The sequence below is a fragment of the Triticum urartu genome, chromosome 5A, assembly GCF_056163025.1.
Source record: "Triticum urartu cultivar PI428250 chromosome 5A, HENAU_Tu73, whole genome shotgun sequence".
Taxonomy (NCBI): Eukaryota; Viridiplantae; Streptophyta; class Magnoliopsida; order Poales; family Poaceae; genus Triticum; species Triticum urartu.
Window position 1 is genome coordinate 477667663 of NC_141877.1, and position 72089 is coordinate 477739751.

The 72089-nt window shown below is 43.6% G+C and overlaps 3 protein-coding genes and 2 pseudogenes across 5 annotated transcripts; 1 reads left to right on the top strand and 4 right to left on the bottom strand.

Annotated features, from left to right (window-relative positions):
* Positions 1 to 26197: 26197 nt before the first annotated feature.
* Positions 26198 to 28430, bottom strand: LOC147972088 (uncharacterized; annotated as a pseudogene).
* A 1203-nt stretch (positions 28431 to 29633) lies between these two features.
* Positions 29634 to 36342, bottom strand: LOC125509874 (transport inhibitor response 1-like protein Os11g0515500). Of its 2 annotated transcripts, none has more exons than XM_048674900.2 (4): positions 36161 to 36342; positions 35145 to 35656; positions 32570 to 33065; positions 29634 to 30590 (listed from the first exon to the last, which is right to left on the bottom strand). In XM_048674900.2, the coding sequence occupies exons 2-4, from the start codon at positions 35594 to 35596 to the stop codon at positions 29829 to 29831; spliced, it is 1710 nt and encodes a 569-aa protein (XP_048530857.2). In that variant the 5' UTR covers positions 35597 to 35656; positions 36161 to 36342; the 3' UTR covers positions 29634 to 29828. The 2 variants fall into 2 exon arrangements, with proteins under 2 accessions (XP_048530857.2, XP_048530858.2); XM_048674901.2 differs by having other exon boundaries at positions 36140 to 36342.
* Positions 36343 to 36379: 37 nt separating this feature from the next.
* LOC125509875 (Ribosomal protein L31) lies at positions 36380 to 38145 on the top strand. The gene is made up of 3 exons (XM_048674902.2): positions 36380 to 36516; positions 36692 to 36769; positions 37712 to 38145. Exon 3 carries the CDS (start codon positions 37721 to 37723, stop codon positions 37928 to 37930), a length of 210 nt encoding a protein of 69 aa, XP_048530859.1. The 5' UTR covers positions 36380 to 36516; positions 36692 to 36769; positions 37712 to 37720; the 3' UTR covers positions 37931 to 38145.
* Positions 38146 to 39503: 1358 nt separating this feature from the next.
* LOC125507150 (F-box/LRR-repeat protein At3g03360-like) lies at positions 39504 to 40361 on the bottom strand (annotated as a pseudogene).
* Positions 40362 to 43647: 3286 nt separating this feature from the next.
* LOC125509876 (uncharacterized) lies at positions 43648 to 46048 on the bottom strand. Of its 2 annotated transcripts, XM_087521291.1 has the most exons (3): positions 44386 to 46048; positions 44138 to 44293; positions 43648 to 44056 (listed from the first exon to the last, which is right to left on the bottom strand). In XM_087521291.1, exons 1-3 carry the CDS (start codon positions 45208 to 45210, stop codon positions 43676 to 43678), a joined length of 1362 nt encoding a protein of 453 aa, XP_087377417.1. In that variant the 5' UTR covers positions 45211 to 46048; the 3' UTR covers positions 43648 to 43675. The 2 variants fall into 2 exon arrangements, with proteins under 2 accessions (XP_087377417.1, XP_087377418.1); XM_087521292.1 differs by lacking the exon at positions 44138 to 44293.
* Positions 46049 to 72089: the final 26041 nt, after the last annotated feature.

Below are 72089 nucleotides of genomic sequence, written 5' to 3' on the forward strand. Positions count from 1 at the left end.
TAATTACCATATATGTGAATTATGCAATGCCATCTTGTTGCAAGACATTATATATGTGAATTATGAAATGTTATCTTGTTGCAAGGCATTATGTATGTGAATTATGCAATGCCATGCTGTTTAGGCAAGCGTCATATATGTGAATTATATCATGCCGTCCTTTTTTTGTATTTCTCATTGCTTTTGTCGACAATGTTTGTATATTCAACTGCTCTTCCTGTGCATCAGCCATTTGAATTGGTGATGGAGAAATCTGGAGTGAAAACAAGGTCTTCAGAGCAGACGATGCTACATGCTGAAGCTGATATCTTGCTGGTTACATATAGCTCTTCAGAGGAGGATTCAGAGGCAGATGACCAGTCCTATTATCCCCCTGAGGTGTATGCTCAAACTTGGCAGGGTTATATTACTCATATAATGCATATGTTGTATTGCAATGCTTAGTTTTTACATCATATACACAATATTGAATGCCATCTCCTTAGTTGACACATCATATATGCGATTGCCCTCTGCTCACTTCCTTAGTATATAAATCATATATTTGAATTATGTCATGCCATGATGTTTACATAGACAACATGTATCTGAATTATGGCATCCCAACCCATTTTCTAAAGACATAATATAGTTATATCATATCATCCTGTTTACATAGTCATCATATATAAATTATGTCATTCTATCCGTGAATTATATCATGCCATCATGTTTCCATCGACGGCATGTTTGTGATTTATGGCATGCCAACCACTTTAATAGACACATCGTATAGTTATATCATGTCATCTTGTTTACATAGTCATCATATTTTGAAGTATGTCATTCTATCATGTTTAGTTAGCCATCATACATGTGAAATTGTGTCATGCTATCCTGTTTAATTAGCCATCATATATGTGAAATTATGTCCTGCTATTCTGTTTTCTTAGACAACATAAATGTGAATTATTTCATGCCCTGTTTTCTTCCCTACTATCCATTGCACCTGTCTATCTTACAATGTCTGTACATTCAATTACTTTTCTTGTTTATCAGCCATTTCAATTGGAGGGAGTGATGGCAGTATCTGTGGGAGTAAAAACACGGTCTTCAGAAAAGATCGTGCTACCTGTTGATGCAGATAGAACCATGGTTGTACTTGCCCAAGAACCAGCCCCACCACACATAACCCACACTCATGCAGATTGTACCCCTACCCAGTTGGACAGAGAACCAGCTACACCCCTTCTAACCCCAACCCCAGCAGATAGACACCCAGTTCACGTTGACACAGCACCGTCTCCACCACAGAGCACCCAAACATGAGCAGTTAGTAAGGCAACTGTAGTGCCCAAATCACGAGGACCACCACTCCGAACCCGAAGTCAACGCTTAAAGCAGAAGAAGAATTGTTCTCAGGTCAGGTTCCATAGCTATGGTTCATACTACTTTTCTCTTGCATCACTGTATTTACTGATACCAACTAATTTCAAATTTGAAGGATGCAATTGAAACTCCAATGGCGCAACAGGTATGTTTTAAACCTGTTTCTTCAACGTGTTTGGCTGTTTGCTGTTGTAACTTGCTCTATGTTGATTTCAGTTTCAATTGAATAAACAGTTATGTTCTCATGCCATGCACATTACAAGTGTTGTTATTGTTGTGTAGTTTCCCACACTTATATTCTGTCTATGCTGCTTTGTCTTAAATAGATATGATTCGAACTGTATCTATCTTGATTTGGCAACATAAACTAGAATGATATAGACCATACAGTGACCATACTACATAGATATATGTTTGTTTCATGCTGTTATCCTGTCCACCTTACTATTGAACTGGTTTACCAAAATGAGTTTCATATACTACATTGTAAACCTGAGATGTGTTTGTTTGTTTCTCTTTTAGAACGCGGATAAAATATTGGAGAAGAGTACCCTGTTATGCAATGGTAAAGGAAGTAATGCAGATAAGGTTCAAGACAGTGAGACGTCCCTGTTAGTCTCCAAGAAAGCTGATAAAAAACTATATTGAAGACACTGAGACAACCCCAAAGTCCTGTCTTGATATAGTGTTCGAGTTACTGGCTACCACTGCTGGCACCAGCTCTTCGAACTCATTGCCTAAATCAGTTCGGCTTCTTGAGTCTCACCTTCAAGTTGAAAGACATCGATCAGATGTTATGCGATAGGAAGCCGAAGGACTAAGGAAGTCCCTGCAGAATTCAGATGCATACTTTCTGGTGCAACAGCAAGCGCTGGAGGACTTAAGCGCCAAACAAGAGAAACTTAATAAGCTTGCTAAGCATCTTGCCAGCATTATGGGTATCCAAGATATTGTTTCTTGAGCTCTTCTGAAGTGGTTTCAGTTCTGGACTTGTTTTCTTGCGGCGTTTATATGCTGTTGTGTTCCCTATATTTGCACTGGTGGCGAACTTCGATGCCCAGTGGATGTAATATGTGTAATAGCCGTGATAGCCTAGTGTAAGTTGCTTGCTTGTTTATTTCTTTGTTGTCTTGTTTATTTGTTTGCTTGTAGTCAGTGCAGTTCTTTTTCTGCGGTTTGCTAGTGACTGCAATAACCTATTTTTTAAAACTAGGCCACAATAACCATGGGCTAATATTTACTGTAGTGACACTGGGCCTCCTACAGGCCGTAGAAATAGTGGGCCTTTTATGGGCCGTAGAAACAGTGGGCCTTCTACGGGTCGTAGAAACAGTGGGCCTTCTACGGGCCGTAGAAACAATGGGCCTTCTACGGGACGTATCATCAATGGGCCTTCTACGGGACGTATCATCAATGGGCCTTATACGGGCCGTATGATCGATTGGCCAAACATGGGCCAAACAAACCACATTCTGGCCGTAAACGGGCTAGAGTTGGAATCGTCCGTTCATGGGCCGACCATAACGGGCCATCGTTAATAGGCCGTATTTGATGACGCTATGGAAACGGCCCAACGTATTAATGGACCACAAACGGGCCGACTATAACCATGGGCTAAATTTGGCCCACAAGCAGAAAATGACAGTAACGGGTCGTAAGTAAACGAATGCTGGAAATGAGACCAAGAATAAATGGGCTCTGAGAAGGCCGAAAGATAACATGGGTTGGAGACGGCCCAACGGAATAACAGGCCGTTAATGGGTATAAAGTGATACACTGTTCATTACGGGCCAGTTTCACCACGGGCCATTAATGGGTGTAAAGTGATACACTGTTCATTACGGGCCAGTTTCAGCACGGGCCGCTAATGGGCCAAGAGTTACAAAGGGCCTCATATGGGCCGAAAGACTTCATGGGCTATACATGGGCCAGAAGTGAAAATGGGCTGGAATCATATTGGACGGCCCAAATGACGCTACTGGGCCTAATTTGGATAGGGCGTAACGGGCCTTGGGTTAGCGGGCTGTAAATGGGCTATATGCGAACAGGCCGTTAACAAGCTTTCCATGGGCCGGCCCGCCAGCTTTTGACCAAGTCAAATGGGCCGGCCTTTTCACAGGAATGGGCCACTGTTGGGTCGTGCCATGTGTCAACGTGTTTCCTCTAGCCAATGATGATTTTACACGTGGAAAATCCCCATTGGTCGTGGCTGTTAATGGGTTATCGGGTCCAAAACCAGACCCGATAGCTTAACGGCGTTCCGTTACGGTGGATGCCATGTGTCGGTCACCCTTGACGAAAGCACTTCTATGACGCGCGATTTATTGTCATGGAAGTGGACACTTCCATGATGATAATTTTGGTAATGTCATGGAACACTTCTACGACAGCACAGGTATGACTATCTTGATTCTATCATAAATTTGTCATGGATGTACGTGCATGACAAAAAAAGCGACCTACTGTGACAAACACGTATCATCACGGAAGTGTATTTTTTGTAGTGCATGTATCAGCTTGGGTTGTCTATATCTTCCATGCTAGGTGGGTTATTCTCACGAGGAGTGGACTCCGCTCCTCATTCACGAGAAAATGGCTGGTAACCTGGATGCCCAGTCCCATGCTTAAATTAAAATAATTGCAAACAAAACTCCCCCAGGATTGTTCTTAGTTGGAGGCACCCGTTGTTTCAGACAAGCCATGGATTGATGTTTGTTGGTGGTGGAGGAGTATAAACTTTACCATTCTGTTTGGGAATCGCCTATAATGTGTGTATCATGGAAGATATCGAGATCTCTCGGTTGTTATGTTGACAATGAAAGTATGCCACTCAAAATATTATTTATCTCTATTTCAAAAATCGAGCTCTGGCACCTCTACAAATCCCTGTTTCCCTCTGAGAAGGGCCTATCTATTTAATTTTAGGTTGAGTCATCATCCTCTTATTAAAAAGCACCAGTTGGAGAGCACTGCTGTCATGTGCTTGCATTACTGTTAGTTTACATTGAGTATGACTATGACTGGATCTCTTTTACCATGAATTACAATGTTTAGTCAGTCCTTGAGCTTCAGAGGTGTTCTACATTTATGTTTTGCGGTCTCAGAAGGGGCTAGCAAGATACCATCTTGTTATATCATATTATGATTGTTTTGAGAAAGTGTTGTCATCCGAGATTTAATATTATTGCTCGCTAGTTGATTATGCTATTTATATGAGCAAACATGGGACCTAAATGTTATTGTTAATATGGTTAGTTCATAATCTTTGCTGAAAACTTGAATACTGGCTTTACATATTTACAACAACAAGATCAAACAGAGTTTGTAAAAGTTTTTCTTTATCACTTTCAGTTTGGAATTTCTTGAGGACAAGCAAAGGTTTAAGCTTTGGGGAGTTGATACGTCTCCATCATATCTACTTTTCCAAACACTTTTGACCTTGTTTTAGACTCTAACTTGCATGATTTGAATGGAACTAACCCGGACTGACGTTGTTTTCAGCAGAATTGCCATGGTCTTATTTTTGCGCAGAAATAAAAGTTCTCAGAATGACCTGAAACTTCACAGAGAATATTTTTGGAATTTATAAAAAATACTGGAGAAAGAATCAACACCAGGGCACCCACACCCTGTCCACGAGGGTGGGGGCGCGCCCCTTGTCTCATGGGCCCCCTGAGGCTCCACCGACCTCAACTCCAACTCTATATATTCACATTCGAGAAGAAAAAAATAAGAGAGAAGGATTCATCGCGTTTTATGATACGGAGCCGCCGCCAAGCCCTAAACTTTCTCTGGAGGGCTGATTTGGAGTCCGTTCGGGGCTCCGGAGAGGGGAATCCGTCGCCATCGTCATCATCAACCTTCCTCCATCACCAATTTCATGATGCTCACCGTCGTGCGTGAGTAATTCCATCGTAGGCTTGCTGGACGGTGATGGGTTGGATGAGATTTATCATGTAATCAAGTTAGTTTTGTCAGGGTTTGATCCCTAGTATCCATTATGTTCTGAGATTGATGTTGCTATGACTTTGCTATGCTTAATGCTTGTCACTAGGGCCCAAGTGCCATGATTTCAGATCTGAACCTATTATGTTTTCATGAATATATGTAAGTTCTTGATCCTATTTTGCAAGTCAATAGTCACCTACTATGTGTTATGATCCGGTAACCCCGAAGTGACAATAATCGGGGCCACTCCCGGTGATGACTATAGTTTGAGGAGTTCATGTATTCACTAAGTGTTAATGCTTTGGTCTGGTACTCTATTAAAAGGAGGCCTTAATATCCCTTAGTTTCCTATAGGACCCCGTTGCCACGGGAGGGTAGGACAAAAGATGTCATGCAAGTTCTTTTCCATAAGCACGTATGACTATATTCGGAATACATGCCTACATTACATTGATGAATTGGAGCTAGTTCTGTGTCACCCTATGTTATAACTGTTGCATGAGGAATCGCATCTGACATAATTATCCATCACTGATCCATTGCCTACGAGCTTTTCACATATTGATCTTTGCTTAATTACTTTTCCGTTGCCACTGTCACAATTACTACAAAACCAATACCGTTACTTTTGCCACTGTTACCGTTGCTTCCATATTACTTTGCTACTAAATACTTTGCTGTAGATATTAAGTCTTTCAGGTGCGGTTGAATTGACCACTCAACTGTTAATACTTGATAATATTCTTTGGCTCCCCTTGTGTCGAATCAATAAATTTGGGTTGAATACTCTACCCTCGAAAACTGTTGCGATCCCCTATACTTGTGGGTTATCAGAGGCTGAAAACGGTTTGAAGTAATAAAACGGCTGGATGTAACGTCTCATCCATGAAATCATCAGAAGACGGAACTTATCTATATTTTACCTTTATGTTTGAGGATTGTGACTATTGTACAGAGTCGGATATAGTGCTGGTGGTCAACTACTTTGAAGTGTTCGGAGGAGGAACCCGCCTTGCAATGCCGAAGACAATCTGCGCGCCGGACACATCGTCATTGAAGACTAGTTCAGGGGCTACTGAGGGAGTCCAGGATTACGGGGTCCTCGGGCGTCCGGGCTATGTGTTATGGGCCGGACTAATGGTCCGTGTAGATGCAAGATGGAATATTTTCCCCATGTCCGGATGGGACTCTCCTTGGCGTGGACAGCAAGTTTAGCGTGCGGATATGAAGATTCCTTTCTCTGTAAACCGTCCCTGTACAAACCCTAGCCCACTCCGGTGTCTATATAAACCAGAGGCTTTAGTCCGTAGAGGCAATCATAATCATACAGGCTAGACATCTAGGGTTTAGCCATTACGGTCTCGTGGTAGATCAACTCTTGTAACCCGTATACTCATCAAAGTCAATCAAGCAGGAAGTAGGGTATTACCTCCATCAAGAGGGCTCGAACCTGGGTAAACACCGTGTCCCCTGTCTCATGTTACCTTCGATCCTTAGACGCACAGTTCGGGACCCCCTACCCGAGATCTGCCGGTTTTGACACTGACAGGGGGGAAATATTTTTCCACCTTCCGAAACGCGTAAGTCCGGTATTATTTGTCCTCCGTATTGAGCCCATCCTTGGTCCTAGGTTGCTCCAAAATACCTGTAGACACAAGAAAACTAATAAAAACCAAACAAAATTCTAAATGTGCAATGCTCACAAGGAGAAGTGTAAAAACCGAAAATCATGCATAATGGACAACTATTGGTTCAATGGAACATAATATATGAGGAGAAAATGAAACAAATGAGCTCTAAAATGCGTAAAATATAGATCCATCATTGTTCAAGGTGGGCGTCATCTCCCGCCTCTTATCCTAGTCCTACATATACCTAATCCAAACCATCAAAAGGATTGTAACCACCGACTCCACTCGCACCAACGATGTAAGAAGAGAGAGCCCTAACCGAAGTATTATTCACCGAGGGCAAGAGCATAGCGCGGAGGACCTAGAGCATGGGTGTGATCGTGGTGGTAGCGATCCAGTCGCTCTGGCATGTGCACGGGCTGCTTAGGGTGGCCGACCGCCATCGCCTTGTCTCCATGCGCAGGGTGGAGTCCCTCGTGAACATCGCCGCCCTGGGAGTGCTGCTGTAGCACCCACGTGGGCACCTCCTCCTGAAGCACCGCCGCTGGGTGGTGAAGCACTACCGACACCTACGCAACCTCGGCACCATCGCCGGCCTCCTCGAGAAGATGCAGTGCGGCGACCTTCCCAGGCTCCATGACGAGCCCTTCAACCATGCGCGCATCCAGCGCGTGCACCTCCAGGCCCTCTGCGTGCGCAACTTCTTCTTTCACGCCGGCAATGGGGCTCAAGGCCGACCGCCTCCTACACCTTGCGCACCACATTGATGCTTGCATCTTCGCCGTCGGATATCTCCTCTAGCGCATTGCCGATGACTGTGAGGCCTATGTGATGCACCTCCGCTCGCCCGGCTTCTTCAACTTCGCCCGCCTTTTTCAACTTCAACTTCGCCGGAGATCGGTTCTTGCTTTTCTTAGCATTCATTTGTACGAACTAGAATTATATTGCAGCGTGTTCGGGTCGTGTTCGCGTAAAGGAATTCAGGGTCGGTCCAAGCAATATTGAGCCCCCTTGTGAGTCAAATAAATATCAATATTCATAATAAATTTTAATAGTTGTTTATAAGTCATTTTTCCAACTCGTAGTGATAGATAATTATTATGGTAAATGTACATATTTTTTTCTAGTAAAAATACATTTATCAATAAGATATGCCTTAAAACATGTTTAAATCAACTTAAATGTGATCAAATAAGAAATGAAAAAATTTCAATGTCTTCTAGGATTAATTTGTGAATGTTATATTAATGTATCATATATGTATGTGTCTGTCGTTAACTATCTTAATAAGTTTCTGATGTACAAATATATCTTGATAATGAACTGGTACATATCATATGAATGATTACATAAATGAAAATAGAAAAATCTGGAGTACACGAGATGTGTTTACGAGGAATCTGATACCTAATAATTGGCAAGCTGGTTTATTCATTTTTTTGGGTCAAATGTGTGGAGCATATTAACGTGGGTCCAATAATATATTGATGATGTGCATATGATATGTAGTTGGTACTCAAATAATATTACTCCCTTTAGTACAACTTGTAAAGCGTTCACCAAATAGCGAGACTTGCATACTAAGTAAAATTGATTTACAGTGTGAACTTGCTATTACAAATTCGGTTTGTTATTTTTTTTTAGATATTCAATGTTTTTTATATATTTAGTAGGCTCTTGGAGGTAACACTTTTTCATTAATAATGTGGTGCTTAATATGCACTATGTGTAGTCTGTGTGTGTGTGTGAGCACTTTAGTTAGTGCCTAACTACTAAAGCCCGCCCAGTGGATGATTCACCTCAATCATGCTCATGTAGTTAGGAGACTTGTTACTATTTGTTTTCGAGATTGGTGTCCGGCTTCTTCATTTCTATCATCATGGATCATTGCTTGTTCACGTTTGAGGTTGTAATTTACATTGTTGGATATTTGACCACTAGTTATATTGCATTAACAAGTGCTTGTTCAATATTAAGTATTCATTGTATGCACCTACTACTTACTCCGATCCAAAAAATATGTTGTGTCTTTAGTTTAGCTTTAGATTAAATTTAACCTAAAGTCACAATACTTTTTTCGGATAGTAGGGAGTAAGTATTTATTGTATCTACCTAAATGGGGCCCTAGGACATTAGAGGCCTCGTGCAACCACATAGGTCGCACATGCCCAGGGGCGGCCCTGCAGGGATTACGTTGCAACTTAATTGTTTGGTGGCAGAGAAACAACTGCTTGTTTTTTTTGAAGCCAAGACCGTAGAACAATTGATCTACGGTATATTTTCATTAATTAAATATGTAGAAATACAAAAGGCCTAAGAAGGCAAAAAAATAAAAATTAACCAATGACTGTTTTGTGAAACATCAGGAAAACTTATAGGTTATTCTGAATCCAGGTGTGAATCTTGACTGCCTTGTCTGCTTTAGCTCTTAGTTCGATGCCTCTCATGCCTTCCTTTAAATAGAATCTCCCTGTATCAATCGTTGGTGTGGCTATTCTAAAGATCTTATCATTTCTGCTAATCCAAAGACTCCAGCAGCCCATGACGATCATATCCATAGCAAAGTCTGGGGGAAGTGCAGCTAGGCATAGGTGGATCTCATCATAAGTTGACATGCCTCGATGCTTGTTGGGAGCAATGGAGTGCCAACACATGAGTGCAAATGGACAGTCCCAGAATAGATGTGTGCTTGTCTCTTCTGCGTGTTCATAGCAAAGGGCGCAGTTGTAGTCTTCTAGGTACATACTTTTCCTTCAAAGCAAATTCCTGGTGGTGACCTTGTCATGTAAAAGAAGCCAGAAGAAGATCTTATGCCTTAGACGGCAAGAAGTTTTCCACAATAGCTTGAATGTGTTATGAGCTTGCTGGTTTCCCTGAATGGCCTTATACATCTTGATGGAAGAGTATTTGCGTGTTGAACAAGTGTAGGACCAGATGTCCTTTCCTGTTGAAACCCCTCTGTTGCTGAGTAGGTCTTGAAGTGCATTAAATTGCACAAATGCTTCTTGTGACATTGGTCTATGGAATAAGAGGCCAATATTAGTGGTCTCTAGAACAGACTGCAATGATATATTCTGCCTGATAGCATAAGAGTGTAGCTCTGGATATTTCAACTGCAGGGGAAGATCTTGCCAATTGTCAGTCCAAAACAACACTGTATTTCCTTGGCCTGCTTTACATACTGCATGATGCTTGAATGTATCAAGATGTTAAAGTACTGTCCTCCACTAGAAGGAGCCAATATTGTTATCACTTGGCAATTTGTCCTGGTAATGAGTTTCCCAAATCATGTTTACCCAGGGGATATCAGCTCTGTTGAAAAATTTATGTAAGAATTTAATGAGCAGAGCTTGACTGTGGATCTTTAAGTCTAGTAATCCTAGTCCCTCCTTGTTCTTTGGCCTTACATACTACATCCCATGATATATGAACCATTCCTCTTTCCTGAGTTCCATATTTTCTCTAGAAGCAATCCATGAGGTAGGTGTTGATTTGTTTGATCACTGTCTTTGGAATCTCCAAGGTGCACATGACAAATGTGGGTAGGCTGGTGAACACTGATTTTAACAGAGTTAATTTTTCCCCAATAGATAACATTGTGGAGTAGCTCAACAGCCTACTTTCAATTCTTTTCAACATAGGGCTGTGGTCCTCAATTCTTGGTTTGTCAAGCAAAGGGGTATTCCAAGGTAAGTATGTGGCAGAAGGCCAATCTTACAGCCAATGAGAGTGAATAGTTCAGCCATTTTATGTACAGGAGTGTTGATAGAGATCATGATAGACTTTGAGTAATTAACTTTCAAACCAGTATACTCAACATAGTGCAATAGTAGATTCTTAATGTGCATCAGTTGTGTAGCATCTGCCTTAGCCATTAAGATTATATCATCGGCATATTGAATAATTGGGTAATCTAGGCATGAGGCATGAATGAGTGGTGATTCAATCAGAGCATTATGGTATGCTTCATTAAGGATAGATTGGAGAAGATCTGTAGCAAACACAAATATCAAAGGTGAAAGAGGATCACCCTGTCTGACCCCTTTTTTGTAGAGGAATTGTTTCCCTGGCACCCCATTAAGCAGAATAGAAGAGAAACCAATGCCATAGACCATTCTAATCCATTGTATGCATTTTCTTCCAAATCCCTTAGCCTGCAGGACCTCAATGATAGTATCATGGTTAAGCATGTCAAATGCTTTTTCAAAGTCTAATTTCAATAGGACCATTTCTCTTTTGCTTTGATGACATTGGTGGATATACTCATAGGACCATGCAAGGCAGTCCTGGATACATCTGTTATTAAGAAATCCATATTAGTTCTCGTGCACCATATTCAGGATATACTTCTGCAGTCTGTTGGCCAGCAGTTTTGTAATAATCTTGAGTGTATAGTTCAACAGAGAAATGGGCCTGAATTCTGATGGTGAAGTTGCGGAATCTTTCTTTGGAATGAGTGTAACATAGGAGTAATTAATGAAGGAAATATGCCCTAGAGGAAATAATAATGTTATTATTTTATTTCCTTATATCATGATAAATGTTTATTATTCATGCTAGAATTGTATTATCCGGAAACATAATACTTGTGTGAATACATAGACAAACTAAACGTCACTAGTATGCCTCTACTTGACTAGCTCATTAATCAAAGATGGTTATGTTTCCTAACCATAGACATGTGTTGTCATTTGATTAACGGGATCACATTATTAGGAGAATGATGTGATTGACATGACCCATTCCATTAGCTTAGCACCCGATCGTTTAGTATGTTGCTATTGCTTTCTTCATGACTTATACATGTTCCTATGACTATGAGATTATGCAACTCCCGTTTGCCGAAGGAACACTTTGTGTGCTACCAAACGTCACAACGTAACTGGGTGATTATAAAGGAGCTCTACAGGTGTCTCCAAAGGTACATGTTGGGTTGGCGTATTTCAAGATAAAAGTGTTCTCCCTGAGTATGCACCGTTGCCAAAGTTCGTCGTGCCCAGACACCACATGATGATCGGGTGTGATAAGCTCTAGTCCATCTACAACGGGTGCAAGCCAGTTTTTGCACACGCAGAATACTCAGGTTAAACTTGACGAGCCTAGCATATGCATATATGGCCTCGGAACACTGAGACCGAAAGGTCGAGCGTGAATCATATAGTAGATATGATCAACATAGCAATGTTCACCATTGAAAACTACTCCATTTCACGTGATGATCGGTTGTGGTTTAGTTGATTTGGATCACGTAATCACTTAGAAGATTAGAGGGATGTCTTTCTAAGTGGGAGTTCTTAAGTAATATGATTAATTGAACTTAAATTTATCATGAACTTAGTACCTGATAGTATCTTGCTTGTTTATGTTTGATTGTAGATAGATGGCCCGTGCTGTTGTTCCGTTGAATTTTAATGCGTTCCTTGAGAAAGCAAAGTTGAAAGATGATGGTAGCAATTACACGGACTGGGTCCGTAACTTGAGGATTATCCTCATTGCTGCACAGAAGAATTACGTCCTGGAAGCACCACTGGGTGCCAGGCCTGCTACTGGAGCAACACTAGATGTTATGAACATCTGGCAGAGCAAAGCTGATGACTACTCGATAGTTCAGTGTGCCATGCTTTACGGCTTAGAATCGGGACTTCAACGAAGTTTTGAACGTCATGAAGCATATGAGATGTTCCAGGAGTTGAAGTTAATATTTCAAGCAAATGCCCAGATTGAGAGATATGAAGTCTCCAATAAGTTTTATAGCTGCAAGATGGAGGAGAACAGTTCTGTCAGTGAGCATATACTCAAAATTTCTGGGTATAATAATCACTTGATTCAATTGGGAGTTAATCTTCCAGATGATTGCGTCATTGACAGAATTCTCCAATCACTGCCACCTAGCTACAAGAGCTTCGTGATGAACTATAATATGCAAGGGATGAATAAAACTATTCCCGAGCTCTACGCAATACTGAAAGTTGCGGAGGTAGAAATCAAGAAGGAGCATCAAGTGTTGATGGTTAACAAGACCACTGGTTTCAAGAAAAAGGGCAAAGGGAAGAAGAAGGGGAACTTCAAGAAGAACAGCAAGCAAGTTGCTGCTCAAGAGAAGAAACCCAAATCTGGACCTAAGCCTGAAACTGAGTGCTTCTACTGCAAGTAGACTGGTCACTGGAAGCGGAACTGCCCGAAGTATTTGGCGGATAAGAAGGATGGCAAGGTGAACAAAGGGACTATGGATTAAGCGAACACTGGCGAAGGACGAGGTGATGATGCGCGTGGGAAATGGTTCCAAAGTCGATGTGATCGCGGTCGGCACGCTACCTCTACATCTACCAACGGGATTAGTATTAGACCTAAATAATTGTTATTTGGTGCCAGCGTTGAGCATGAACATTATATCTGGATCTTGTTTAATGCGAGACGATTATTCATTTAAATCAGAGAATAATGGTTGTTCTATTTATATGAGTAATATCTTTTATGGTCATGCACCCTTGAAGAATGGTCTATTTTTGATGAATCTCGATAGTAGTGATACACGTATTCATAATGTTGAAACCAAAAGATGTAGAGTTGATAATGATAGTGCAACTTATTTGTGGCACTGCCGTTTAGGTCATATTGGTATAAAACGCATGAAGAAACTCCATACTGATGGACTTTTGGAATCACTTGATTATGAATCACTTGGTACTTGCGAGCCGTGCCTCATGGGCAAGATGACTAAAACACCGCACTACTAGAAAAAGGGCTATAGATGGGATTGACACTAATGGTGCACCAGAAAAGTGGTGCGCCATTAGTATATACTAATGGCGCACCAAATTCTGATACGCCATTAGAGTTGAAACTACTAATGGCGCACCTGGCCCAGGGTGCGCCATTAGTATAAAAAAAATTGAACTAGTGCGCCTGTCCAAACATACTAATGGCGCATCCAGACACAGTGCGCCATTACTAGTTGTAACTAGTAATGGCGCACCTGCCGGAAAGTGCGCCACTAATGTTGTTTTTTTATTATATTTTTTATTCCTTTTTTTGCAAAACTACTAATGGCGCACTGTTCCACCGTGCGCCATTACTAGTTTAAACTAGTAATGGCGCACTGTGGAACAGTGCGCCATTAGTATGTTTTTTTTGCAAAACTACTAATGGCACACCACCAGAAGGTGCGCCATTAGTAACCTGGATTACTAATGGCGCATTTAGAGTTGGTGCGCCATTAGTAAGTGGGCAGCAACAAGATATTTTGGACAGCCTCTCCTACCCACACTCACTTTCTCCCCACTTCATTCTCTCCATCTCCTCCTTGTCTCGGGTGCTTCCTCTTTTTCACCTCATTTCCACCATAGATTCATTCAATTTAAGTGGTTAAATTACCTTGTTTTGATAGGTAAGTAAGGGGGGAAGCTATATTTATGTTGTTCTCCCTACAACAATGTGCACATGCACTTTTTATGGCCTAGCTAGATCTATGTATGTTCATGGTGTTGCATATGTTTGTGGTGTTGCATATGTGTTTGTGTTTGGAGGTGTACCGGTATTTGAAATGCGATAGTTGCCAATATTTTGCCGGAATGTTGATTCATTTCCGTCTTGGCGAGAATTTTGGCATTAAGCATTCTTTTTGGTCCTATTTTTAGGGAAAGTCATGCCAAATTTTTTCTTGGTTCTAAAATATCGTTTTGCTCTACCCCGCAGGCGACCATGGTCCGCATGATGACCGAAGGCATCGTGAATAGGTTTTTGAGGTCCGCGAAGGCCGAGATGCTTCAAAAGAACGAGACGGAGATAAGATGTCCGTGTCGAAGATGCAAGCTGAAGAGCCTTATTGCGGACCCGGATTCCGGGCAGGTGCGGGACCACGTGCTCTTGCGTGGTTTCATGGATGGCTATCGGTGGCAAGGTGATGAAGATGACTACGAAGTCGTCCATGGGGGCCGGGCAAGAAATGAGGAAGGGCAGCAAGACAACCACCGCGGCTCAGGCGGGCGAGAAGACGAAGAATCCCCAGGAGATGATAATGACGGTGATGCTGTACACAGTCATCATGTAGAAGATGCAGGACATGATGATGAGGAAGATGCTGGAGCAGACGACGGGCATGATCATGAAGATGATGATGCCGGCGGAGCAGACGACGCTGGACCATCGATGGGCTGGGTGCAGGACCCTCATATTCAAGAGCTGCTTCTCAAGCAGACGGATAACGCAAGAGCTGCCGCCCGAGAGAAAGCCAAGATGGATCAACTTGAGTTAGACGCGGTTACTCCATTGTATGAAGGATGCTGGCCCAAGGATACCCGCCTGAAAGTAACGCTCATGGCTCTGGAGATGAAGGTAAAACACAAAATGACCGACGCATGCTTCGACGAGAACATGTCATTCTGGCACGAACGTCTTCCCAAGGGGAACAAGTACCCGACCAGTTTGGAGGAGGTGAAGAAAATCGTGTGTCCTCTGCATTTACCGCACATGAAATACCATGTGTGCATGAACAATTGCATCATTTATCGGGATGAGCATGCGGAGTCTACCATATGTCCGGTGTGCGGCGTCACTCGATACAAGAAGAGGAAGAAAGCTCCTCGAAAAGTGGTGTGGTACTTTCCGATCACTCCTCGTCTGCAGCGGTATTTCGCGGACCCTAAGGTAGCAAAGCTCCTGCGTTGGCACGCAGATAGGGAGGAGAAGAAGCGAGAAGATGACGCAAATGATCCGGAGATAGATAAAAAAGACAAGATGCTGAGTCACCCTAAGGATGCGAGCCAGTGGCAAGCGTTGAACTTCGAAGGCAACTCGCAGAACGCGATGGCGGGGCCATTGGTGTCTCCGGCGGAGGCGGCATTGGTGTCTCCGACGCCGGCACGGGAGCTTAATGCACCCGGGTGTACGCCGGCCGCCACCTCTGCAGCAAGCGGCCCCTCCGTCAACTGCACACCCGCCATTGGTGGTGCCTCGACATTAGCCGAGCTCGACGCCATCATCACGGTAACTAATTAAGCCTCTCTCAGCCAAGGACTTCATCTCCTTGCCTTTGACTGGGCATCCCTGACGCCCTACATGTTTTCGCAGGGCGCCGCCGACGTTCCGTGCACTCTCCTGCACTTCGTGAACAACGAGTTGGTCGATGTCGCCAAGGGCAAAATCGTTCAACCGGGCAACCCCTTGTTCCACGGTACCCAGATGCCACCCAACTTGTTTAGGGTTCAACTGGTTCGGGTGCTGCCAGGCTGCGACGAGTTGTTACCTCCGATTCGACCCGTCGGGGCCGACGATGATGACGTGATGACCCTCAGCGCCTGCCTGAGCTGGCCCCTGCTTTGGCCAAAGAGCCAGATTCGTTTGGGGGCGGGGGACACCACCCCAAAGACAACACCGCCAGTCGTGCCAGCGCCAAGTCGGCCCCATGGCAAGACCACCGCAACGGTGCCGGACATCCCTATGCCACTGGATCCAAACATGCATATGGCACAGGATCAGAATGACGACGACGACGATACATTTGGCAACGTCGATCAGTACTTTGCTGATCGTGGGTACGGTGGCGACTTCATGGGGCCTCCTTCTGAAGAACCCAACCCAACAAAAGACGTGCGCGATCTAGCTGGTACCGCGGAGAAGCCAAGTTGCAACAGGCGTCGTCTGCAGTTCAGCTCTCAGGAGACGCCTCCAGCTGCCGACTTCACCGAGCCTCAGATAGGCGAGGTGCGAAATATTATCAGCCCCAACACACTCAAGAAGGCGGTCTGTGAGCAGAACTCGGTCCCATTACAGGAGAAGAAGAAGGCACGCAAAAGAAAGACTAACAAGGGTGCGGGCCAGCCGGCACCGAGTACGATCCGTGCTCAGGACGGGCCACCTTCACCTGAGGATTTAATGAGGAGGCTGCATGTGGCGGGTAGGCCGATGCTACCGAGAAATATGCTCGATGCTGCAACCGGTGCTATGCGGAGTCTGCATGACAGTGTTCTTTCTTTGGAGAAGCGGCATCTCAGAGAGAAGGATGTGGCATACCCGGTTTTCGCGGCCAAGGTGCCAGAGGGCAAGGGCTTTGTGGATAACTCCATCGGGGGTACGATCGTCCTGCGGTTTGATGACATCCACGCTATGTTGAACCTTCATCCGCTGCACTACACCTTCATTCGGCTATTTTCGCTGAGTATGGAGATGCGGATCATTCGTGACAAGACCCCGGACATCGTGATAGTCGACCCCTTCTACATGCGTGCCAAGATCTTGGGCAGCGCTGGGGACCGGCAAGTCGCGAGTTCTTACCTCGAAGGCGTCATTCTGGCAAACCAAGATAAGGATAACTTCCTCGTGCCTTACTTTCCCGAGTAAGTCCTCCCCTCAACCGCCCCGTAACATATGAATTCTTAGATTTCGATCGTTTTTCTTTTAACATTCCATGTTTTCTGCAGTGACACACATTGCACGCTCATCCTCCTAAGCCCCAAATATTCCATGGCCACGTATTTCGACCCGGACCGTCATTCGAACGTAGACTACACAAATGTCAAGAAGGTTCTTGATGATGTTCTCCCCGGCTACGCCAAATCTAGAGGCACCTTCACCAGGCCTATTCGTAAGTACGGCAAGCACGTGTTCTCCCACAATACGACGTTCTGCTACGTCAAGCAGCCGCCTGGCGGTCAGAAGGGTGCCTACTACGCCATCCATCACATGCGGGCGATCGTACGGGACCATCATCAACTTCTGCTACCGAGTAAACTCAAAGATTGGGCCGCGAGCATGTCAGCAATCCAGGACGCAGACATCAGACAAGAATTCTTTCGCATCCAGTCGGAGTTTGCGGAAATCATCCATCAAGATGTCCTTCGTACCTCGGGGCAGTTCTACCTCAGAAATCAACCGTCCAACAGTGACATCGACACAATGCTACAAATGCAGGCTGACAACGACCATTATTTCATGACTCCCACGATAGACGACGGCTTCATCCACGCTCCGGTCCCTTGAGTCGAGTCGAAAGCAGTGATGTTGTGTCTAGTTCTGAAACATCGATTGGCTCATGTTGTAATTAAACTTTAATGAACTTGTAGTATGTCTCTTTGGTTTTGAGAGTCGTTCAACTTAGATGTAATCGATGCTATTAATGTCTTGCTTTTCTCTTCCGATCGTTCTGTTGCATACTTATATATTGCTTATGTATTGTCTGTGAATTGGTACTAACGTTTCGTTTGGCTAGTGCATAGCGATGCCGTCGTATGTCGTGTACAAGGGTAAGGTTCTCGGAGTCTACGACGACTGGGAGGAGTGTCGGAGACAGGTTCACCGATTCAGCGGTAACAGTTACAAAGGGTACACCACTAGGGTCGAGGCCGAATCTAGATACGCCCGCTATCTAGCGGGAGAGGGGAGGGAGCGTTGGAGGAACCAGATGAAGACGAGTTTCATCGTGATGATGCTCATCGTGATGACCGCAGCTCTCTTCTATGTGACGGTAGTTTAGATGATCGATATCGACTTGTAATGTGAAGACAAACTCGCTACTCGCGGTCTCGAGACTTGTAATATAATGTTCTATCTTTGTTCGGTCTTTTCAATTCGGAGACTAATATGATGAATTGTATTCGGAGACTAATATGATGAATTGTATTCAGAGACTAATCTTCTATTGTATTCGATGAATCTGTTGTTGATATGTGATGTCTATATTTTGTCCAATTATACATTTTGTAACCTCTGCAAAAAACAGAAAATTAAAAAAAAACCTAATATTCATACTAATGGCGCATCACATTACAGTGCGCCATTAGTATGCCAAAGGATACTAATGGCGCATCATTAAATAGTGCGCCATTAGTATGCCGAAGTTACTAATGGCGCATCCTGTTGTTGTGCGCCATTAGATGCCAAAGCACCTGGGTATACATGGCCCCCTGGGAGGCATACTAATGGCGCACTGTTGTATATACTAATGGCGCATCTGAGGTCCGCCATTAGTATACCAGATACTAATGGCGCACCAGTGGTGCGCCATTAGTAAAATATACTAATGGCGTGGCACTAATGGCGCACCACTAATGCGCCATTAATGGCCAAATTAGGTGCGCCATTAGTAGGCCTTTTCCTAGTAGTGCCGTTCTCCGGTACTATGGAGAGAGCAACAGATTTGTTGGAAATCATACATACAGATGTGTGTGGTCCAATGAATATTGAATCTCGTGGCGGATATCGTTATTTTCTCACCTTCACAGATGATTTAAGCAGATATGGGTATATCTACTTAATGAAACATAAGTCTGAAACATTTGAAAAGTTCAAAAAAATTCAGAGTGAAGTTGAAAATCATCGTAACAAGAAAATAAAGTTTCTACGATCTGATCGTGGAGGAGAATATTTGAGTTACGAGTTTGGTCTACATTTGAAACAATGCGGAATAGTTTTGCAACTCACGCCACCCGGAACACCACAGCGTAATGGTGTGTCCGAACGTCGTAATCGTACTTTACTTGATATGGTGCGATCTATGATGTCTCTTACAGATTTACCACTATCGTTTTGGGGTTATGCTTTAGAGACGGCCGCATTCACGTTAAATAGGGCCCATCAAAATCCGTTGAGACGACACCTTATGAACTGTGGTTTGGCAAGAAACCAAAGTTGTCATTTCTAAAAGTTTGGGGCTGCGATGCTTATGTGAAAAAACTTCAACCTGATAAGCTCGAACCCAAATCGGAGAAATGTGTCTTCATAGGATACCCAAAGGAGACTGTTGGGTACACCTTCTATCACAGATCCGAAGGCAAGACATTTGTCGCTAAGAATGGATCCTTTCTAGAGAAGGAGTTTCTCTCGAAAGAAGTGAGTGGGAGGAAAGTAGAACTTGATGAGGTAACTGTACCTGCTCCCTTATTGGAAAGTAGTACATCGCAGAAACCGGTTTCTGTAACACCTACACCAATTAGTGAGGAAGCTAATGATAATGATCATGAAACTTCAGAACAAGTTACTACCGAACCTCGTAGATCAACCAGAGTAAGATCCGCACCAGAGTGGTACGGTAATCCTGTTCTGGAAGTCATGCTACTAGATCATGATGAACCTACGAACTATGAAGAAGCGATGGTGAGCCCAGATTCCGCAAAATGGCTTGAAGCCATGAAATCTGAGATGGGATCCATGTATGAGAACAAAGTATGGACTTTGGTTGACTTGCCCAATGATCGGCAAGCAATTGAGAACAAATGGATCTTCAAGAAGAAGACTGACGCTGATGGTAATATTACTGTCTACAAAGCTCGACTTGTCGCAAAAGGTTTTCGACAAGTTCAAGGAATTGACTACGATGAGACCTTCTCACCCGTAGCGATGCTTAAGTCTGTCCGAATCATGTTAGCAATTGCCGCATTTTATGATTATGAAATTTGGCAGATGGATGTCAAAACTGCATTCCTGAATGGATTTCTAGAAGAAGAGTTGTATATGATGCAGCCGGAAGGTTTTGTCGATCCAAAGGGAGCTAACAAAGTGTGCAAGCTCCAGCGATCCATTTATGGACTGGTGCAAGCCTCTCGGAGTTGGAATAAATGCTTTGATAGTGTGATCAAAGCATTTGGTTTTGTACAGACTTTTGGAGAAGCCTGTATTTACAAGAAAGTGAGTGGGAGCTCTGTAGCATTTCTGATATTATATGTAGATGACATATTACTAATCGAAAATGATATAGAATTTCTGGATAGCATAAAGGGATACTTGAATAAGAGTTTTTCAATGAAAGACCTCGGTGAAGCTGCTTGCATATTGGGCATTAAGATCTATCGAGATAGATCAAGACACTTAATTGTACTTTCACAAAGCACATACCTTGACAAAGTTTTGAAGAAATTCAAAATGGATCAAGCAAAGAAAGGATTCTTGCCTGTGTTACAAGGCGTGAAATTGAGTAAGACTCAATGCCCGACCAATGCAGAAGATAGAGAGAAAATGAAAGATGTTCCCTATGCTTCAGCCATAGGCTCTATCATGTATGCAATGCTATGTACCATACCTGATGTGTGTCTTGCTATAAGTCTAGCAGGGAGGTACCAAAGTAATCCAGGAGTGGATCACTGGACAGGAGTCAAGAACATCCTGAAATACCTGAAAAGGACTAGGGATATGTTTCTCGTATATGGAGGTGACAAAGAGCTCATTGTAAATGGTTACGTTGATGCAAGCTTTGACACTGATCCGGATGATTCTAAATCGCAAACCGGATACGTGTTTACATTAAACGGTGGAGCTGTCAGTTGGTGCAGTTCTAGACAAAGCGTTGTGGCGGGATCTACATGTGAAGCGGAGTACATAGCTGCTTCGGAAGCAGCAAACGAAGGAGTCTGGATGAAGGAGTTCATATCCGATCTAGGTGTCATACCTAGTGCATCGGGTCCAATGAAAATCTTTTGTGACAATACTGGTGCAATTGCCTTGGCAAAGGAATCCAGATTTCACAAGAGAACCAAGCACATCAAGAGATGCTTCAATTCCATCCGGGATCTAGTCCAGGTGGGAGACATAGAGATTTGCAAGATAGGTACGGATCTGAATGTTGCAGACCCATTGACTAAGCCTCTTCCACGAGCAAAACATGATCAGCACCAAAGCTCCATGGGTGTTAGAATCATTATTGTGTAATCTAGATTATTGACTCTAGTGCAAGTGGGAGACTGAAGGAAATATGCCCTAGAGGCAATAATAATGTTATTATTTTATTTCCTTATATCATGATAAATGTTTATTATTCATGATAGAATTGTATTATCCGGAAACATAATACTTGTGTGAATACATAGACAAACTAAACGTCACTAGTATGCCTCTACTTGACTAGCTCATTAATCAAAGATGGTTATGTTTCATAACCATAGACATGTGTTGTCATTTGATTAACGGGATCACATTATTAGGAGAATGATGTGATTGACATGACCCATTCCATTAGCTTAGCACCCGATCGTTTAGTATGTTGCTATTGCTTTCTTCATGACTTATACATGTTCCTATGACTATGAGATTATGCAACTCCCGTTTGTCGGAGGAACACTTTGTGTGCTACCAAACGTCACAACGTAACTGGGTAATTATAAAGGAGCTCTACAGGTGACTCCAAAGGTACATGTTGGGTTGGCGTATTTCGAGATTAGGATTTGTCACTCCGATTGTCGGAGAGGTATCTCTGGGCCCTCTCGGTAATGCACATCACATAAGCCTTGCAAGCATTGCAACTAATGAGTTAGTTGCGAGATGATGTATTACGTAACGAGTAAAGAGACTTTTCGGTAACGAGATTGAACTAGGTATTGAGATACCGACGATCGAATCTCGGGCAAGTAACATACCGATGACAAAGGGAACAACGTATGTTGTTATGCGGTCTGACCAATAAAGATCTTCGTAGAATATGTGGGAGCCAATATGAGCATCCAGGTTCCGCTATTGGTTATTGACCGGAGACGTGTCTCGGTCATGTCTACATTATTCTCGAACCCGTAGGGTCCGCACGCTTAAGGTTTCGATGACAGTTTCATTATGAGTTTATATGTTTTGATGTACCGAAGGAGTTCGGAGTCCCGGATGAGATCGGGGACATGACGAGGAGTCTCGAAATGGTCGAGACATAAAGATTGATATATTGGACGACTATATTCGGACACCGGAAGTGTTCCGGGGAAGTTTTGGATAAAACCGGAGTATCGAGGGGCTACCGGAACCCCCCGAGGGGGTTAATGGGCCTCATGGGCCTAAAGTGGAGAAGAGGAGGGGCAGCCAGGGCAGGCCGCGCGCCCCCTCTCCCCCTAGTCCTAATTGGACAAGGAGGGAGGGGCGGTGCCCCCCTTTCCTTCCTCTCCTCTCTCCCTTCATTCCCCCTCTCCTACTTGGACAAGGAAAAGGAGGGAGTCCTACTCCCGGTAGGAGTAGGACTCCTCCTTGGTGCGCCTCATCATGGTCGGCCGCCCCTTCCCCTTGCTCCTTTATATACGGGGGCAGGGGACACCTCTAGACACAACAATTGATCCGTGAGATCTCTTAGCCGTGTGCGGTGCCCCCCTCCACCATAATCCTCGATATTATTGTAGCGGTGCTTAGGCGAAGCCCTGCGATGGTAGAACATCAAGATCGTCACCACGCCGTCATGCTGACGGAACTCTTCCCCGACACTTTGCTGGATCGGAGTCCGGGGATCGTCATCGAGCTGAACGTGTGCTAAAACTCAGAGGTGCCGTAGTTTCGGTGCTTGATCGGTCGGGCCGTGAAGACGTACGACTACATCAACCGCGTTGTTATAACGCTTCTGCTTTCGGTCTACGAGGGTACGTAGATTACACTCTCCCCTCTCGTTGCTATGCATCACCATGATCTTGCGTGTGCGTAGGAAAAAAATTTAAATTACACGTTCCCCAACAATTAATACTCTAAATATTAACTTGTCCTAAATGAAAATCTTCTATAAGCTTATAGAAGTCAGGAGTAGTGATGTCCCAATAGCTCTTGAGAAATGCTGCATTGAAACCATCTGGCCCTGGTGATTTGTCTGTAGGCATATTCTTAATTACATTATCAATATCCTCCTTGGTGAATGGTGCTTCCAGTTCAGATAGATCTTCCATTGGTTGGAGCAACTGATGTATGTTCAGTGGGTTTGTGGTAGGTGCAGATGTGCCCATTCTTTCTTTAAATGCTCTGTATAAAATTGCAGCTTTGGCCTGGTGATCATGATGTTCATGTCCTTGCTCATCTCTCATCATGGAGATGAAGTTGTTCCTGTACTTAATAGTTGCTTTGGCCTGAAAGTACTCAGTATTAGCTTCACCCACTTTGATCTTTCTTATAGTGGCTCTTTGCTTCCAGTATTGCCTCTGATTATCCAGAATGACTTCAAGGTGAACTTTGAGAATGTTCCAGGCATTGTGTTCCTCCAATGATAAAAGCCTAAACTCCTCAGTGGTATCGTAGAAAAGAATCATGTAGTTGGTATCTGCAATGATCTTTTTCAGATCAGACAAATTTTTAGCCCAATTCATTAGTCCTTTTCTCAGTCTCTTGAATTTAGTTGCTACGATCTTGGCACTGTCACTCTCATCCACCTCTTGTGTCCATATAGAGCTGACTACCTCTTTAAATTGGTGGTGTTCTAGCCAGAAGTTCTTAAATCTGAAGATATTAGCTTTAGGAATAGAGGACCCTAATTTTAATAGGTACATGATCTGAGGCAGTGTTAGCCAGAGGGATGGCAAAAGTGGCTGGGTATTTGATGGTCCAATCTTCTGAAGTGAAACACCAGTCAAGTTTTCCCAATAGGGGGGCCTCTTGCATGTTACTCCAAGTATATTTCCTGCCTTTTAGTGGGATTTCAATGAGAGCCTGTCTGTTGATTGTTGTGTCAAAAGAAAGCATATCATTAATACTACCCCCAGCCATGGTTCGCTTATGAGGATATCTAGTAAAATTAAAGTCTCCCATCAGTAACCAGGGCGTGTCATTTGGTGTAATGAAGTTTTGCAACCAGTTCAAAAACAGAATCTTATCATCTGGTTGGCATGGCCCATACACATTGGTTAAAATCCACTGTTGTCCATTATGATTGGATGTGAAAATGACTGATAGGGGAAAATCGTTGTTGTGATGGATTTGACGAGAGAACACTTGATCATTCCATGCAATTAGGAGGCCTCCAGAAGCCCCTATAGATGGTAGAAATGCAAATTTTCCAAACCTCTTGGGACAAAAGTTTTTCAGATAGGAGATGTCAAAAGATTCTTTCTTAGTTTCCTGTATACAAATAATGGAGCATTGTGATTCCTCAATTTTATTAGACAAAGCAGTCCATTTCTTTGGATCATTGATGCCTCTAATATTCCAGTTCAAAATGTTCCAATCTCTATTCATCAATGTATAGTGAATAGTAAATAAATTGAGCTCAAAACAGTATCAGACCCAGCAATCTCAGTATTCTTCCCAACAAACTTCTTGCATAAGTAAAACATCCACTCAATAAGCAGTTTAGGTACCATACTAATAGCATAACTGAGGAACATCACAGTCTCACATCTTACAGATACAGGAGCATAAATAACATATGCCATGGTCACTATTCAAAACTGCAGATCTAGTTAAGAGATAAGCTAGATCCACTTCTTGTTATGCTCCCTTGCATTCTTGACTCCCTCCATGGTGGTGTTGCCACTCTTGGTGTTCTTGTGTTTCTTGCTGAAGAGTTCTTCAATTGTATCCTTGTCATAGACCTTGCAAAAAGAGGTGTTTATACTTTTCACAACTTTGGGAGGGATCGGTGGTGGTGCAGTATGACAAGCCAGGCACTCTTTATCTTTACAAACAGCTTTCTTAAAACCCTTGTTAATTTTTCGGAGTCTACAACTTCTTCTTACCTCTGTTTCAACTAGTTCCACATTTTCTTTCCTCTTCTTGTTTCTGTGCAGAGCAGAAGTAGATGAGGCAGACATAACTTCAGTAGTATTGTTATCTGCAGATGGTGAGGTGTTGCTCCTTAGTATCCTGTGCCATAGAACACTCCAGGGAGTTATCAACTAGGCAGTTTTTTGGGATAACAAATGGAATAGTGTTTGTTGCAGCTCCTTGACAAATAATTTTCCATACAGTAGAGGAAATGAATCTTTTAGCCCAGTCAAATTTGCTAGGAGTTAATAGAACAACTGATAAGAAATTGGCCCAGTCCACTGGTACCTGAATGGTATCCTTGCTTTCTGTAGTTGGAGCAAAGTGCTTACTCCAAACCTTGACTCCTTCTGCGCCCATATGTTGCTCCTCATTGTTCATGTTCCTCACTGTGATCTCCTCCAGAACTGGTTTGGCAGATACCAGTCCTGATGTTATGTCTGCATTTGTATTATGAGCCTGATTAGCAAATAAAGGTTCAGGAAAGCCTGGTGGTGCTGTCATATCAGAATTTTCTGTCTCACCTATGGCTGGCATGGTAGCTTTGCCTCCCTGAACCTGAGTGGTGTCAGCGGCAGTGTGTTCAGAGCTTGTAGGAGCTGCCTCAACAGGTAGATTCACAGCATTCAGTTGATCCACAGTGATATTCATACCCTCCTCATGTACTTCTTTATCAGAGTTTTGAACTGCCTTCTTGATGCAGGGAGTAGAATGGGACATGAGTTCAAAGAGCATTTGGTCTTCCATAGTATCTCTCTGAAGTTGATCAGTATGTTGAGGTGTTGTTACCATGCTGGGCTCAGGTCCCAGTTGGGCCTGCAGATGAGGAAGTATCACATTATCTCCGTGGACAGTAGGTGGGGTTGTTGGGCCTGTTCCTGGGCTGGACCATTTGGCATGGCCTCCAAATTCAAATCAGGTAGCTCATGCAGTTGCATATCAGGAGCAATAGGGCCATTAGCAGAGGCAGTAGAGTTGATACTGTTGTTAGATGGCAACATAGAAAGTGTGATACTACTGTTTGCTTCCATAGCTGGGTTATTGATCTCCTCCATTGTCTCCATAATGTCATTCAGAGCCAAAAATTCTCCTACATGTAACTCATGATCTGCTCCTTGAGGCATAGCCCAATGCCCCCAACCTAGCATGTGGTCCTATTCCTCTTCCATCTCCATATCTACTGGGTCATCATGCTCATGGTCAGCAACATTAAGGGAAAGTTGCAGGTTAAGCTGAGGATTATGAGGTGGAGCAGGTACCAAGTGCTCATCAACTTCATGTTGTTGAAGTGGACCAATGAAATGATTATGCTGGTTTGGATGGAAATTGGCTTGCTGGGGGAGTGAGTGTGGGTTGCCATGAGGCTTCACAGGATCTTCATCAGCTGCTTTAGCTCCCAGGATCTGATGCTGGAGTATTACCACTAGCACAGTCAGTGAGCCAGTCTGGAAATCATATCCCTCTCCTATGACAATGCTATTAGGAATGTCTCTGAGCTCCTCCACTCTGACCTTCACCATCATATTGGCTCTGGTACTACGCACTCTGTCCCACATTAGAAATTTACCAAACTTACTAACTGCATTGCTTACTTCTTGGATATTTCTTCTGTCAAATGGGTAACCACATAGCAAAATCCAAGCATCTATGTTGAGTACCAAGCTCCTCCAGTTCATTCCTCTGTCATGCTTTTGAAATATGACATGGACATCCGTGAACAGATGCGAGCTACGGGTAACCATATCATCTATGTTAAAAATGCTACTGAACTTGACATAGACTTGACCGAACGGACACAGCTCAATCTCAGTGAATCCCAGATGATGATCAGCCAAGAAATCAGATAGTACCTCTCTGACGGTGTTGAATGCCACTGGGAGATTCGGCATCGGAACGATCGTGGCAATCGCCCACTCTTCATGAGTTGCTGGCGCAGCACCGGTGATGACTCGAATCCGAGCCGGTCTGCCAGCTACTTAGATGCTATGGTGGTTCGGTGGCAGGACAGGGGTGGGGTCGAATGGGAAAGCCGCCATTGTCGACGGGGTCGATGTAGGGTCGGCCGCCGCCGACAACAGAGAAGAGGAAGTAGGATTTGGTTGGATTGTGGTGGATTGGAGACGAAGAGAGACGGAGTTTGGGAAGAGCTGAGATTGTGGCAATCGCCCCGGGATGCCTGCCGGAGAGAATTAACTGGTATTCCCTGGTTGGTGGGTTGAATGACCGCTTGATTAGACACAATCACGGAAATAGTGGCGGGTTGCCTCGGAATCGCAAACGTCTGGCTAGGTGGTGGGCTTTGCCTGGGGATTGGGTTGGGCCTGGGTTGAGAATAGCAGTCGTGTGCCATGTGGCCCCATCGCTTGCAGGCCCGGCATTTAATTCTATTTGTGCAACTGGGCCGGATGTGGCCCATGAGAAGGCACCGGACACAGAACAAAGAGCCTGATTTTTGAAATTGCGATGATCCCGCCCTGTTGGTAGTAACTGCCAGAGTAATAGCATTAACTCTAGTGATGTGATTGTGTCCCAGTGATCTAGTTTGATTATGGGTGATCGGATCTGTGCTTGATGATCTATGATCAGTGGAAGATGAATCTAGATAGATCCTTGGAGATTGCAGAGCCTGGATGTAGGACTTCCTAGGGTGACGATGAAAGATGTGCGTCCAAGCATCTTCTTTTTCTTTGAGGTATTGATCCAATTCCCAACTGGAATTAGGACCACCGTTGCCCCAAAGTAGGAAGTTGATATTCGGTAGAGGAAGAGAGATGTTGCCTCCCTCGATGATCGAAAACCCCACTTCTTTGGAGGAGACAAAGAATTTAAACGACCAATTCTGAGAAATTGGACCTTAAAAAGTGATGCTCTACCTCCAAAACAAGATAAGAGAATAGTGATTAATGATTCTTCCGTGAGTCGGATTTGTGATCGAGTGAACTCCGCAACCAGGAGGAACTCTTCCATGTCTTTGCCTTCCTCGTAGTTGATTGGCACTCCCCATTTTCTCCAGACTTCCACGACAAAATCTTGACCAATTTCGAAGTTGAAATCAGCTAGGGCCATGGCGTGAGATAGTGGATCGAAAGGCTTGGGATCAGAGCAGGAGGTGTGGTGGCGAGTGGATGCTGGGGCCGGAGTGGCCACCGGCTGCTAGGAGGTGGGAGCGGCAAGCTTAAACAACTGCTTGTTCGTCGTTCCAAATTAAAGTCCAAATCAACAAGTTCTTTTGACATTCAGATCAACAAGTTGTGCGGCGTTTCCATGGCGATCAACATACTCTCTTCTTCCTTTTCTTGTGCTTCTTTTTCTGGATCAACAGGTTCTTTTGGTGCTCAGATCAACAAGTTGTGTTGCGTCGATCAACAATCTGACAAATGCATCTGTAGAAAAAAGAAAGGATTTTGCTTCACGCCACATTCTACGAAATTACTGACAACTCATTCTCTGATCACTAACAAAGGAAGCATGCAGATTCATCAGCGGTGTGTCTAGGGCACATCTAGATGTGCTCTAATTATTGCACATCTAAGTGAGTGAATCAAGCATAAAGAAAAAAGAAAAAAGAAAAAAGGAAATATCCACACAAATCTCGACGTAAGATCAATGACATAGGACTTAGATGTGCAATACTTATGGCACATCTAGATGTGCTTTAACAAAACTGAAATTTAAAAGCCAAATTAACAGACCCACTAACCACGACAGCACATGTAATTTACAGCGCCGAGAGGAATCCAGGGGGCATCACCCCTCGGGCCGGCGAGTATCCTCAACATACAGCTTCTCCACCTTCTTTGCCTCCATCCGCCTCGCCGATGACCTCGACGTTGAGGCCTGGCATATTTGCTCAGGGTGATGCCGCGCATGACGACATCCAGAGCGAGCGCATCGCCTCGTACCTGTGCATGCCTGCAAGAACGGCCGCTCCTCTTCTTCCTTCCGGTACACCCACCTCCCAACCCAACCCAGGCTGAAGTGCCAGCTCCCGTCCCCCGCCACTCCTGACGGTGCCCACCAGAAAATTCAGACCCATGTGAAATAGCAAAACCATCGTCAAGAACATTGAAATGAAACCGTTTCATTCTTTTCATTGGCTCCAACCAAACACCAAGATGAAACCATAACATTGCGTTCCACTTCTTCTAATAAAGAAAATAAAAAATAAAAATAGCATTCCGTTCCACTTGGTTCAGTAACCAAGCACACAGTAACAGAACAGATCAGCTCGTTGCGTCACAAACAGTTCAGCTATACCGCAGTGCAACCTTGGAAATAAGGCCTAGATCCATATATTATGCTGTGTTGGCCACACAAATAGCACTTCGGAAGACTAACCAAATTCACAAGACTGGTGCCCGCTTCAGAGTAGCAGACGTAGCATAAAAGTGCGACAGCACCGAATTAAGTTCACACAAATAGGAGGGTCTAGGAAAACCCAGCAACTACGACGGTATAAGTAATTTACAGTGCCGAGACGAATCCAGGGGCATCAACCCTTGGGCCGGCAAGTGTCCTGTAGACATACAGCTTCTCCACCTTCTTTGCATCGTTGGCGCCTCCATCCGCCTGGCTGATGACCTCGACGTTGAGGCCTGGCATGGCTGCCGCGAGGGACCTGCAGCCACCCAGGGTGATGTCGCACGACGACATCCAAAGCGAGCGCATCGCCTCATACCGGTGCATGCCTGCGAGAAGCGCGGTGTTGCCAAATGGGCAGTTCCTGATCTCCAGCTTCCTGAGATTCTTGCAGCCATTGAGCACATAGATCATGCCATCATCACTATCTCCTGCAAACGAGACAGAGAGCGTCTCCAGCCTCTCGGCGTACATGCCGATGTACAGGAACACACTGTCCGTGAGAAGGCCAGACATAGATAAGCGCCTGAGGCCCTTGCATGACCGGACGATTGCCCCAAAACCCTCGTCCAGTGGCTGGCCTGTCACGGCATCTACTGACCCATGCAGGCAGATATGCAGTCTGAAGGACGTGATTCGCGAGCAGTTCTTTGCCACCGTGATCAGAGCAGAATTAGTCATTCGACGGCAGGAATAGAGAACAGAGTTTAGCTTCCGACAGCCTGAAGATACTGCAACCAGCCCTTCCTCTGTCACACCAGTGCTTATTAACACATTTGCATTCGCAGGAAATACCCTCAACTCTTGCAGCTCCAGGCAAGAAGAGGCTACAACCTTTAATCCTGCATCACCAATGTGATCTAGTACCTACAACCATTAAGCTGAAGTGAATTATAACATTTTATAACAAGAAACAACCAGCAAGGATGAAACACAAATGAAGGAAACATAAGAAAAACAAAGGTATACTCTAAGAATCCTTTTACCAGAAGTGTTCCACTATAACTATTGAAGTAACCTTCCAATACTAGTTACAGAGCTGTTAAAACACCCACAGAAGGACCTTCTCTGGGATTAGAAACACTCACACAAAGATACGTTGAAACACCCAAAAGTATGTCACCTCTTTGTGTGTGGTTTGTGTGGGTGAGCGCGTTAAGTAACACTGACAATTAAGTACAATAGCTATTAGACAATGTTTCCCTAACATCAATCAATCCCATATCAGTTATTACTAAATCATCATTTTGTCTTTGGTCATTCTCAAAATACAGTACTACGTTGACAGAATTTTCACGCCTACAACTTTTCCTTGTGCACAGCACGGCCAGAGATGCATACTATAAAGTATAAACCGCTGTAGCATTACCAAAGATGCCAAGAGAGATAAAAAAGGGTGTACTTCCAAAGTTCGCTGACATTTTTAAGATTATTATATCTTGCCACATTTGCAGGGTCTGATATTTTCAAATGTCTATACTGGTACAAACTAGTAGATCGTTAAACAAGTCAACAGATACGTGTGTTCTTAACTTCTTATGCAACCTCTGTCAAAGAGTAAGGGTGCGTTTGGTTCAAGGAATATCCTCGAGAGGCTAGGGATAGCCCTTTTTTTGTATGGCTATCAGGCATTTGGTTCAGAGTTTTGGGTGGTTGGGGATAGCCAGATTCGAAGAATATTCCCTGAAAAACGGGCTGAGCGGAGCCGCCGAAAAGTGGCGGATATGGGCAACCACCCTCGCTCTCGCTCGAAGTGGTACACCCCATCTCATTTTTCCTCTCTCTCTCTCGCATCGAGCGATGGCAGCCGCTGCACAAGATCTAACGACGCCATGGCTGCTGCTGGTGGTGGCCGGCAAGTCGTGTGCGATGGCGGAGCGCACGGCCGTGGTAGAGCGCGTTGGGGCAGCTGGATTTGGCCAGCGGTGAAGCTCGGGCGTGGACAGGGAAGCTGAGTGGTGGACTGGTGGTGCTGTACAGGAGTGCGCAGCCGCCGACAGGGACGCCGTGCATCCGCCTGACGGCCTGAGGTCGGGGCACAGGAGCTGCTCCTCTGCTCCTTGCTCTCCTATCTTGCATTGTTTTTCTTTAGGCAATCTTGCATAGTTAGTACTCCACGAGCTGCCATGCATAGGAGTAGATCTGATGCCATGCATATATTTGTTTACAGTGAACACGAGCTGCTCCTTGTGTTCCGTTTTCTGTTGATTTTCTCTTTACAGGAGCAGCGAACAGAGCGCACAGAGGCGGCAAGCATTTGCTCTGAATTTTACTTGATGAATATACTATCAAATTTAGATGGATTGTTCGTGAATTATGTGCCCTGTATACTTATTCACCTTCGGAAATATGATTGTTCTCCATAAAAAAATAACTGACCACCTCAAAGAAATAAGATTCTTGGAACAACCTATCCATCCATCATCCCTCAAACCAAACATCAAATGGCTATTCTCAACCCTTTTTCATCCCTATACAACCAAACAGAAAAAATGGCTATCCCTAACCGGGTGGTTGGGGATACCCTCAACAACCCAAACTGATCCCTTGAACCAAACACATCCTAACACATAAGAAGTTGAACTAAATGTATTTTGTGTGTTAAATTTACAAAATTCTTGCCTAATAAGTACAACTTAAAACAGCATATTGGGCAACATTACTTGCTAATTACACTACAGCAGGGTTGACAAAAGTAGAACTTTCATATACGTAAACATCTCATTTCATAGGCTTGAAGTGAAACAACACAGCCAACAAAGTAAAGCTCTAGTAACTGCATAAAGTAATTTAACATAACAAGAAACAGACTAAATTTCCCTACCACCAGTGCTACTAAGCCTTACCCACAAGTGTCGGAGATTCTGACATTGGCGAATAATTCCAATAAGATCAACTGTCCGAAACATTGGAGCATAGCTAAGGTTCAAGCATGTTAGGTTCTTGCAAATATATTGTATTATTGGAGTAATCCAACGTGGAGAATCCCAAAAGCCAGATAAACTATTCAGAGAACTGCATTGTTGAATAGCACTGTAGAGACTGGGGAGTGCACCAGCATTATTGCTTTGAGCAACCAATCCTGTACCTAAATCCACCAGCTTAGGAGCGGAAGTAAGAATTTTGGCTAAAACAGCTGGTGGAACTGCACGATTTAACCTTAAGCTTTTAAGATTTGGACTCCTTGCAACAAGACTTTCCAATGCATTAGCACTCACTGCTCCATCCAAGCAAGCAAAATTCAAGGATTCTAATGATGTCGAAGGCTTGGGGAAACAACTAAACCAATGACGGCCTCGAAACTCCACCTGACTCCCTTGTAAGTCAAGTTCCTTCAGAAACCTATAATGAAGAGTTTACAAATTAAGTAATATGACTTGCAATTACCGAAAGAACTTTTCTGAAGCAACACTTAAAAAACTGAAGAGAGGTCGAGATTAATTAATCTTAATAGAACAGAACATGTGTATGAGACAATAACTTCTAAGATACACAATTTTGCCAGGTATTAACATTCTAATTGTTATCAAAATAATCCGGTTTACGAATGACATCATTGTTGGTGACTACTGATGCAAACGACCTACCAGTTCTACAGAAAACAAACGGACAGTGCGCAAACTATTGAATTTCCTTAAAGATGGTATCACCAAATATATGTCACATAAATTATAATAATCCAATCTGGAGTCACATGGAAATGATGCTTTATGAATAGACATGAGAAAATATGTAAATATGACTGGAAGTGTAATAATAGCTGTAACTGTTAATAATAAATATGAAACAATTTTTAAGTGCCTTACGTATGGGCTTTACAAATGTTATGGGTGGAGATCAGAACGTGGGGCCTTGGACCTACACTAAGTGGGCTGCACAATGCTAGTAACAACCATGTACACCTAAGATTAATGAGAAGATATTTTCCATTATCTTATCTTTCAAGCTGTGAGAACCGAGCGGTGTTCGGTTGGCTAGAGCACACACCTGTGAGCTCCTCCACCCACGTTTGAGGCGCAGCCTCCGCAGGTGCCTCACTTTTACCTCAACAACGCACAGTTTAGCGAGCGAACTGCCCCCTTTAACCACTCCTTTTTATCTTTCAAGTTGTGATCTCCAGGTTTCGTTGTGTGAGACTAAGGAGTTTCATTGTTTAAGAGGGCAGGCTCACCAATATACGGTGTGCCGTATGACGCAGCAACTAAAGAATGAAGAACCAAATTTGTTATCTCCTACAAAGTCCATCGCCAGCACCTAGGATCTGACTTTGCCCCAACCAAGCCGACACTGCCAGTACAAGCTACCCTTCGTTAGTGTTTACCCTGTTGCGTACATTGGTACTAAGGTTTTAAGTTTATATTGCTGAAATTCCCTAGCCTTAAATAAATACCGATCGGTGGGCACATGGAATCCACCCACAGAGATACGTACCAAATTATGCAACTACAGTAACAAGTTTGTGGTGAGTTTCAAAACTTAGTAAAAAAATATGTACGATGATTATGGTTAAGAATAGTGAATAATTACCATTATTTGCCTAATTAAGAGTTGGTAACACTTCAAATGTGAGCCCTTCAAGAGGTTGTGGGAGTGGACGTACAACCCACCACCTAGGTTCAAGTCCTCACAGACGTGAATTTATATTCCTATATATACTGTAGGGGTTTCCATGATAGTTTTCTTTCAAAAAAAAAGGCGAGCACTTCAATTATATTGATGGGAGGATCGAGAGACTCTAGACCAGGCATATTTGAAATTGGTAATAAATTACTGGTGAAAGAACCGTCGAGTATTCTAATCCTCCTTTAAACTGGAATGATATGACATAGCCAACATTACTACATTAGTGCCTTCCTCTCTTTCCGATGTTCTGGTAATGCCACATTGCTATATGTAAACCACCGACAGTCCACATATGTCTTTTAAAGTTACTGGTGAAAGAGCCCTCAAGATTCCACTTATATAAATGCAGCATACCAAACTTTTTTATATTGATCACATCTCAAAATGTATATGCAGTCATGAAGATTATATAACACTGGAACCATGAATTGCCCCAATAGGCAATGCATTCACAATCTCTTAAATAAGTTCGCACAAACTGGTTTGAAGAAACATCCCTTAAAATAAGACCTTTCTTTAATAAACTGAAGTGCATCCACAATCTCAATCATTATTGTTTATCAGAACTCATGGAAATGGAGATAGAGCAATGCCAACTTACAAGGACTTATCAAGGTTTTTCTGTAGGATCATTCAAATGTCATTGATAGTTTCTCGGTTTCCATTCTAAAACAAACATAACATAAATTCGGTATCCAAGATTCAAACAATTGTACAAGGAAGACATCCACATTCAGTAGTCAGTACTATTATCATAACATGAAATGTGAAAGACTTCCAAGCTTGTAGCATTCTGACCTGCAATTGGTGGCAATAGTAGCAAGGCCATCAGTGCTGAACCCCTCACAGCTAACAAGGACTAGTGATCTCAAATTGGGAAATGAGTGAGCAAGGTGATTGAGGCAACCATCAGTGACAACCATCCGCTTCAGGCGGAGCTCTTCAAGGCCAGGGCACGCACGGGCACACGCATCCACCCATGGCTCCGCTGAGGCACCCCACCCCGCAGGGACAAGGTTGAAGTCAGCAAAGCGTGGCTTGCCCTTCACGGTCAGCGAGCGCAGGCAGGGGAAACGCGCGTGCACACGCTCTGGGCGCACGGCATAGCAGTTGGAAATGAACACGGAGCGGCGAGTGAGGCCCTCGATGCGGTACCACGCGTGACACACGAGAGATGCAGCATCGCGGTCACGGTGCGACGATACGAAGCCAAGGATGTGCTCCACCACTTCATCTGGGAAGTAGGGCATGTTGCCGCCTCCCAGAATCCTAACAAGCCACAATTAACTTTTACAGTTTCCGGCCGTGACCTGTTCACAGTCACACAAGCACAAGAAACAAAACATTGTGTTAGCACTGGGTACCAATTAACTACCATTTGCTTGAAATTGGTACTGTACAGGCTGATATATGATATATATTCATACTCAAATAAGTACTTGATCATAAATTTCCAAGAATTAACACAGTTAATTAAGCAACAGTCGCACGAATTTTTTGCATCTTTCCATAAGTAGAAGTGTTCGCAAGAAAACCACCGAGCACGACCCCCCCCCCCCCCTCCCCCCAAAAAAACCCAGAGATGTCCTCCGACCGCACACCCAAAGAGTGCCATGGGGTTGGGCTGGACTGGAACCCCAAAATTTCCTCTTCTTTTTCTTCCGGAAAAGGAACCCACAGCTATGATCAGCTCAACAAGCAGCGAACGAATCCGCATGAAACTAGATGGATTAAACTCCTCACAGCTCACAGAAAGGAAAGAAAATACGAGATCAAAACCATCCGGACAGTACAAGCAAGTTAGGGTTCGTCACCAGCCCCCGTCCGGACGGATCGGCGGTCCAGCGGAGCGGAGAAGCCGTGGAGGAGGAGGACGACGGCGGCGACCGTGGAGTCAGAGGAGGATCCCTTGGAGGCGGCGTTCCTCGGTGGAAGGAGGCCTGGACCCGGGGGCGGGTGCTCGGCCGGCGGAGTGCGGAGCGCGACGACCGTCAGAGTGCTTTGTTATCATCGAATCGTTTTTTATTCGCTTTCTTATCTCACCCACCCCGCCTCCCCTGTCACTAACAGGTGGGCCCTCGCTGACAGAACCCTCTCCAGCGCCTCTCTCTCTTTTCCTCGAGTCACCACCAGAAAGAGCAGCGGCGGCGTCCGGCGGCGCCGCGGCGAGGTGCTGCCCTTCTCCTCTCTCTCGCCCCCTTTCCCTTGGGGCTCCTCTGCCCCCTTTCATTCGGACGTCCCCATGGCCATGGATGACTGACGGCAGCGGCGGCGGATGCCCTCTCTCCCTGCTCTGGTTCCCCCGCTCTCTCTCCCCTGATCTGTTTTTCCTCTCTGGGCTGCAGCGCGAAGGAGGACAGGGACGAGCGGCAGGCCGGCGACCAGCAGCACCCCTCTCTTCTCCGTTGGTGATTCCTCCCCAGGTACTGTAACCCTAGCTGTTCGATCTGCTTGTGCATGCTGATCTGAAGTACTGTTCGTGTGCGGTTTGTGTGTATGCGATGGCTCGTGTTTATGCCCTGTATAGCATGCTTCTTTATGATTGGTTAGCTGCAGTTCCGAGGACAACATACTTCAGTTTTGTGCAGCGCCTGAATCTAGCTGGCCGGCGCGCCCTCGATCCCGCCCATCCCACTGGCCGGCGCAGCCACCCGCTCCCCATCTCGCCCATCTTCTTCTTCCACATCTTCTTCCCCTTCCTCTTCCATCTTCTTCCCCCCTTCCCTGGATCCCCCTTTTTCTCTTCTTTATTTACTTGCCCAGGCAGCCCCTTCTAAGTTCCTCCTCTTTCTTTGTTCCTATTCTTCCCCTGCTCTCCATGCACATGAATTTACTGACCACAGATTCATCTTTTGCAGGGTGTGCAAATATTATTTGGGGTCGTCCTACATTTTTAGAATATTTGTTATTTTTATTGCTATATGATCATTCAATTATACTTACTCATTGTGTAGATTTTGATTTGATGCATAAAGCACAAAGCATAGGCAATTCCATAGTTTGTCATCCGAACATGATTTGGTATTGAAAACCCATTGAGATTCCAAGGCCCAATTTCATGAGCATCCAAACATGTGAATTCGTATTCAAGTCCATTACAGTTTCCTCCCTGAATTGGAACTGAAACCAATTCAATACGGAGGCCTTCAATACATACATCTGAACACAGCGTGCATGTTGAGCATGATTTGCGTGTAATGTTGTTTTAGGGAAATCATGGTGAATGCTCCTGATGATTTTGTAACTTATGCGTGTCTGTTGAGTAAATGGATGTTTCTTCCATGGTTAACATCTGGAAACTTGATAACAATAGATATGTATTACTATTCACCCCTTTTGTCTGACGACCTTGTGTATGCTTCCAGGTTGGAAGGATGAGGAAGGGACTTCATCCCCAGATGCAGTGGATCTCGTACGTGACGCAGAGCGGCAGGCTGATCAACATCATGATGACCAAGGTGAACCACACCGGCAAAGTGTACCACATGAGGGCGAAGCGGCAGATGGCTCAGAGCCTGGGGCAGATCGCCAAGTTCAAACGCCGATACGAGCAGGAAGCGCCGGAGGAGAACCAAGACAAGTAGGGCAGTGCTGTTTGCAAAGGAGATATACATTCTCCTTAGCCTTAAGCTGCATCATCAGATTTTAGTTAATGAACTTTGTTCGTGGAATTTTGTTTCCATTCTCAGGGATAATGCTGTTTAAACCTCTGCAAGTTCGTGTCACTTGCATGTTGGGATTCTCAGAGCCATAAAACAAAAGGAAATTTTGAAGCCAATTAGTTTCTGTTTTCGCATCAGTTAATGGTTGGGCATGACAACGTGTCTTTGATTTAGTTCTGTTTCTACTGTATTGCTAGTTTGTTTCAGAACATGCCTTTGAGAGGTCGACTGGTATTGGTATTGTTGCTTGAAATCCTTGCTGTACTTGAGAGATCGATGTGAACAAAGCTCAGCGGTTCTTGTGCTGCTTACCTTGCAGGCTTTGCACAACGTGAGCTTCTGAGAACTGAGTTCAGCAACTTTGGTTACTTCAAGATGATGATGAGTTTTGCCGGGATGATGATTGGCTAGAATTTGAATTAGTTTAGCCTGGAGGAGGAAGATGAAGAGAAAACACAATTATATGAGAACATTTGGTAAAACATCCATCAGTAAAACACACTGGCCTCATCTACTATCGTTCATTTCCTGGTCATTTTCCAACGTGAAAATGAACAAAATCTTGCGTAACAGCCAGCGCCTGCTCCTTTTCACCACTTTGTCTGTCTACATGAAACATTAGCACAGTTTCACATCATAAAAAATTCGGCACTTGTGTTGTGATAAATTTTAAGAAACAAAGTACGGCTATCAAATTTCACACAACACTCGTTGGCCCATTCTGATAATTTGGAAATAACGCATCATAATTCATAAACAATTCACTTTGGCATGATTCAACATTGCACGTTGCTAATTAGGCATCTAAATGTTATTTTAAAAGGCATATACGTGTTCAACAGCATGGCACCGACTACAAGGCTCCATGACTTTTAGCATGACTCTTGAGGGAACCTTCCCCTCGACGTGTGTTCTGATAGCCGAAAGCGCCCTGGGAGCCTCCATGAGGATATCCCTCCCCATAGGGAGGCATCTGTCAGGTGGGGCCCAAGTGCGGATACCACTCCCTGTATAGTACGCTCTCCGATATTTATTGACGCTACATCCTCCAGAACTGTGACAGCCATGAATGGTGTCCAAAGTGAGGCGCTCCAGCAATGACGCGTTCTCCACAATGTGGCATGTTAGCTCAACCAAGCTCTTCGCGGAACAAAAGCCGACGATCGTCATGCTCCTTAGGTTGTTGTGGTGGTGTTGCGGTAGCTGCTTCAGACACGAGGAATCCCCGATAACTGAATCATGCTTCATGTCAGGTTGTCGTACCTATAGACAAAGCCAAGATGCTCGCATTAGCGATTCCATAATTGACACTAGGTATGATTGCAAGATGAAATGTAACTTACTTCAAAGATGAAAGTCTCCAGGCAAGGACAAGCTTCAAGAAATGAAACCAGAGAAAGGTAATCATAATCCGGTGAAATAGATTCATCTCCAATTAGAGAAATATGCAAGTACTTGAGGCGGCGGAATTTGCTAGGTAGCATCGGTGTGCTGATCATCTGCATACAAGGCATCTAAGATTAGTTATATGAGTAGGCACGACAACTGTTATATCCAAACAGCTAGTCTATACTCATCTAAACTTTCAGAATATACCTCACTAGCGAAGGATATGACAAGTCTTTCAACAATTGGCGCATAGGACAGAAGCTTGGTACGAGCATATGCAAGACATAGCTGGACTGACCGAATTCTAAACACTCCATGTCTACGTTCTTTACTTGCAATGCACTTTTCCATGAAATCAATACTAAGCTACCTTTGAAGTGAAAAGTGGAGATATTTGGAGCACCGATGTCTATCACTTGCAGACTTCTGCATAGAGACACTCTCAGGAACGTAAAGCCGCTGTAGCACACGAGGTACCTTCAAGCAAACGATCTCACGGCAATTCAGGAGTCTCAAAAGCTCCAATGCGGGACAATTGGAAAGAAGGCCCTCTAGCTCATTGTCAGCAATCCGTACATTACTCAGAGTCTCAGACATAACCGTGTCAAGCTTCTCCAGCAACCAAGCTCAGCAGTGGGATGGAAGGCACATATGGCTATGTGAAGATACCGAGTTGAGCTTTTACTCCCATTAAATAAAAGCGAGCATGGTAAATTGTATGGTTCCTTAGGAATATGAGGTAGATAAATCTCGAGTTCTTCAATTCCTGCTGTAACAGCAATATGAAGCCAACTATTAATATTATAGGAATCAACCTTGTTACACTCAACAAGTTCAAGTCTTAGTTTCTTCATGCCAACGCCTGAGTGGTTTTTAAGAATATGATCAACTTTGTTGACGAGATCCCTTGTCATTTCATCCTTAATGAAACATGTGATGTAAACAAGCAGGGTAGGACTATTAATAAGCAGGGTGAGACTATTAACTGAAACATGTGATGAAATAACAAACGAACGAAGCCAGGCAGGAGCGCCTGCAGTGCCTGCGAAAGCCCAAGGGGGCGACCAGAAGACAAGCGGGCAGCGTCGAATTGTTTTTTCTCATTTATTTTTGAACTGCGGATTTCGTTTCATAAAAGTGAAGGATTTTTCTACAAAAGTGCACGACGTACGACCAGAAGCAATATTATTAGGTAAAGATACCACTGTCACTTTGAGAAAATGGGCTATGTGGACTATTAGGACAATTTCAATAGTCGTATGACGCAGCATCGAGCGGCATCTCATATTTCTTCGGCAATTTCTTTTGATTTTGGGCTCGCTAGACGCATAAGACGAGGAGACAGTCAAATGAACGAATCGATAGATATTTTTTTACTTGATATATCTTTATCTTTAATTTTTAACTAATAATAAATGGATTATTGATTCTGACGGCACGTCAAGAAAATTGCCTCTAAAGTTGCCATGAATTACTCACTATGCCATCCATAAGTCAACAATAAAATGTTCTGTTTTCATTTTACAAGTCGCTGCACCGAACATGGTTTTACCCAGCGGTCCACAATTTGCTAATAGCATGCTAGTAGTCATTGGTGATTGCACTTTTTTGTTTATTTTTTAATCAAGCATATTTAAATATTTTTAAAATTATCCATATCTTTTTAATCCTAACTCGAAATCTAGCATATTATATATGAAAAATTCTCAAAAAACTGTGTATAATTCAAATATGCTATCATCTTGCATGTTAATCATTTCTAAAGTTTGATTTAGAATGCAATCTTAATTAATACCTTTTTATGAGGTATTTTGAAAATGACTATCATATATCTTCATATACCATTTGAATTAGCACAAAAGCTATTATTAGCGCAATAGGGGATGTTGATTCCAATCAGCTACCATGTGCTAAAGGTTACAACAAATATATAATTATTCTCTTTACTTCGCACAGTGCACAATAACCGATCCATATACAATGATGTACACTAGACTACTAATATGCTTGCAACTAAATTAAATCTTGATTTAGATTACAGTTGCAAACACGTATATCAGAAAGAGAAAATGGTGTGCACAAGTTATCGTTGAATACTAAAATGTAGTACTTCTCTATTTCCATCAAAAATTATTGGGAGGAACGACAACAAAGGCGTTCGGGGAACCGACTAGGACTCGATCTATATATACCTGGTGAACCGGTGCAATCTGGATCGACCCGGCTCCCCATTTAATCCCCCTCCAAGACGTCCCATCGCCGCAGTTGGCAGCCCTCCGACGCCTCTCGCGCTCAAGGCCGCCCGCAGCCCTCCGCCGCCACCCCGCGCTCATGGCCGCCCGCAGCTCTCGGCCGCCTCTCGCGCTCAAGGCTTGCGGCAGCCCTCCGCCGCCTCTCGCGCTCAAGGCCGCCGGGAGCCCTCCGCCGCCAAGCCGCGCTCAAGGCCGCCGGCAGCACACCGTCCCCAACCCGCGTCTCTCAAGGCAGCTCTACCATGGGTGTGCCGTTCAGCGACCCCACCTTCTTCTCCTTGGAGCAGGCCAAGGCGTTCGTCGGCTGCAACCCGAATCTCTCGGGGGCTCAGATCACCGTGAGCGGCGTACACGTGCGGGACGTGTCAGCTATGGTGGGTTTGCTGAGCGAGAAAGAGGAGAGCTATGGATGGGAGATCGAGAACTGCCATCGTCTGTACAGCGAGGGCAGGAAGTTTGCCGTATTTGTGGACGAGTACGAATCTCTTGTGCGCGATGCGCTAGAGGAGATTGATGGCGCAGGATCTGTGTCGGCCAACACGGCCAACAATCTCGGGTATGAAGCGGCAAAGCTCCTGCAGCTCGTCAAGGGCGACCCTACCCTCGACTACTTTCGCGGGTTCGCCCAGTTTCTGGTCCGCGTCGGCGACGCCGCTTTGGCAGAAGTTGCCCCGGACGCGGGCGCGCTACGACGACTTCCCTGAATTCGAGGAAGACTTCCCGGTTGATCCCGAGCCGGTGTCCCCTCCAGCCGGCGGCGCCGACGCCAACTGATTCTTCGACGCCAATCGTGTACTGATTCTTCGACGCCAACCATGTACGTGTATGGAGTGAGAACTTTATATCTGTCTGTGCAATGTCATAGCATGTATGTTGTGAGGTCAGATCTTCCTTTTAGGGTTTAGGGTTTAGGGTTTAGGGTTAGGGTTTAGGGTTTAGGATCACCCATCTTTATGCAATATCATACTAGCATGTATGTTGTGAGGTCAGATCTTCCTTTTAGAAGGTCAAACTTTATTAACTCAGTGCAATGCATGCTTACCAGATGGGTGATCTTTACATCTCGATCTTTATGCAATATCATACTAGCATGTATGTTGTGAGGTCAGATCTTCCTTTTAGAAGGTCAAACTTTATTAACTCAGTGCAATGCATGCTTACCAGATGGGTGATCTTTACATCTCGATCTTTATGCAATATCATACTGGCATGTATGTTGTGAGGTCAGATCTTCCTTTTAGAAGGTCAAACTTTATTAACTCAGCGCAATGCTTACCAGATGGGTGATCTTCACATCTCAATCTTTATGCAATATCATACTAGCATGTATGTTGTGAGGTCAGATCTTCCTTTTAGAAGGTCAAACTTTATTAACTCAGCGCAATGCTTACCAGATGGGTGATCTTCACATCTCTATGCAATGTCATAGCATGTACTGTATGTTGTGAGGTCAGATCTTCCCTTTAGAAGGTCATCATGCCTAAGGCATAACTTTATTAACTCAACGCAATGCTTACCACATGGATTAATTACTGCGATGATCTATCTATCACGTGGAAAAAACTGTTGGAGATCCATCAGTCTACCAAATTTGTTTCTTAAACAAAGTGCAATATATCCAATGCGGAAGGAGTTACGTTGTACGGAGTAATAATCAATTTCCTGTACTAATCTTTTTTTATTTTAAAAAGAAGAAACAATAAGGCTATGCACAAGGTCATTTGTTTTCTGAGAAAATACTATTCACAAAGACTACTGTATCAGGGATCGAGGAGTTGCAGATGTTTAGTTCTAGTTTTTACAACAATCGTTTTTTGTGTTTAGTTGATGCCTCAAGTTATAGCTTCTCTCAGATTTGTGGACAGAACAAGTGTTTTGTTTTTATGATATAGATATAATCATATTCTTACTACTATTTTAGTTTTTGCAGTTCCTGAAATGACATGCATTTCTCCTTGCTTGTACTAAATAAATAGCGCTATTTATTTAATAAACAACTCATCACAAACATTATAATTTTACATGATTAGTCACGTTCAACAACATGGCACCGACTGCAAGGCCCTGAAACATTTAACATAACTCTAGAGGGGATTATGCCCTCAACGTGTGTTCTGATAGCCAAAAGTGCTCTATGGGCTTCCTTGATTATATCCCTCCTCATAGGGTTGCAACCGCCAGGTTTATCGACCGAACAGCCACAAGAACCGAAACTAGTGTCCAATGTGAGACACTGAAGCGACGATGTGTTCTTAATGATATAAAGTGTTAATTCGACCATGCTCTTAGCAGAGCAGAAGCCGACGATTGTTACACTCTTTAGGTTGTCATGGCGGTGTTCTGGCAGCTGCCTCAGATGCGAGATATCCCCGACAATCGAATCATGCTTCATGTCAGTTTGCTGTACCTAAAATAGAAAGCCAAGATGACCGTTTCAGTTGTTTTGCCATAGGCACTAGGTATGCTTGCAAGGTGATCAGTAACTTACTACAAAGATGAAAGTCTCCAAGCAAGGAGAAGCTACAAGAAAAGAAACCAGAGAAAGGTAATCATAGGCCGATGAAATAGCTTCGTTTGCATTTAGAGTAATGTGCAAGTATTTGAGGTGCAGGAATTTGCTAGGTAGAGTTGGTGTACTGATCATCTGCATAAAGATGTCTCGGATTAATCATATCACGTATGAAAGCTGTTATATGCAAATAGCTACCCTATGATCATCACAACGTTAGAATGTACCTCATTACACGAGGATATGTGAAGCGTTTCAACATTCAGTACAGATGGCATAGGCTTGGTCTGAGTGTACCAGATAACGTTGGGCTGATATGAACACGTTATCCTCATGTTCTTTACTCGCAATGCGCCTCCAAATGAAATCTTTACCAAGTTACTGCCACCGATGTCAAAACTCGAGATATTTTGAGCGTTGCTCTCTATCTCCTGGAGCTTTCTGCATTGACCCGCTCGCAGGAAGCTGAGCAGCTGGAGCTGACAAGGTATCTTCACACGAACTATCTCATTGCATCTAAAGAGCCACAGTAACTCCAACATGGAAGAATTGGAAAGAAGGCACTCTAGCTCATCGTCCGTAATCAGCACATTAGTCAGCCACAACTCCTTCAACCTTCTCCAGCAATCAAGCTCAGCTGTGGGACGAAAGACACAGCTGGAGAGCTTAAGATACCGAATTGATTTTTCACTCCCACTGAATAAAAGAGAGCATGGGAAGTTGTACTCTGCCTCACTGATAAGAGATAGCAACATGGTGAGCTCTTCAATCCCTGCTCTAAAAGCAATGCGAAGCCAACTATTGAGATAACAGTGATCAACCTTGCGGCAACAGTAGAGATTAAGCTCTAGTTTCTTCATGCCAACACCCGAGTGATTCTTAAGAATACCGTCAACTTTACTGATGAGATCTCTTGCCATTTCATCTTTATCAATACCATTTCCATTCAAACCTAGTGTTTCCTTACTTAAGGTAAGGTTGCGACAGCATCTCCATGATTGCAGAAATGTGTGTGACACACAAGCCGCGCGAGCAGCCTCTCGTAATGGCATTAGGGCATGTATATGTTGATATATGTCCTGAGAATGCAGAAGCACAGAAAGGAGAAATGTATCAGAATATAAAAAGAAACTTTAATATTAATACTAAGTAATCGCAGCGAGTGGATTGAGGGCTACAAATGAGCTTTTGAGGAAGATTTTCCTGCAATGTTAATTACTTAGTATGGATATTGGTACAATTGCATTCTTACTTAAATTATGCATATGAAAATGAACAAGAATTATTTATTTGCATTTGTGCAAGTCAACATTCAGCACCCATGCAGTGATCGGTGATGCGTTAAACCATACAATGTGATACAATTATATGCAATAATCAAGTCAGTATGGCATCTAAACAAAAACATGTATATTGTGCACAGGGTATAAATAGTACTACCTCAGTTCCTAAATATAAGACGTTTAAACTGCCAAAACGTCTTATATTTAGGAACAGAGGGTGTACATATGAACATTTAGAGCCACAGACGTAGACTGCCAAAGCCAGATAAGAGAACAGTCTTCCATCATATGTGGTTCTTTTTTTCCAGAAAATTTGGTTACTACTACAGCGCAAGGTCTCAACATTGTGGCAGTGTAATAAAGCATTCCACAGATGCTCGGATTGTCAGAACTTGTCATCATAATCTTATACTCCGAATAGGCACACCTAGCATGATTCTAAGTTTGGTTGTAGCAGGCGGTAATCATATGCCAATGAAGAAAGTACTGTGGTGGTGGACTGGTACGAGCCAAACACAGCATAAAGTAGTAAAAACATAGCTATTCTTCAGGTTTATTTAGCTAGTAAAATTTTCACCAGTACCAGGTAAAAGTAAAACACACAATGGTATTTCTCGCTATGGACGCAAGCGGGCCGCCGACCATGAAGAGCACGGGCGCTACCGGCCGCCGCCGAGTGGGAGCCACGGGCGCTGCCGGCCGCCACTGGGGGAGCCACGGCCGCCGCCGCCCGCCGCTGGGATTGCGGTAGGTGGAAAAGGAGGCGGCGGCGCTGTCTACTGCGTGATGTCGTGCGTCAAGCTGCGAGGGCCACGCGTATTGGGCTAAGAATTGGGCCGATAAAAGGTTAAGGATAACTTTCTGTACGTATCACTTAGGTGTTTTTTTAGGTATGAAGTGGCTTGGGAGACATATGGAGATTTTCGAGATATGATCCATGACTCTTGGCCGGCTTGCCAGTCAAGCTTGCGGGTGGAGGAGGTTAAACAGAAGCTAGCAGAGCTCGCCAAAAAATTGAAACAATGGGACAAGGACACCTTTGGGTCAGTTAGAGCAGAAATTAAAAATCTGAAGAAGGAATTGGGGAGGCTATGAGATGATCCGGCGCGCGTCGGCCCAACCCATTTGGATTCCATGAGAGGCTTGTTGAAATGTACCACAGGGAGGAGATACTGTGGCGTCAGCGGTGGAGAATTGAATGGCTTACTTCTGGTGATAAGAATACAAAGTTTTTTCATATGAGGGTGAGCATGAGAAGAAAGAAGAATATGATCAAATCGATGTCCAGTGCTTTGCGCATTATGGTGGACGACCCCGTGGAACTAAAGGACTTGGTTTCAAACTTTTATAAAAATATGTATACCTCGGAGGGTGTAACAGATATAGGGGCTGTTTTGGAACATGTACCCCGCAAAGTAATGGCAAATATGAATGATACTCTGTGTGCTCCTTACACTAGGGAGGAGGTGAAGGTAGCACTATATCAGATGTTCCCTACCAAAGCCCCGGGGCCGGATGGATTTCCTGCTCACTTTTAGCAGAGGCACTGGGATGTATGTGGGGAGGAGGTGACAAATGCGGTTTTGCGAATTGTTAAGGGAGAAGACAATGCGGAGTGCATTAATGATACTTTTTTGGTCTTAATACCAAAGGTAATGAATTCAACCCTTCTCACTCAATTCAAGCCTATAAGTTTGTGCAATGTTCTGTATAAGATCGCATCGTAGGTGGTGGCAAACAGATTAAAACAAATTTTGCCAGACATTATATCTGAGGAGCAGTCAGCTTTTGTCCTAGGGAGGTTAATCACAGATAACATTATTTGTGCTTATGAATGTCTACATTTTATGAAGAGAAGAAGGGCCAAATCCAATAGTCATTGTGCGCTAAAGTTGGATATGATGCCTATGACAGACTAGAGTGGGATTATTTGGAGGCTATTATGATTAAGCTTGGTTTTGCATGGACATGGACTGATATTTTGATGGGCATGATCAAGTCGGTGTCCTTTTCAGTTTTGTTTAATGGAGAAAAATTGGACCAGTTTAAAACCACCAGGGGTATCCGACAGGGAGATCCAATCTCCCCTTACCTCTTCTTGATAGCAGCGGAGGGCCTTTCGTGCCTTTTGAAATCTGGAACTCAGTCATCGCATTTTGTGGGAGTACAGGTGGCTCCGACAGCCCCAGTTGTCAACCATTTTCTCTTCGCCGATGATAGCTTGCTGCTTTTTAAGGCGAGCGATGAGGGGGGGGGGGCTGAAGTATCAAACCTGTTGACTACTTACTGTAACGCTTCGGGTCAGAGGGTGAACAATGAGAAATCATCCATCTTTTTCAGCAAGGGATGCCCTCAATCTGTTCGAGATAGTATAAATAATTCTATTAATGTGCACAATGAACAACTTAATGAAAGGATTTGGGTATGCCGACGGATGTGGGTCACTCAAGGAACAGAACCTTTAAATATCTGAGAGATAGAGTTTGGGAAAAGATCAAGGGATGGATGGAAAAACTATTGTCGTATGCAGGGAAGGAAGTTTTGATAAAAGAAGTTTCCCAAGCAATCCCAGTGTATTCTATGACATGCTTCAGGTTACCACGTGGCATTTGTGAGAGCGTGACATCTATGATTCGATAATTCTGGTGGGGTAGTAAATGGGGCAAGAGGAAGCCATGCTGGGTCTCATGGGACATATGTACTAAACCTAAATCTTTGGGAGGCCTAGGCTTTCGAGACATCGAGCTTTTCAATTTGTCCCTCCTTGCAAGACACGCATGGCGGTTGATTGAGTGCCCAAGCACTTTGAGCGCAAGAATACTAAAGGCAGTGTATTTTCCATCGATTTCACTTTTAGAAGCTGAACTGGGAGCTCACCCCTCACAGATATGGAGGGCCATTTTGGACGGGCGTGATGTGATTGCTCAGGGTATTATAAGAATAATTGGGACAGGACAAAGTACTAGTATTTGGCAGCATAACTGGCTGCCATGTTCTGGACTAATGAGGCCGATCACGTCACTAGTACCCCAGCCGCCTCTTTTAGTTTCGGAACTGATTGATGACTCATCGTCCTCTAATACGTCTCCGTCGTATCTACTTTTCCAAACACTTTTGCCCTTGTTTTGGACTCTAACTTGCATGATTTGAATGGAACTAACCCGGACTGACACTGTTTTTAGCAGAATTGCCATGGTGTTATTTATGTGCAGAAACAAAAGTTCTCGGAATGACCTGAAACTCCATGGAGCGTCTTTTTGGAAATAATAAAATATCCTTGCAAAAGATGAAGACCAGGGGGCCCACACCCTAGCCACGAGGGTGGGGGGCGCCCCTACATCATGGGCCCCCTGGAGCTCCTCCGACCTCAACTCCAACTCTATATATTTGGTTTCGGGGAGAAAAAAATCAGAGAGAAGAATTCATCGCGTTTTACGATACGGAGCCGCCGCCAAGCCCTAAAACCTCTCGGGGGGCTGATCTGGAGTCCTTTCGGGGCTCCGGAGAGGGGAATCCGTCGCCATCATCATCATCAACCATCCTCCATCACCAATTTCATGATGCTCACCGCCGTGCGTGAGTAATTCCATCGTAGGCTTGCTGGACGGTGATGGGTTGGATGAGATCTATCATGTAATCGAGTTAGTTTTGTTAGGGTTTGATCCCTAGTATCCACTATGTTCTGAGATTGATGTTGCTATGACTTTGCTATGCTTAATGCTTGTCACTAGGGCATGAGTGCCATGATTTCAGATCTGAACCTATTATGTTTTCATCAATATATGAGAGTTCTTGATCCTATCTTGCAAGTCTATAGTCACCTATTATGTGTTATGATCCGTTAACCCCGAAGTGACAATAATCGGGATACTTACCGGTGATGACCGTAGTTTGAGGAGTTCATGTATTCACTATGTGTTAATGCTTTGGTCCGGTACTTTATTAAAAGGAGGCCTTAATATCCCTTAGTTTCCATTAGGACCCCACTGCCACGGGAGGGTAGGACAAAAGATGTCATGCAAGTTCTTTTCCATAAGCACGTATGACTATATTCGAAATACATGCCTACATTACATTGATGAATTGGAGCTAGTTCTGTGTCACCCTAGGTTATGACTGTTACATGATGAACCGCATCCGACATAATTCTCTATCACCGATCCATTGCCTACGAGCTTTCTATATATTGTTCTTCGCTTATTTACTTTTCTGTTGCTATTGCTATCATCACTAAAAAATACCAAAAACATTACTTTTGCTACTGTTACCTTTTGCTACTATTACCACTACTATCATATTACTTTGCTACTAAATACTTTACTGCAGATATTAAGTTTCCAGGTGTGGTTGAATTGACAACTCAACTGCTAATACTTGAGAATATTCTTTGGCTCCCCTTGTGTCGAATAAATAAATTTGGGTTGAATACTCTACCCTCGAAAACTGCTGCGATCCCCTATACTTGTGGGTTGTCAAGACTATTTTCTAGCGCCGTTGCCGGGGAGCATAGCTCTATTCTTTGAGTCACTTGGGATTTATATCTGCTTATCATTATGAAGAACTTGAAAGATCCAAGAACCAAGATTTATCCCTCAACTACGAGGGGAGGTAAGGAACTGCCATCTAGCTCTGCACTTGTTTCACCTTCTGTTTTGAGTAAGCTTGCGACACCTAAACCTACTTCTGCTATTCGTTCTGATATGTCGCATGTTATTGATGATGCCACTTCTGCTATGCATGATACTTATGATGAAACTACTTCTATGCTTGATACTACTGTGCCACTTGGTGAATTTCTTGATGAACAACTTGCTAGGGTCAGAGAGAATGAAAATATTGAATCTGATAATATTGATGAAAGTGATGATGAAGACTCACCTGATATTCCCGAGGGTTATGTTTTTGAAAAAGAAGCTGCTTTAGCTATTTTAGCTTGCAAAGATAGATACAAACACAAGAGGTTATTAGCTAAATGGAATAAGCAATCTCTAAATGCTAGGATGAAACCTAACCCTGCTTTTTCTACTTCACCTATCTGTGTTACTGATAAGGATTATGAATTCTCTATTGATCCTGATATAATTACTTTGGTTGAATCTGATCCTTTTCATGGCTATGAATCTAAAACTGTTGTGGAACATCTTACTAAATTAAATGATATAGTCACCCTGTTCACTAATGATGAGAGAACTCGCTACTTCTATATCCTTAAAATATTTCCGTTCTCATTAAAGGGTGATGCTAAGATATGGTTTAATTCTCTTGATCCTGGTTGTGTGCGTAGTCCCCAGGATATAATTTATTACTCCTTTGCTAAATATTTCCCTGCTCATAAGAAACAAGCTGCTTTAAGGGATATATATATAATTTTGTGCAAATTGAAGAAGAGAGTCTCCCACAAGCTTGGGGGAGGCTTCTCAAGTCACTTAATGCTTTGCCTGATCATCCTCTTAAGAAAAATGAAATACTTGATATCTTTTATAATGGACTAACCGATGCCTCCAGAGATTACTTGGATAGTTGTGCTAGTTCTGTTTTTAGGGAAAGAACGCTGGATGAAGCTGAAATTCTATTGAATAATATGTTGACAAATGAAAATAATTGGACACTTCCTGAGCCACTTCCTGAGCCAGCTCCTGAGCCTATTCCTAAACCCACTCCGAAGAAAAGGGGTATTCTATTTCTCAGTCCTGAAGATATGCAAGAGGCAAAGAAATCTATGAAAGAAAAAGGTATTAAAGCTGAAGATGTTAAGAATTTACCTCCTATTGAAGAAATACACGGTCTTAATTTACCGCCTGTTGAAGAAATATATGATCTTAATCCTTCACCTATTAAAGAAGTACATGGTCTTGATAACCCGACACAGGTAGTAAAGGTAAATTCTCTCTATAGATATGATAAAGCTGAAATCCCATTTACTAAATTTGCTAGCCCATGCTTAGATGAGTTTGATAAATTTATGGTTAAGCAAGAAGATTTTAATGCTTATTTTGGTAGACAATTGAAATACAATTCAAATATGCTTGAACACTTGGGTGATTATATGGCTAACGTCAAAGGTGAACTTAAACTTATTAGTAAACATGCTTCTATGGTTACCACTCAAGTAGAACAAGTACTTAAGGCTCAAAATGATTTGCTCAATGAATTGAATAGTAAAAATAATGATAATGCTGTTAGATTTATGACTAGAGGTGGTAAAATGACTCAGGAACCTTTGTATCCTGAAGGCCATCCTAAGAGAATTGAGCAAGATTCCCAGAGAAATAATATAGATGCACCTAGTCCTTCTAAAAGGAAGAAAAAGAAAAATGATAGGACTTTGCATGCTTCTAGTGAACCTGTTATTGAAACACCTAAGAATCCAAATGATATTTCTATCTCTGATGCTGAAACACAATCTGGTAATGAACCTGAAACTAGTGATAATGTTAATGATAATGTTCATGATGATGCTCAACCTAGTAATGATAATGATATAGAAATTGAACCTGCTGTTGATCTTGATAACCCACAATCAAAGAATCAACGTTATGATAAGAAAGACTTTGTTGCTAGGAAACACGGTAAGGAAAGAGAGCCTTGGGTTCAGAAACCCATGCCTTTTCCTCCCAAACCATCCAAGAAAAAGGATGATGAGGATTTTGAGCGCTTTGCTGAAATGATTAGAGCTATCTTTTTGCGTATGCGATTAACTGATATGCTTAAAATGAATCCTTATGCTAAGTACATGAAAGAAATTGTTACAAATAAAAGAAAGATACCGGAAGCTGAAATTTCCACCATGCTTGCTAATTATACTTTTAACGGTGGAATACTAAAGAAACTTGGAGATCCAGGAGTACCCACTATACCATGCTCCATTAAAAGAAACTATGTTAAAACTGCTTTATGTGATCTTGGAGACGGTGTTAGTGTGATGCCTCTATCTTTATATCGTAGACTTGATTTGAATAAGTTGACACCTACTGAAATATCTTTGCAAATGGCTGATAAATCAACTACTATACCTGTCGGTATTTGTGAGGATGTGCCTGTTGTAGTTGCAAACGTTACTATTTTAACGGACTTTGTCATTCTTGATATTCCCGAGGACGATAGTATGTCTATTATTCTTGGAAGACCTTTTTTGAACACTGCAGGGGCTGTTATTGATTGCACTAAAAGCAATGTCACTTTTCATGTTAATGGTAATGAGCATACGGTACACTTTCCGAGGAAACAACCTCAAGTTCATAGTATCAACTCTATTGGAAAAATTCCATCGATTATATTTGGAGGTTTTGAATTTCCTCTTCCTACTGTCACGAAGAAATATGATATTCTTATTATTGGGGATGTGCATATCCCCGTTGAGGTAACATAGTGTTATTCGGAATGAGTTCGTTAAAAAGACTTGATCAACCTTGTTAGTGGATTCCTTTTGATGATCATGAGATGGATGAAACTAGAAGGCACAACCTTCTGTACCCTCCTTTTACTTTCTATTATTTATATTAAATAAAATAAAAATAGTGTTTTCTGTCTGTTATTTGATTATCCATGCAATATAAAAATACCCAAAAAATAAAAGTTCTCCAAATGTCCTGAAATTTAAATATGATTTTTTTGGAATATTTGAGAATATTTGGCACTGAGAACATATCAGGAGGAGCTGGCACCTAGCCACGAGGGTCAGGGGCGCGCCCTACCCCCCTGGGCGCGCCCCCTGCCTCGTGGGCCCACGGTGGCCCTCCTCCACTTATTCCTGCACCCACACACTTCTTCTTCCTCCCACAAACACGAATATCAAGCTCAAGCATGAGTTCTAGCTCATTTTGCTGCCATTTTCGATCTCCTTGCTCAAAGCACCTCTCACAAAATTGCTTGGGGGATTGTTCCTTGGTATGTGACTCCTGCATTGGTCCAATTAGTTTTTGTTCTAGTGCTTTATTCATTGCAAATTTGTGCTGCTTAGGTGACCCTATTCTTGATCTTGCATGCCAAATTTATTTGGTCAAAAGTAGTTTTGATGCATGATATAGGCACTAGGCACTTGTAGGAGTAGTTGCTATCAATATTATTGAGCTTTGTTCACTTTTATTTTGAAGTTACTAAAAATTTCAGAATTTTTCAGAAAATAATGAAGAGATTTTTGAGGGGCTCATCGAGCCGAAGCTCGAAGGAAAAGGCACAGAAGCCCAAGTATAATTTGCCTCACACCGCGGAGGTTCGGCCGTGTGAATGGCCTTCCGATGATTTCTTGAGAGCAGCCGGGATTTATGATGATTTTTATGAATTGTCTGAGAATGTAGGCCTCACCCCCTTCCTCCACGACCAACGTGAACAGTATCTCTTACTCACAAATATCTTTGTGCAAAACTTTCATTTCCATTCTAGGAGCTCACCACCTACGGTGGTGTTTTATTTATATGATGAGCATAAGGAGTTATGATTTTTGTCGGGTTTGTTTAGTCCCTTTCAAGGGCACGATAGAGGAACCACACTGCAGCGATGTGGATGGGTTTATTGATACCATCACTGTAGGGGAAACGAGGAAGGTTTCCGATGCACGAATCACTAGCATACATTTTCCTATTTTACGCTACTTTGCAATATTTGCTAGTCGTTGCTTAATTGGTCGCGGAAACTGTGGAAACCTTAGTGTTCCTGATATTATTATCTTGTTCCACGGTTTATTCAGTGATAACTCTGTTAGTATGGGCGGTATTATTGCTAAACGGTTAAATCTGAACCGTACAAAGGGCCCCATCTTTGGAGGCATCTATGCTTCACGCCTAGCTGCACATTTTAACATACCTATTAGGCATTATGAGAAGGAAGAAAAATTGCTGCCTCGTGTTTATTTAGATTATAAGAGTATGGTAGCACACGATTTTACTGTTAAGAATAGGGAAGGGGAGCTTAAATACAAATTGTTCTTTGATAAACATCATCCTGAGACTATTACCCTGCCTGCTCCTTCCTTGTTTGATTTATTTGCAGGCCAGTACCTTGTTCCATTAGAGGCTATTCACGCCTATCGGAACCCTACATCAGCCACAGAGCCAGAGCCGGAAGTTGATCCTCCACGTCAGTCTAATTACCATTGGGATCCGGAAATAATTGCCAACCAGTGGTAGTCAGAGTCTTCTTCTTCTCAGTATGACCCCAACTATTATTATGGATATCCGCCAGGCCAGCCGTGGCCATAGACCAGCTTAGGCCAAAAGCCTAAGCTTGGGGGAGTACGTATTTCTCACCGACATTACATTTATGCTCACACACTCATTGCTAGATGTCGGTGCTCATACTTTTTCATTGTATCATCCATGCTAGTTTATTTCCTTTTTATGCTTTCTTCTTGTGTGTTTGATAAACCTTAAGAAAAAAAAATTTAGTTGTAGCTTTCAATTAGTTTACTTTCCATGCTTGTAGTAGTAATTAAAAAGAAAACCCAAAAAGATTTTCTATTCTTCTTTTGCTTGTTGGGAGCTTTCCCGTGTAAATAGTTTTATTTCTTTTCTTTTCTTTGGGGGTCGATAGGAGAAGACCATGATTAAATTGTTGAAGTGGCTCTTATATGCATTATTGTTGATTTGACAAAAGAGCCCATATTGCCTTGTCTTCTCCCGTTTATTGAATGCTTACAGATTCCAGCTTAGTCCAATGCACGTGCATTATTATTATTATTATCCACATCGTTCGGTCGTGCAAGTGAAAGGCAATAATGATGATTATATGATGAACTTATTGAGATGAGAAAAGCTGGTATGAACTCGACCTCTCTTGTTTTTGTAAATATGATTAGTTCATCGTTCCTGATTCAGCCTATTATGAATTAACATGTTTGCAATGAAAACTAGAGATCATAGTTTATTGTGCCATGCTTGATTAGCTAGGAGCTTATAATGGTTTACCTTGCGTGCCGACATGCTATTAAAATGGTTGTGATGTGGTATGATAGGGTGGTATCCTCCTCTGAATGATTTAAGTGACTTGACTTGGCGCATGTTCACGCATGTAGTTGAAACAAAATCAACATAGTCTTCACGATATTTATATTCATGGTGGATTATATCCTACTCATGCTTGCATTCGATGTTGATTAATTTTAATGCATGTTCATGACTGTTGTCGCTCTCTAGCTGGTCGCTTCCCAGTCTTTTGCTAGCCTTCACATGTACTAAGCGGGAATACTGCTTGTGCATCCAACTCCATAAACCCCAAAGTTATTCCATATGAGTCCACCATACCTACCTATACATGGTATCTACCTGCCGTTCCAAGTAAATTTGTATGTGCCAAACTCTAAACCTTCAAATAAATATCCTGTTTTGTATGCTCGAATAGCTCATGTATCAACTAGGGATGTCCGTATCTTCCATGTTAGGCGAGTTATTCTTAAGAGGAGTGCACTCCGCTCCTCACTCACGAGAAAGTGGCTGGTCACCGGGATGCCCAGTCCCATGCTTTATGCAAACTAAATTAAAATAATTGCAAACAAAACTCCCCCTGGGACTCTTGTTAGTTGGAGACACTCGTTGTTTCGAGCAAGCCATGGATTGATGCTTGTTGGTGGAAGGGGGAGTATAAACTTTACCATTCTGTTTGGGAACCGCCTATAATGTGTGTAGCATGGAAGATATTGCCTTCTCTTGGTTGTTATGTTGACAATGAAAGTATACCGCTCAAAATATTATTCATCTCTATTTCAAAACCGAGCTCTGGCACCTCTACAAATCCCTGCTTCCCTCTGCGAAGGGCCTATCTATTTACTTTTATGTTGAGTCATCATCTTCTTATTAAAAAGCACCAGTTGGAGAGCACCGCTGTCATTTGCATTCATTGCTATTAGTTTACATTGAGTATGACTTGACTGGATCTCTTTTACCATGAATTACAATGTCTAGCCAGTCCTTAATCTTTAAAGGTGCTCTGCATTTATGTTTTGCGGTCTCAGAAAGGGCTAGTGAGATACCATCTTGTTATATCATATTATGATTATTTTGAGAAAGTGTTGTCATCCGAGATTTATTATTATTGCTCGCTAGTTGATTATGCCATTGATATGACTAAACATGAGACCTATGATTATTGTGAATATGGTTAGTTTATAATCTTTGCTGAAAACTTGAATGCTGGCTTTACATATTTACAACAACAAGAGCAAACAGAGTTTGTAAAAGTTTTTCTTTATCACTTTCAGTTTATCAACTGAATTGCTTGAGGACAAGCAAAGGTTTAAGCTTGGGGGAGTTGATACGTCTCCGCCGTATCTACTTTTCCAAACACTTTTGCCCTTGTTTTGGACTCTAACTTGCATGATTTGAATGGAACTAACCCGGACTAACACTGTTTTCAGCAGAATTACCATGGTGTTATTTATGTGCAGAAACAAAAGTTCTCGGAATGACCTGAAACTTCACGAAATGTCTTTTCGGAAATAATAAAAAATCCTTGCAAAAGATGAAGACCAGGGGGCCCACCACCTGTCCTCGAGGGTGGGGGGCGTGCCTGCCCCCCTAGGGCGCGCCCCTACCTCGTGGGCCCCCTGGAGCTCCTTCGATCTCAACTCCAACTCTATATATTTGGTTTCAGGGAGAAAAAAATCAGAGAGAAGAATTCATCGCGTTTTACGATACGGAGCCGCCGCCATGCCCTAAAACCTCTCGGGAGGGCTGATCTGGAGTCCTTTCGGGGCTCCGGAGAGGGGAATCCGTCGCCATCATCATCATCAACCATCCTCCATCACCAATTTCATGATGCTCACCGCCGTGCGTGAGTAATTCCATCGTAGGCTTGCTGGACGGTGATGGGTTGGATGAGATCTATCATGTAATCGAGTTAGTTTTGTTAGGGTTTGATCCCTAGTATCCACTATGTTCTGAGATTGATGTTGCTATGACTTTGCTATGCTTAATGCTTGTCACTAGGGCATGAGTGCCATGATTTCAGATCTGAACCTATTATGTTTTCATCAATATATGAGAGTTCTTGATCCTATCTTGCAAGTCTATAGTCACCTATTATGTGTTATGATCCGTTAACCCCGAAGTGACAATAATCGGGATACTTACCGGTGATGACCGTAGTTTGAGGAGTTCATGTATTCACTATGTGTTAATGCTTTGGTCCGGTACTCTATTAAAAGGAGGCCTTAATATCTCTTAGTTTCCATTAGGACCCCGCTGCCACGGGAGGGTAGGACAAAAGATTTCATGCAAGTTCTTTTCCATAAGCACGTATGTCTATATTCGGAATACATGCCTACATTACATTGATGAATTGGAGCTAGTTCTGCGTCACCCTAGGTTATGACTGTTACATGATGAACCGCATCCGACATAATTCTCTATCACCGATCCATTGCCTACGAGCTTTCTATATATTGTTCTTCACTTATTTACTTTTCCGTTGCTATTGCTATCATCACTACAAAATACCAAAACATTACTTTTGCTACCGTTACCTTTTGCTACTATTACCACTGCTATCATATTACTTTGCTGCTAAATACTTTGCTGCAGATATTAAGTTTCCAGGTGTGGTTGAATTGACAACTCAGCTGTGAATACTTGAGAATATTCTTTGGCTCCCCTTGTGTCAAATCAATAAATTTGGGTTGAATACTCTACCCTCGAAAACTGTTGCGACCCCCTATACTTGTGGGTTATCAACAATGTTTTTAGGGCTTGATGGCGAGCGAAGGATCGTCGTCGTGGCTGGAACAGGTGGATCCTAGTCGGGAAATAGGGAAGACTTGGGTGATCTTCTTGGAAGGTTGCATCATGAGGGAGAAGTGGACAAGCAAATTAATCTTGAGGAGTATTTGAAGAGTTGAAGGTGGTGGCTAGATGGACTGTGATTGCTAGGGTTTGCACAAACAAGTTGTTCAGCCAGAACTCATTGAGCCGAAGATCGATGACATCGAGGCCGGCTTGCCCATGTTAGAGATAGAGCCATGGAGGAGCACGCGGTTTGAGCCAAAAATTGGTTGGGCCAGACAGATAGATGGGTTGTGGCCTGTGGGCGTACTAATGCAAGGCTGCTGAGGCACAATGGCTGATACTATTTTTTAACTATTTTGAAAAACTTTGCCTAAAAAATACTATTCTGAAAAATTTGTCTAAACAAACTATTGATGGTGGCAGAGATGCAAACACTGAAGAATTTTCTAATGATATGATTACAACGATATGGGCACAAGTCCTCCAAAAAATAACAGTAAAATTTTGATGGTTCTTCACCCAAAATCACGAAAGAGGCTTTAGCTGGGATCGGGTGGGGACCTCCCTCCCGCTCAGACTTCACCGTGGGGCTCCAATGTGGCTTTAGCTCTCACGGTCAACGAAGGATACACCTTCTCCCAGGATGGCCCGATCAGACTCGAAATCCCGGTTACAAGACATCTCGACAACGGTAAAATTAAACCAGCAAAGCCGCCCGAATGTGCCAACAAATCTCGATAGAAGCTTCACATATCTCGTTCTCAGGGCACACTAGATAAGCAATCCGTACAACTAAAACCAACCCTCGAGTTTCCCCGAGGTGGCGCTGCAAGGGGCTCTAGTTTGGACCAACACTCAGAGGAGCACTGGCCCTGGGGGGGGGGGGGGGTTTAAAATAAAGATGACCCTTGAGTCTGCAGAACCCAAGGGAAAAGGCTAGGTGGCAAATGGTAAAACCAAGGTTGGGCCTTGCTGGAGGAGTTTTATTCAAGGAAAACTATCAAGGGGTTCCCATTATAACCCAACCGCGTAAGGAACGCAAAATCAAGGAACATAACACCGGTATGACGGAAACTAGGGCGGCAAGAGTGGAACAAAACACCAGGCATAAGGCCGAGCTTTCCACCCTTTACCAAGTATATAGGTGCATTAAAGTAAACAAGATATAAGAATGATATACCAACAATAATCATGTTCCAACAAGGAACAAACTCCAATCTTCACCTGCAACTAACAACGCTATAAGAGGGGCTGAGCAAAGCGGTAACATAGCCAAACAACGGTTTGCTAGGACAAGGTGGGTTAGAGGTTTGACATGGCAATATGGGAGGCATGATAAAGCATGTAGTAGGTATCGAGGCAAAAGGCATAGCAATAGAGCGAGCAACTAGCAAGCAAAGATAGAAGTGATTTCGAGGGTATGGTCATCTTGCTTGCAAAGTTCTCCGAGTTGACGTAAGCTTGATCCTCGTAAGTGTACTCAACGGGTTCCTTGATCACGTACTCGTCTCCCAGCTCTACCCAAAGCAATAACACAAGCAAAAAGTAACCACGGTGCAATGCGCAAGCGACATGATGCAAAACATGGCATGATATGCGGGAAGTGATATGCAATGCATATGCATGCTTCGGAAAGGAAAGATTGAACCAGGCCTCAACTTGGCAAACCAAGAGCGCCGATGGAAATATGAGTTGATTTCGGTCGAAATCGATATAAAGATCACCAGAAACGGATGCACGGTTTGCAAATGGCAAGCAAAACAATAATGGCACCAATCTGCGATTAACAGCATGATGCCATCTAAATGCATCAAGAAAAATAAGCTACTATACTCTAACATAGCAACAAAGCACATGGCAGTGATCCACTCAAGATGCTTGACAAAAGATGAACACTGAGCTACGGCTAATTCACACAATAGCAGGTTCAAACAAGCATGGCAAAAATGCAAAAGATATCAGGTTCACAGACTTAGTGAAAATAACAACATGTCAGGATTTAACATCAGGAACCAATGTTTAGAGCAAGATAACAACATGCTACAGGAATATATCATGGCAAAGTAAGGCATGACATGAAACTAATCAAAGCATATAACAAAAGCCCCTTACTGACCATAAGCCAAAAGGGATCATAAAATACAATGGCAACCATGTGAACATAGCAAGTTTCGTTAACAGATTCAGACTTAGCAGGAAACTGGGCATGGCAAAAACAGAGTTACGTAGGCATGTTTGCGAGCTCGATGCACTCACCACAAGGTATTGCATGACAAACTAAGCATACACCCAGCAAGAAGACATGTTCAATAAGCTAACCATGGCAAGAACACTCTCATGGCATGCAAGGATAAACTACAATAACCTCGGCAAAATTGATTAACACATAAACAATCTGCCAGGAACATTTTATAGCAAAAGTAGAGCAAGATTGAGTCATGCTAGGGTACCCCATAATTGCAAACAAAGACATGGATGGATAGAACATAGCAATATCTCAAAATCATCCTTACTGAACATGCTCAAAAGAGGCATGGATCACTCTGTAGCAACAAGAATACATGGCATAAAAATATCATCAGGGAAATGACTTAGAAGAATTCTAAGTCCCTGAAATCAGCAACATCACGAGAGCTACTTTGCATGCTTGTGCTAGTCACCACATTGATCACAAAAATGCATGGCATACAACCCTGTAAAGATGACATGGCATAGCCCAAAACACATGTAGGGCTCAAGTTCATAGGAGGCACACATTAAACATGGCAAAAATGACAAATGTCCATAATCTGCTAAGAAACAGAAACTAACATTACATAGCACTCTTGCAACAGCATTTAGGGAATCAAGATGAACTCAAATGAACATGGTGCAATGGAATGAAATGAAGAGCACATCCAGACGAACAAATTGATATGCTACACGCCCAAAACGGAGCTACAGATGCAAAGTTATGATGCGATGAACAATGCTAAAATTATTAGGGACTTAGGGGAAAAACGAGGTCAACCCCTAGTGTTACTGTAGCACTGGATCTGGATCGGGGCACGCCTCCCGAGGATGGACGGGGAGCTCGCCGGAGTAGAACAGGACGGTGGCCAGAGTTGGATGGGGCGGCGGATCCGGTGCCGTGGGGCTCTCCTCCGGCCGGATCTCGCCGGATCCGGCGCGGGGCGAGGCGCGAACGCCGAGGCGCAAGGTGGCGGCGAGTCGGCGATGATGGGGCGGCGACCGGGCGGCGCAGCGAGGCGGCGACCGGGCGGCGCGGCGAGGCTCGGGCGGCGGAGGAGGCGAGCTGGGCGGCGGGGTGTAGCGGGCCGCGGGGGCCGCGGCTGGGCCCGGCGGGCTTCGGCGATGTGGGCCGCGGGCGGAGAGCGAATCAGCGGACGACACGTGGCGGCGGCGGGCGGCGGGATTTCTGTCCGGCGGCGCCCGGACACGTCCGGCAGCGCGGAGGGGAGAGGGAGCTAGGGTTTCATCTGGGATTTTTTGGGGGAGGCACCTATTTATACATAGAAGGAGGTAGGAGGCTCCAAATGGAGTGCGGTTTTCGGCCACACGATCGTGATCGAACGACCGAGAGGATGGAGGGGGTTTAGGTGGGTTTTGGGCCACTTTGGAGAGGTGTTGGGCTGCAACACACACGAGGCCTTTACGGTTCCTCGGTTAACTGTTGGAGTATCAAACGAAGTCCAAATGGCACGAAACTTGACAGGCGGTCTACCGGTAGTATACCAAGGCCGCTTGGCAAGTCTCGGTCCAATCCGATAACATTTAACACCCGCACACGAAAAGAGGCAAAAGGGGACACCGGAGGACATATGAGTGCCGGAATGCAAAATGGACAACGGGGAAAATGCTCGGATGCATGAGACGAACACGTATGCAAATGCGATGCACATGATGACATGATATGAGATGCATGACAAAGGCAAAAGCAAAACGAAGACGAAACCCAACCACAAGGGAATATCATAACTTAGTGCCGAAAATGGCAAGAGTTGGAATACAAATATGGCAAGTTACATACGGGGCGTTACAACACTCCACCACTACGAAAGGATCTCGTCCCGAGATCTAGGACTGGAAAAACTCCGGGTATTCGGAAGGGAGGTGTTCCTCGTGTTCCCAGGTGGCTTCACGGTCAGAATGATGTGACCACTTCACTTTCAGGAATTTGATAGACTTGTTGCGAGTCTTGCGCTCAGTTTCTTCAAGAATAGCAACAGGATGCTCATGATAAGACAGGTCTTCTTGGAGATCAATCTCTTCGAAGTTGATGGTGCGGTCAGGAGTCTTGAAACACTTGCGAAGCTGAGACATGTGAAACATGTCGTACACGTTTGCAAAGTTGGATGGAAGATCAAGTTGATAGACGAGATCTCCTCTTTTGCCAATGATCTTGAAAGGACCCACGTATCTAGGGGCAAGCTTCCCTTTGATACCGAAGCAACGAGTACCTTTCATTGGAGAGACGCGGAGGTAGACATGGTCTCCGATCTCGAAAGCCAAGTCACGATGCTTGCTATCATAGTAACTCTTATGGCGCGATTGCGTGGCTTTGAGATTTTCACAAATGACTTTGCACATTTCTTCAGCCTCCGTGATCAAGTCATTGCCAAGAAGTTGGCGTTCACCAGTCTCTGACCAGTTAAGAGTACTGCACTTTCTGCCATAGAGAATCTCGAATGGGGCCTTGCCCGAACTCGCTTGGAAGCTGTTGTTGTAGGAGAACTCGGCATATGGAAGACAATCTTCCCACTTCATACCGAAAGAAATGACACATGCCCTGATAATATCTTCAAGAATTTGATTAACTCACTTGACTTGTCCACTAGTTTGAGGATGAAAGGCTGTGCTAAAGCGAATGTTGGTGCCCATGGCCTTCTGAAAAGAATCCTAGAACTTAGAGGTAAAGATGCTTCCACGATCTGAATATATCAACTACGGAATGCCGTGCAAAGAGACAATCCTGGAGGTATATAGCTCTGCCAACTGAGCTGCTGCTACGTCTCGAGCTAGCGTTGGTTTTCCCCGAAGAGGAGGGGGTGATGCAGCACAGTAGCGTAAGTATTTCCCTCAGTTTTTGAGAACCAAGGTATCAATCCAGTAGGAGGTCACGCGCAAGTCCCTCGTACCTGCACAAAACAGTAGCAACTCGCAACCAACGCTTAGGGGTTGTCAATCCCTTCACGGTCACTTACGAGAGTGAGATCTGATAGAGATAATATTTTTGGTATTTTTGGTATAAAGATGCAAAGTAAAAAGTAAAAGCAAGGCAAGTAAAATAAAGTAATGGAGATTGATATGATGAGAATAGACCCGGGGGCCATAGGTTTCACTAGTGGCTTCTCTCAAGAGCATAGATATTCTACGGTGGGTGAACAAATTACTGTTGAGCAATTGATAGAATTGAGCATAGTTATGAGGTTATCTAGGTATGATCATGTATATAGGCATCACGTCTGTGACAAGTAGACCGACTCCTGCCTGCATCTACTACTATTACTCCACTCATCGACCGCTATCCAGCATGCATCTAGAGTATTAAGTTAAAAATAGAGTAACGCCTTAAGCAAGATGACATGATGTAGAGGAATAAATTCATGCAATATGATAAATACCCCATCTTGTTATCCTCGATGGCAACAATACAATACGTGCCTTGCAACTCTTTCTGTCACTAAGTAAGGACACCGCAAGATTGAACCCAAAGCTAAGCACTTCTCCCATTGCAAGAACTACCAATCTAGTTGGCCAAACCAAACGGATAATTCGAAGAGACTTGCAAAGACAACTCAATCATACATAAAAGAATCCAGAGAAGATTCAAATATTATTCATAGATAAGTTGGATCATAAACCCACAATTCATCGGTCTCAACAAACACACCGCAAAAAGAAGATTACATCGAATAGATCTCCACGAGAGAGGGGGAGAACATTGTATTGAGATCCAAAAAGAGAGAAGAAGCCATCTAGCTACTAGCTATGGACCCGAAGGTCTGAAGTAAACTACTCACACTTCATCGGAAGGGCTATGGTGTTGATGTAGAAGCCCTCCATGATGGATGCCCTCTCCGGCGGAGCTCCGGAACAGGCCCCAAGATGGGATCTCGTGGATACAGGAAGTTGCGGCGGTGGAATTAGGTTTTTGGCTCCCTCCTGGTCTAATGGGGGTATGTAGGTATATATAGGAGGAAGGAGTACGTCGGTGGAGCTCCGAGGGGCCCACGAGGCAGGGGGTGTGCCCAGGGGGGGGGGGCGCCCTCCACCCTTGTGACCTCCCCAGAAACTTCTTGGAGTAGGGTCCAAGTCTCCTGGATCATGTTCGGTGAGAGGATCACGTTCCCGAAGATTTCATTCCGTTTGGACTCCGTTTGATATTCTGTTTTCTCGAAATACTGAAATAGGCAAAAAACAGCAATTCTGGGCTGGGCCTCCGGTTAATAGGTTAGTCCCAAAAATAATATAAAAGTGGAAAATAAAGCCCAATATAGTCCAAAACAGTAGATAAAGTAGCATGGATCAATCAAAAATTATAGATACGTTGGAGACGTATCAGGCATCCCCAAGCTTAATTCCTGCTCGTCCTCGAGTAGGTAAATGATAAAAAAAGAATTTTTGCTGCGGAGTGATACTTTGGCATAATTTCAATGTAAATCTTCTTAATCATGGTATGAATATTCAAATTCGAAAGATTCAAGACAAAAGTTCATATTGACATAAAAATGATAATACTTCAAGCATACTAATTAAACAATTATGTCATCTCAAAATAACATGGCCAAAGGAAGTTCATCCCTACAAAATCATATAGTTAGGCTATGCTTCATTTTCGTCACACAAAGATGTTCCCAACTTCTATACCCCCGATGACAAGCCAAGCAATTGTTTCATACTCAAATAATCTCAAACTTTTTCAACCTTCACACAATACATGAGCGCGAGCCATGGACATAGCACTATGGGTGGTATAGAATATGATGATGGGGATTGTGTGGAGAAGACAAAAAAGGAGAAAGTCTCACATCAACGAGGCTAATCAATGAGCTATGGAGATGCCCATCAATTGATGTTAATGCAAGGAGTAGGGATTGCCATGCAACAGATGCACTAGAGCTAAGAATGCTCAACAAAAGAAAACTAGTGGGTGTGCATCCAACTTGCTTGCTCATGAAGACCTAGGGCATTTTGAGGAAGCCCATCGTTGGAATATACAAGCCAAGTTCTATAATGAAAAATTCCCACTAGTATGAACAAGAAAACTTATGAGACTCACTATATGAAAATCATGGTGCTACTTTGAAGCACAATATATGAGACTCACTACATGAAGAACAAGGTGCTACTTTGAAGCACAAGTGTGGAAAAAGAGATAGTAGCATTGCCCTTTTTATTTTCTCTTTTTTTGGGCCTTCCTTTTTTTGGCCTTTCTCTCTTTTTTTGGGAAATGCTCTAATAATGATGATCATCACACTTCTATTGATTACAACATAATGATTACAACTCGATACTAGAACAAGATATGACTCTATATGAATGCCTCCGGCGGTGTACCGGGATGGTGCAATGAATCAAGAGTGACATGTATGAAAAATAATGCATGGTGGCTTTGCCACAAATACGACGTCAACTACAAGATCATGCAATGGCAATATGACAAAAGTAAAGCATGTCATGATGATGATGATGGTGGTGGAAGTTGCATGGCAATATCACTACAGGAATCAGCTACTTTGCCGTCTGCCAAGGCAGACGGCAAAGGCATGAACGGCGGACGGCAAAGACCTTTGCCGTCAGCCACGGACGGCAAAAGGCTCCAGCAAAGTAGGCTACGGTAAACAGCTACTTTGCCGTCTGCTACTGATGGCAAAGTCTTTGCCGTCTGCGGCGGACGGCAAAGAGAGCGGACGGCAATAATTGCGCTGTCAGTCCGTTAAGTGGCTAACGGCAGGCCTTTGCCGTCCGCCGCTGACGGCAAAATTTCTAGTGTCTTTGCCATCCGCCACTGATGTCATCTACACGTCACTACATGGCAGGTTCTTTGCCGTCTGCCCCTGATGGAAAAGTGCAGGTTCTTTGCCGTCTGCCACTGATGGCAAAGTCTTTGCCGTCTGCCACTTTAGGCAAACTGACCAAATGGGTCAGCCCCTAGGAAGCACAGCTAGATGCCACGTGTCTTCTTTGCCGTCCGCGGCAGACGGCAAAGAGCCCGTTGCCGTCGGTGGTAGACGGCAAAGAGCCTGCATATTGGCTCTTTTATCTGTTTTTTATTAAATCCAACAATTTTCATCACAAATATATATGACATATATAGATATATTTCAAAAGGCCATTACAGAGCAAACATATAAGATATCCAACACATAACTTCATCATCAAACCATATATATTACATGCATAGTTCCATCATACATAACAAGTTCAACATAGAGGCATCCAATCATATATATTACAATAGTTTCATCCAACGATACATGCATAGTTCAACGATACAAAAGAAACAGAGAAAGGGATAAGGAGCACTCCATCTATGCAAGCTTTCGTCAAGTGAATGAAATCTGCAAAATGAAAAATAAGAAAGTTAGAACAAGAAGAGTAGAACAAGAAGAAGACTAGAACAAGAAGAGTAGAACAAGAAGAAGACTAGAACAAGAAGAGTATGTCATTTATGAGCTAACTTACGTGAAATGGATCATATATGAGCTAACTAAGTTGAAATGGGTCATTTATGAGCTAGCTAAGGTGAAATGGATCATTTATGAGCTAACTTAGTTGAAATGGGTCGTTTATGAGCTAACTAAGGTCAAATGGATCGTTTTTGAGGTAACTAAGGTGAAATGGATCGTTTTTTAGCTAACTTAGGTGAAATGGATCATTTATGAGCTAACTTAGTTGAAATGGATCGTTTTTGAGCTAACTTAGGTGAAATGGATCATTTATGAGCTAATTTAGTTGAAATGGATCTTTTTGAGCTAACTTAGGTGAAATGGATCATTCATGAGCTAATTTAGTTGAAATGGATCTTTTTGAGCTAACTTAGGTGAAATGGATCATTTAAGAGCTAATTTAGGTGAAATGGATCGTTTTTAGCTAACTTAGGTGAAATGGATCATTTATGAGCTAACTTAGTTGAAATGGATCGTTTATGAGCTAACTAAGGTCAAATGGATCGTTTTTGAGGTAACTAAGGTGAAATGGATCGTTTTTTAGCTAACTTAGGTGAAATGGATCATTTATGAGCTAACTTAGTTGAAATGGATCGTTTTTGAGCTAACTTAGGTGAAATGGATCATTCATGAGCTAATTTAGTTGAAATGGATCTTTTTGAGCTAACTTAGGTGAAATGGATCATTTAAGAGCTAATTTAGGTGAAATGGATCATTTTTTAGCTAACTTAGGTGAAATGGATCATTTATGAGCTAACTTAGTTGAAATGGATCGTTTTTGAGCTAACTTAGGTGAAATGGATCATTTATGAGCTAATTTAGTTGAAATGGATCTTTTTGAGCTAACTTAGGTGAAATGGATCATTTAAGAGCTAATTTAGGTGAAATGGATCGTTTTTTAGCTAACTTGGTGAAATGGATCGTTTATGAGCTAAATTAGTTGAAATGGATCGTTTATGAGATAACCTAGGTAAGATGGGTCATTTTGGAGTTAACCTAGGTGAAATGGGTCATTTTAAAGCTAACGTAGGTAAAATGGATCATTTAGGAGCTAATCTAGGTAAAATGGGTCATTTTTGAGCTAACTTGGATGAACTGGATCATTTATAAGCTAACCTAGGTAAAATGGGTCATTTTAGAGCTAACTTAGGTAAAATGGATCGTCTATGAGCTAACTAAGCTAATTATGCAATTTTTGACATAAGTAAGCTAAGTACAGATCGTTTTAGAGCTAACTTAGGTAAAATGGATGGTTTTGGAGGTCAGTAAGCTTATTAAGTCATTTTGGAGGAGAAGAAGCCAAGTCTAGGTCATTATGGTAAGCATTGGAGGAAATAAAGCTAAGTCTAGGTCTTTATGCATGTGTTAAGCAAAACACTAGATAAACTTACCAAGATCCAGGAGGTGTAGGAGCGGGGTGGCTCATGTCGGTAGCTGGAGAAGGATCGTGCGATGCTTGTCTGGAGTTACGCTGCACCAAAGATCATTTCCAATGTCTTGTTAGCATGATGACACTCAAATGTTAAGACTAGCAAGTAATGTCCATTCAAATAAAACTCACCGTGGTCCCAGGAGCAATCACTGGCATCGGTAGAGCGGTCTGACCTGTCTTCTCGCACACAGACTGCACATTTGGTTTTGACGACTCAGTCATACTAGTTAGTAATGAGACAAACACTACATGAATGTTTTGGCTAATCTGCAGAAGAAACTTACCACAAGGAGCTCGTACATGGCCCTTGCCTGCATGTCATTCCGTGCCCTCTCCTCCTCCATCATCTTTGTCGTCCTCTCCTCCAACTCCCGCTGCCTCTCCGCCGCCTCCGCCAGAAGTTTCTCCGTTCTATCTCTCTCACTCTGTATAGCAGCCTGCAACACCACTCACATGACCATTTGTAATCATTGATGGAAGCGCACACAATGTAATGGAGAAAGATAACTGAGTACGTATCACTAACCTTGATGGCAAGTTGCACTGGCCGTTCACGAGGCCTTATCTCAGGAGCGGAGCTCGACTGGCGCGCCTTGATCTCCGGGAGAGTGCTAGGACAACGGATAAGTCCATCTCCAATGGCTATGGAGCCATGGGACCTCCCGCCACCAGATATCATCAACAGCTCTGGATCAATGGGACCCTGGCTTGGGTTAAAGTCCTCCCCTTTCCCCGCCTTCCCCTCATCTCTATATCTCACGAGCTTGTTGTGGGAGGAGATGTTGGTGAAGTTGTTTGCATCATCGAGGTCAGACTGAGAGAAAGCCTTGACTTTCTTGAAAGAGGCAGTGTGGGCCATGGCATACAGGTCGTACACCTCTGGCACCTTATCCGCCTTATTGTAGCGTGCCTGAAAGAGAGAAACAATGAAAATTAGTAATTAAAGGGCTCAAGCTAGCATGATGAATGAATTGCATGAATCATGAAGCAAACCACATACCCAGTTGCGCCCGAACTGATATAAGTTGGAGCTGCCTTGATGGTGTGGCACACCTTCCATTTGGGCACGTTTGTCCTTGGCCTTGTTGTGGAGGGCTAGCCATTGTTTTGAGCACCACTCATCGACCAACACCTCCCAACAATCCATCCGATCTGCACACCATCTCGGAGGCGCCTAAGTTAGCAAATAGAAACTTGAGCGCTACGGCTAAGAATTACTAAATGAAGGAACTTAAGTAGAGAAGGCCTTAAGAATTACCTTCATGTACTGCTCCTTACTCAGGAACTTATCGCGGCACGCCGGCTTGGTCTTCTTGATACCACGCAAGGCGTAGTAGTCTCGAACAGCCTGCACCCGAGCCTCGTGCCGTAAGTTCTGGAGTAGGCGCTTGCAGACGTTCTCGATAACATGTGCCGCGTCCTCCTCGTATCCCTCCTCACACCTGTAGAATGTCTGCAATCAAATGAGACAATATTGATTAGTACAATTAGTAACTAGCTAGTTGAAGATTTTTAAATGTGTAAAGGAGAAATTACCCAGAACTTTCTGATCACCATGTCTGCCCTCGTGTCGCACACGACACCGTCGATAATCTCATCCGGCGGGGCCGGGGCAGCCACGTAGTGCTCCCAGCTCAATCCAAGCTCTGGAAGCTGACCCTCACCAGGCAACATGACAAACCCCGGGAAGTTTTGCCAGCAAAGAACTCCAAGGATGGAGTTGGGCTGGCGGACACTATGATGGTGGTCCCAACCCCTGCAGCATGACAAGGCCAACGCATTAGTTATTTGAAAAAACGTGAATGCACAAGGTACAAAAATATTAAATGCACTTACGTACCTCTCCCCATCAGGGAAAATCAACCACCTCTGCTCGCGGGTCACCGGCACGGACGGGAGCCGTGTAGCACCACGCTGGTAGACGGTGCCCCCCTCCTCCTCAAGATCAGTCGGCTCCCCGCCATCATCAGCATGGCCACTCGGCTCCTCGGGCTGATCCGGCCAGGTACCCCATCCGGACGTGTGCTCCTCCGGGGTCACGTGGGCCGAACTCTCGTGGGCCGAAGGCCAGTCGACCTGAAGCTCGTGGGCCCAAGACCCGTGGACCGAGGCTCGTGGACCGGAGTCCGTGTAGCCTCCTCCTCGGACGAGTCCACCCTAGCAGTCACGTGCTCGGGTGAAACAGCTGGGGGTGGCGGCGAGGAAGGCGCCGTAGCAGTCACCCTACCTCCTCTCCGACGACCACGTGCCCCACCTCCTCTCTTCCTACCTCGTCCCCTGCTGGGCACCGCGGTCGACGAAGAAGGGCCCGGCGGTGTGGCCATACTGTCCAGCAACGCTCGGCGGAGAGGTGCGTCTGGAATGGAAGACCTCAGACCACGCTCCCGACCAGCGCCCACCATCTTTCAACACCTGCCATGACAAACAGTAAACGAAATTAGTACAACATAAAAAAAGACCGACATGAATAATAATATGTGTATCACTTAAGTGTATCATCATCAAGTACAACATAAAAAATGTAATACCTGACACTACTAATAATCTCGATCAGTATCATCAATAAATGCATAATCATCATCATCACTATAATCAATGACGGGCTCATAGGGTTCATTGGCATCAACATGTGCAAGGCCACCTTGACGTAATCGGTCAAGCATTGACAGGTCATCCGCAGCAGTAACCTCTTCTTGTTCCGGCTCTTCTTGTTCCTCCTCTGGGGTGATGTCGGATTCATTGTCGCTGTCTACTTCAATGTTTTGGGGTGAAGTATAGCGGTTCTTGAAACGCTTTTTGGAAAGACGTGTCTCTTGGAAGAATTCTCCTTCATATGTGTCTGGGTTAATGTGAGGTTCATAATCCTCTTCCTTTGGGGGAGAAAGTCTAGCACGTGGCGGCACTTCATAAACGACATCCCAACCTTTCAGATTTGGATTAGTTTGGCAGCCCCACGGTAGATAGAATACTTGGGTCGCCTGTTGAGCCATAATATAGACATCAGGAACATCTAAATGAGTGCTTTGGTTGATTTCAACTAGCCCTACATGTTCATGAGTCCTTCTAGTCTCCTTCGGCTGAAACCAATAACATTTGAAGACTACGACATTCGGTGGGTTTTCACCATAGAACAGAAGTTCATAAATTGCTTCAACTCTCCCATAATACTCGGTACCTCCTTCGCCGATAGCAGATACACAACAATTTGTTGACTTTTAGTCGGCCATAGATAGCTCTTTGCCATAGGTACGAAAGCGATACCCGTTGATGTCGTACTTGTCAAATGAACGGACCTTATAGTCAAAACCATTAGCGACTTGTCTCAATTCGGCGTCCATAGACTCTGAATTAGCCTACAAGTTTAATATGAAAGGATTGTTGCATTATGCACAAATTAGCGAATGAAATGAAATTGTCTAATAGAAATTACCGTTTGTTTGAACCAAGAGATGAAACCGGGATAGCCACCTCCTTGCTTTGCGAGAAGCTCATACTCTTCGACGGAATCCTTTTGGATCTCCGCTCCATACGAGAATATGGCGACGTATCGACTGTATGACATATCCAGGAATAAGAGTAGTTCAAAGGAAATAGAAGTTGCGAAACAATGTATCGAGAACTTACTCGATGTACGGCATTACCCGCTCAATCCATATGTGCCAATCATGACTCTTGAGACCAAATATCTTCAGTTTATCAAGATTCGCTCCCCTCTTTAGATTCGCTGCATACCCATCGGGGAACATCAACTGCTGTTGCACCCACAAGAGAATTTCCCTCATAGCTGGCCTTCCAAGATTGAACCATGCCTTTGGCTTCGTCCAGTTCTGC

Coding starts and splice junctions, on each gene's coding strand:
- LOC125509874 (XM_048674900.2), bottom strand. CDS start 35,596: ATGCCCTACTTCCCAGATGAAGTGGTGGAGCACATCCTTGGCTTCGTA. Junction 33,066..35,144: donor ACTATTGCCACCAATTGCAG/GTCAGAATGCTA, acceptor TCTTCATTATAG/GTTTCTGAAGGAACTTGACT. Junction 30,591..32,569: donor AGAATCTCCGACACTTGTGG/GTAAGGCTTAGT, acceptor TAATGGTTGTAG/GTACTAGATCACATTGGTGA.
- LOC125509876 (XM_087521291.1), bottom strand. CDS start 45,210: ATGCCATTACGAGAGGCTGCTCGCGCGGCTTGTGTGTCACACACATTT. Junction 44,294..44,385: donor ACATATCCTCGTGTAATGAG/GTACATTCTAAC, acceptor ATCTTTATGCAG/ATGATCAGTACACCAACTCT. Junction 44,057..44,137: donor TGGAGACTTTCATCTTTGTA/GTAAGTTACTGA, acceptor TTTCTATTTTAG/GTACAGCAAACTGACATGAA.
- LOC125509875 (XM_048674902.2), top strand. CDS start 37,721: ATGAGGAAGGGACTTCATCCCCAGATGCAGTGGATCTCGTACGTGACG.